The sequence below is a fragment of the Ochotona curzoniae genome, unplaced genomic scaffold (genome assembly GCF_017591425.1).
Source record: "Ochotona curzoniae isolate NIBS_2020 unplaced genomic scaffold, NIBS_Ocur_1.0 contig_1, whole genome shotgun sequence".
In the NCBI taxonomy this organism is placed as follows: domain Eukaryota; kingdom Metazoa; phylum Chordata; class Mammalia; order Lagomorpha; family Ochotonidae; genus Ochotona; species Ochotona curzoniae.
In genome coordinates this window covers 5,072,162-5,143,533 of record NW_024464918.1, presented here as the reverse complement: position 1 = coordinate 5,143,533, position 71,372 = coordinate 5,072,162, and the positions used below count along the sequence as shown (strand labels likewise).

Here is a 71,372-nt window from a genome sequence, read left to right as displayed (position 1 = left end):
GGTGTCTGCCTTTAATGTTGATGTGATTAGATCTTTTAGACTTTCTTAAAATAATTTTATTGGAAAGGAAGGGACACAAAGATATCCAAGTAGAAGTTACCCATCCTTGTATTCATTCCCCAAATGCCTGCAATATCCAGGGAGGGGCAAGGCCGAAGTCTAGAGCCAGAAACAGCCCCTCCCATGGGTGGCAGGAAACCAGCTATTTGAGCCATCACTGTTGCCTTCCAGGGTGCCCATTAGCAGAAAGCTTGAACTGAGCTAAGCTGAAAGGTGAAACCAGGAGCTCCAACACAGAATAAAGGCCTTTCATGCAACATCTTAACCACTACTTCAAACACTCACCCTGTATGTAAACTTTCTTAGACACAAATGAACTCATCTAAGCTCTCACGTTGTAGAATCCTTGATTAAACAGTCCTTCCTCTTATCCATCCATCCATCCATCCAAAATCCAGTGAATGGATTTTGCCATGATGCAGAATGCTATGGAAATAGAGCTGGACAATCACTCAGAAAATGTGGGATAATTCATATAATTGAGCATGTATAGCACAGAGTTGTACAAAGTACATCCGGATGGAAATCAGTAGACCCAATTTCAAATAAATTTTCTTCCCATCAGGCTATGTAACCTTGAGTCAATCACTACCTCCATAAAGACCTCATTTTACTTATTTTAATGATAAGAGGAATATTATTCAAGATTGTTTAGTTAAAAGTGAGATAAAGCACAGTAGCCTAGCGGCTAAAGTCCTCACCTTGCACACGCCTGGATCCCATCCCATATGGGTGCCAGTTCTAATCCTGACAACCCCATTTCCCATCCAGCTCTCTGCTTGTGGCCTGGGTAAGCAGCTGAGGAAGTCCCAAAGCCTTGGGACCCTGCACCCATGTGGGAGACCTGGAAGAAGCTCTGAGCTTCTGGCTTTTGATCAGTGCAGCTCCGGCCATTGCGGCTGCTTGGGGAGTAAATCAACAGACGGAAGATTTGTATATCTCTCTCTTCCTATCTGTATATCTGATTTTCCAATAAAAATAAAACAAATCTTTTTAAAAAGTGAGATAAAGCCAGCTAAAAATAATTCAGGCAAGAGAGAGTGAGAAAGAAAGAGAATTCTTCTCTCAAGTATCTCCAGGCATGGCTGGATCCAGGCACTGAAATATCACCAAGACTGCCTTTCTCTTGGCTCTGCTAATCTCTGTGTTTGGCCTCTTCTTCCTTCCCACAGATGCACTTCCACTTCAGGCCCGAGGGAAGTAGCCGTGGGTAATACCAAGTTTTGATCATCTCAGTTTATTAATTTAAAATAGCTTCTATTTCCCAGCATGTCCGTATCCAGTCTGAGGGACAAACTCCGATTGGTTGTGTTTTTTGTCACTTGATCATCCTCTGGACCTCTCTGATGCTCAGAGAGCGGAGCACAATCATTGGCCCAGGTGGATGTCATGTCATCACTGAAACTGGATTGGGGGAGGGGGCCTTCCTGGCTCCTGTTCTAGTGTGCATCTTCTGGCTACAGAAAGCAACTGGGAAGAGTTGGATAGCACAAGTGTGCCCAGAAAACCTACTCTTCCAAGCCCTTGGTGTTTTAGAACAGACACAGAACCCAGGAGATAGTTCATTTTTAAAGTAGTATTATTGCCTGTGTCCTTTACTCTGCCTTTTAGGAGATGATGGTGAGTCTTGCCACATCCTGGGAAGGTTTCTCCTTCCCCACAAGATGAGGGACTTGTCCCAAGGTGTGACACACTCCCACTTTCTCCCATTCAGGACTTCTTCATGCCACCATGCCATGCTGCCCCCTGGCTGAGCAGGTAGTACTGATTTTCCACCTTTGTACCTGCGACCATGGGGCCGCTGTAGAAGCAGGTGACATTCATTTATCCTGTACCCAAGTTTAAAACCCGCTTATTCTGTATGGTCTGTATTCCTCTTTCATGGAATTTTTAGAGGATCCTGGACAAGAAGCTCAGTCAAGTACCACTAGTTGAGATCAAAGGAAAGTTCAGAATGGCTATGTTCAATTATAGGACATTTTGCCAAAAAATTCCTATCAATCCCAAACACACTCAAAGTGAGCATATGGGATGTGTCCGATGAGCACACGAAACATCAGTAAGCGTTCTGGAGTGACTTCTAGGACCCTCTGGCAGTTTGGGAGCAGGTTCAAGCATTTTCAGTGTTTCATTTAGCCTTTACTACTATGGAACAGAGTTAGAGAAGGTATGTGCTGTTGTGTCTTGGCATCCAGGGATCGTGACTGCCTGTCCTACACATCTTTACCTCCAAGACACTGGTGATCAAACCTCAGCTTTAAGGTTGGACCTGAGTTGTTGATTCTGCAGGTGCCACAGCAGACACTTTGCTTGTCTTACTTCTGGTCTATATCCCTCTGAAAAGACATAGGCGAACCTTCAAAGAGGTGAGCTGTGATCAGGCCTTTCCTGTGTGCCATGCAAGAAAGGAGAAGGGTTCCAGTGTGTGTCAAGCAAGAAGGAGCAGGGTTCAAGTGCTAAGGGGGCGGTGTTAGAAGTCCAGGGCCCCAAAACCATCCCCTCACATTTGCGAAGTTTGCCGGGGTTTGGTCTAATAAGGAATACTTGCCGCTACACAGTAGTATGGTAAACCCAGAGCACTTTGACCTCAGGACAGAACTTGGACTTAACCACCACCAGGAAACCCTCCCTGAGAGGTCTGCTTGGCAGTCACATGTCCCCAGAGCCAGAAACACCCACGGGAAGTTCACTGAAGTGACTGACTTGGGCAAGGTCACTGTAGGACACCTAGCACAGGCTCTAAGTCAGATTAGCTCTTCTTATGCTAATAAGCCATCTAGGGAGCAACTTTCCAAGGCTTAAATGACACTGTGTAAATGTCAGCTGCTGCTTAGACTCACTCAGTATTTTCTGTTCCAGTACAACAGTGTCAAAAGCAAGTGAGCTCTGGAATCCATTAAGTTTTCCATTGCTACCTGCTATAGAATAGTGATGGGTAACTATGTAATTACTGTACTGCCTTTTAAAAACCAGTCAAATGAAAGGGACTATTTAATACTTAATCTCTGGGCGACTGACTGCATAATGATTATATGCTGTCTTTGGCCTGCACTAGCAGAGCTGGGTCGGTAATGCCATGTTGATACTCATGCTGCTCTCCTTGAGGGGGATGGGTGGTGGTAGTGACACGTTATGCCAACCTGTCCATAGGTTCTATCTGGCACCTGCTCACCTCCCTCCCCAGCTGTCTCCTGACAACTAGAGCAATTTTGTGAGAGGATGAGCTATCCATTATCTTATGCTCTGCATTTGTACATTGCATGTGCCAAGCACAAGGCCACTTGGTGAGGGCGCAGAAGGGAACAAAACAGCTCAACGTCCCGGCTGGCTGGCCTAGAACTCACTGTAACTAGTGAGAAGGACATGCAGCATTTTTGGTACATTACACAATTTTTTTTATGTCAAGGACTTTTCTTCTTCTTCTTTTTTAAAGATTTGTTTTACTTAGAAAGCTAGAATTATAGAGAGAGAGGGAGAAACACAGAGAGATCTCCCATCCACTGGTTTATTCCTCAAATAACTGCACCAGGCAGAGCTGTGGCTGGTCTGAAAGTGAGCCAGGAGCTTGTTTCAGGTCTCCCATGTAGGTGCGGGGTCCCAAGGACTTGAACCATTCTTCTTTGTTTTCCCAGGATATGAGTAGGGAAGTGAATTAGGAAGTGGAGTGGCTGGGACACCAACAAGCACCCATATAGGATGCTGGCACTGGCAAGTGAAGGATTAACCTGTTACACAACCAGCCCCACATTGCAGTTTGAGTGCCCCGGCCCAAAGATCTGACACCTGAAATTCTCTAAAAGACAAAAGTCTTGGCAAACTGACACAATATCATAAGTTATTCACAATATTATTAGGAGGATGGTATGAAATTATCTTCAGAATATGTATATGAGATATTGATAAAATGTAATAAAATTTTGGATTTAGGTTTGGGTCTCTCCATCAAAGATCTCATTATGTACAAGCAAATATTTTAAAATTTGAAATAATAAGACATATGAAATACTTTTGGTTACCAAACATTACAGATAAGGGACATTTAACCCACATTGAGATTAGTACTAAGGAGACAACAATTGAGCAGGCTTGAGTCAAGTGCTGAAGGAGAGAGGGCATGCCCTTAGATGGACATGGACAGGGCATTCTAGACAATGGCCAGAGGCAGGAGGGGGCTTGGAAGGGAACAGCAGAAGGGGCCCGTGGGAGTGGAAGGATGCAGTAAGGGAGAAGGTGAATAAATGTAGTTGAAGAGGGCAGGGCAGATAACGGAGGACAGATGGGGGAAGTCAGAGATCCTTGGTTTTTACACTGAGCAAGAAGTGGCCGTTGACGAGCTGAGAGCAGAGATGTTCACAGGACGATACTGGGTCCTGTAGGGGTGGAGGTTAGTGCGCATGCTAGAGAAGAGAGTTTGGCATGGACACGATGGTGAGAACTGTGTTTTGGAAGTTTGGAAGAACAGATCTAGAATCCACTTTGCCCATACATGTAAGGTGACAACTGGAAATCCAACAGAAGTCTAGTAGAAATGTGGATGGTAACTTCGGCAGGCCAGGAGTGAGGTCAGGGCTGAAGAGAGGGGTGGGCACATCAGTGACACAGAGACCGAACTCGGAAGCTGTGACAAGCGAGGGTGTCTCCCCAGAACGAGTGCAGAGTAGGAGCTCCTAGGCCTGCCCCATGGCACCTCAGTGATCAGAGGTGGGCTAGAGAGGACTGGGGAGAGCAGGCTGGAAGGTCGGTGTGTGCCCACAGTCCTTTCCCATGGGGCAGCACAAAGCTGTTGACCAAAAAACCACTCTAGGTTCATCTTGCTATATTTAGAAGCCTGCGTTTTGGCCTGTGAGTCAGACAAACCAAAGGTAAAGGAAGATTACATTATGTCATTCAGTCACAGAAGTCTATTTGCATATGCCACTTCCCATTGCTTTTCTACTTTTTTTTTTTTTGAAGATTTACTTAGTTGAAGGTAATTACAGAGAGAGAAAGAGAAAGAGAGAGATCTTTCATTTATTGGTTCACTTCCCAAATGGCCACCACAACAGCTGGGGTTGGGCCAAGCCTGCAACTCCATCTGGTCCCTTATGCGGTTGCAGGGGCCCAAGCGCTTGCACAGTCCTCTGCTGGTTTCCCAAGCACATTAACTGGAGCCGGATCAGAAGCAGACCAGCTGGGACTCAAACTGGTACTGACTTGGGATGCCAGTGTCACAGGGGGCAGCTTAACCTGATGAGCCACAATGCCAGCCCCCTATTTTTTCCACTTTAAAAGTTTAAAATTCAACATATTTGATTTAAAACCTCTTTAACATTTTTCTGCATAATTCAGAAACTTGTAATTCTCGGCATGTTTCTGTAGTACTAGTAAGTGTTCTAGATTAAATTGCAACCATATGCAATTTTGTATGACTTCCAGAATTTAGGGGAATCTGAATTGTAAAAAAGATTTTTTTTTTTGCTTAAATTCATTACTTTTATGATTGGCTATTGCTCTAACCCCAACAGACAGAGAAAACGCTGCTGGTGCTTCGAATGTCAGACAAAGGGACTTCAGAATGTTTCTGACATGACAAGAAAAGCTTCCCTGTAGTAATAATGTATGATTTACTAAGTTTCTGGCATAATTTTCTAGTGATGAAGCTTAAAGAAATGCAACTACTCTATCCTCAAGGGACAATGATGTGTTTGCAAATCATTCCCAATGCTTGTGGAAGACAACATCTGTCAGTCTCTGTGTGTTTCTACAAGTCTAATATTAGCAGATTTCCCCAGTTTGAAAACAAAAGCCCTTTTGCAAAGGAAAATGCATCAGCCTGGTGGGCCCTCTTCCACAGCACCCATGTCATTAGCTTTCCAAAAGCGATCAGACGCTTTCGGGCTGTGACCCCATTGGCTCTTAATGAAACAAACCCATCACTCCATCACGATGGGGTCATGATTTCCTGTTGCAGGCTTGAACTCCCTAAAGGTGAGCACCTGAGAGATGCTGAGCAAGGGAAACCAGCACCAGCATCCCTGCTGAGAAAGCCTTCTCATTACCCAGAAAGACAAAAGGCTGGACCAGGACAGGGATGGAGGATGGTTCATTCTGACTTGATGCAAGCCGAACACACATGCTGAGATTTTATATATATTTCTGTTCTTTTGGTGGAGGCGGGGGGGGGGGTGTCGGAGAATCTTGGCCCTAACCACATGGCTTTCTACATTCACACAAGACTGGGCTTCCGTTGAAAACCCATCTGACATGCCATCCCACCTCAGCTGTAGATGTACCAGCAGGCAGGCAAGGGGTCTCTGCCGTAGGTTTGTATCTGTGCATGTTCTGCATACGTCACTTCACCTTTGTAAGGTTCCAATGAGAAGGTGTGGCTCTCCCTGTCAGTGTTGATGTTTGTCACTATACTCAACATAGGGAGGGAGTCCATAGAGCGAACCACCAATCAGAGATGCTGCATTCTGCTTGAACTTCTGCTTTTGTAAAAGCTTCCTTACTGCCACCACCTGGCTGGGAGGCATGGTGAGGGATGGATGTATTGTGTGCTGAGATGACCTGGGCGGTGGTGAATGTTGCTGTGTTCTGTGGGTGAGTGTGTGGCTTGCTGAGCTTCTTCTGTAACGTTCTTGGCCCTGAACTGGTTGCCACAAATAGTGGGACTCCTGCCTGGGTAGACAATGACTGGGGCCTCTTCCTAGCATCTGGAGAGGGGTGTCAGGGGATTAGCCACCATCTATGAAGGATGCTGATGTCACACACAGATCCTCACTACCAAGGACTCCCGTGATGCTGTAGCTGATCTAGGGAGCGAGAATCCATGGCGTCTTGGGAGAAAGTTGCATATGTTTTCTGTTGGGTCTCGATTAGAAAGATCATCCAGCTTATCAAAGGTCCCTAGAGCCTATAAAAGCAGGAGGCAGACCTCATTACTGCCCCCTGCTGCTGGGATCTCTCGGTGCAGCAGGGAGTTGGTGTTTCATCTTGGCTCTCTGCTGTTTCAATACAGTGTGTCTGCTTCGCACCGCCATCCTTCTCCATGTTCTTTACTGTTCGTGAGTGGGAGAGGCATATCTAGGAAGGCCAGGCCACTCAGAGGGAGAGCTGGACCAAGTGTCCATCTCTCAGCTCTGGCCTGGCCCAGAGTTGGCTGTTTCAGTTATTTTGGGAGTAAACTAGTGGATGGCAATGCCATCTCTCTCTCTTGCTCTCCTTCTCAAATAAATTTTTAAGATAGACATCTTTAAATACATATATAGTACTTTGAAAGGGTACGCTAACCTATATAAGGGAACTGTTAAAAACTTTCTGTTACCAGAATATTGAGAGATCTTCCATTGTACTAACGAATACCTTTCGAAGCATCCTTTGAAATGGCTGATCACCAGGACAACTATGAAACACACCCTAGTAACTACCCTACTTATACCAATTGCTTTTCAATGACTGACCATGTTTCTTTCTATGATCTCAAGTGCAAACACTCAAAATAATAATACAAGGTTTTTGTCTTTCCTAAGTAAAGTGACTGCAAAAAAATCCTCTCTACATTAAGGAAGTATTCCTTTGACATAAACATAACAATACAATCATTTGTTTCTTTTTCAACAAAATGTATTTGCAGAAGCAGTTTTCTCAAGTTGCAGCTCTTAAAACCAGGCAGTCTCTGAAACTAGGAAGCACAAATCGTTGGTGTGTTGTTTTAAAAACCGCACTGCTAAGGCATGACTAGGAAAGCATGAATGAAGCTTTACAGTCAGCATCACATTGCTTTCATGTTTAAAGAAGCAATATGCTGAGATCCACGTGGTGCATAAGAGCATTCTACCATCCAGCCGGAGAACGTGGCGTTAATGACATCCTGGGCTCTGTGCGAGGGCTTTGACTTGAATCATGCTTCAAAACAGAGTAATGGGTTTGAGTCAATGCTGTCAGTCGTGACAAAGCCTGACCCACTGAGAAATGCTTATTTTGTCATTCGGCCTCTGCAGGGTCTTCACAGCGCGTGTACAGTCCAGCAGCAGCCCTCGCTTCCACCTTGAGAGACGGACGCCAGCAGGGACTTGTGCTTATTAAAACAAACAGCTTTAACCTTTGAGTCAAGCTAAATGGTGCTTTCCCTAATTCCCTCTCGGGAAAATTTAGAAGAATATGGAGTGAGAGCAATAATTCGAAAAGATTTGTTTTGGCATAGGCAAAAAAACTGGTTGATCTGTTAAAAATAGATTATACATCTTTTTAAATAGTAAAATCAAATTGTTAAAAAGCTTGAGTAAATTCCTTGCAGATTCAAATGAGACAGCTTAAAACAAAGGGAAGCTGTGAGTTGTCTGGTTGAGCAGGAAACGTGCTGGGCAGTGTAAGGGGAAAATGCGCCTGTACTGCCGCCTCAGGGATGCAGCATTATTCCCCATCACACTGCCAGATAAAGTCCCTGTATTAAGTAGAAAATACAACTGACACCACTCAAAACTGTTCTTGCTTTGCAGTAGGATATATGAGCAGTTGCCTTTGTAGCATTCTGAAATGGTGTTGAATCAAATATGATTGGGCCCTCAAATGATGAAAATCTGACCTTTGCCTTCAGCAGCTGGGAAGTGATCTCTTAGTCCTGGAATATTCTGCCCAACAGAGGCACCTGGGGATATTTCCAACAGCGGTTTTCTAGACACGGCATCCAGCAGGAAGAGATCCCCAGGGTACATGAAAGGAGAGATTGCTCCAGGCTGCTGCCCGGGGCAGGGCTCCCTGAAGCCAGGGATTGGGAACACCCTGTTCAGGCAGCACTCCGGGGTACAGGCCAAAACTAGTGCTGGTGTCAGACATGAAGGCCTCTGGCCCAGCGGAGGTCGTCGGAATGCAGGATGCGAGGGTCTCTGCGCAGGCTCAGCGGCCTGGGGGCGGGGCCCGGGCGGAACCTCTGGGGAAGAGGAGAGACCTTCAGGATCGGAGAGGGGCCTCTGGAGGTGGGGCGGAACCTCTGTGTCGGGGCGGGGCCTCCGGGGAGGGGCGGGGCCTCTGAGCAAGGCCTGGACCCGGAGGGGCGGGGTCTCTGGTCAGGGGCGGAACCTCCAAAGAGGGGAGGGGCCTCTGGGCAGGGCCAGGACCTGGAGGGGCGGAACCTCTGGTCAGGGGCGGAGCCTCTAGGGAGGGGCGGGTCCTCTGGGCAGGGCCAGGACCTGGAGGGGCGGGGCCTTGGTGCCGGGGCGGGGCCTCCCGGGGTCGGGTGGGGACGGGCCTGTGGACCCCGGAGTTCCTCTCAGAGCGGTTCTCCTCAGGTTAGGAGCTTTTCGTTCCCTCGCTCTGTGGAAGGTTCTCGTCCCCGGAAGTGCGCCGCGGGAGACTCTAGCTTCTGAGACGCGGCCCGGGCGGACACGCACAGGGCTGTATCTTTAAAGGTAGCCTTTCCTCACGTCGGCGCGGTAGGCCAGGTGGGCCAAGGGGTTGGAGAGGGAACCGTTTCCCCTCAGGACGCCTGGACAGCTGCAGGCCTCAACCCCGTGGCTCTCCTGCAGGGCCCACCGGCCCTGGTTCCCCAGCTCCTGCGCCGAGGGTCCTCCGCTCCTGCTACCCCGAGCCTCGGGCCCTGCGAGTGTGTGGAAGGATCCATGCGTTTCCCCCTCCTTGTGCCGATTTTTATCTTTGGCGGGGGGGTGGGGGGTAGGGTGGGTGGGTGCCTTTGAAGAAACTAGTTCCTAAATTAAGAAACAGAAGACTAAATTACGATTTTTGTCCTCACAGAAACCTGTTGCAAGATGACCAATGGGAATCACCTGTGTTAATGAGCGGGTCCCTTAGTGACCCAGCTCTCAGCCGAGGGCCTGGCCACCTGCCCTGCTCCCCATGGCTCCTGCAGTCGGGGTGGACAGGTGGGCCAGGGTGCGGGAGGGCAGCCCCGACTGCCGGAACACCACCCCCTCATTCAGGGACTTTAGCAGCTGACGCTCTCCGTGTGCACACTCCAGCTTTCACGTTCTAAAAATAGAAAGTTTGCTTTGAGAGCTATTAATGCATCCCAGGCCCACAGAACCCCTCAGTGTCAACACAGAGAACATCATAAAGAGGGCCAACCCCCCCCCCCTCCTTTAGGAAAGATTGGTCTGATACAGATGCGCCTCAGCTGTTGTGCTCAATAGCTCCCTTGACCCAGCTCGGTGGGATGTGAAGGTGGGAGGGCCAGCCGGCAGCTGAGACACAGGGCATGGCTGATGGTAGAACCTCAGGTGGTGGCCTGGAGCCGTGGGGTGTTGAGCACTGCTTTCCTGGTTCTCTGAGAAGCAGGAAGTGGCTGTTAGAAGCGAAGAAGTGGCAGGTGACTGCTGGGCCCAGGAGGAGTTTCTGGTCAGCTAACAGGTCGCCTTGTCTGCCTTGACTTAGAAAAGTAGCCAACACATACTTGTTTTTGTTTTAAGTGTCTTGATAGTGCCAACACGGTGAGTTTTGTTTTCGAATAGACCTTCCTTTCGAAGGAATAGAAATAGACTATCCTTTCGAATAGTTTCCTTCCACATTCACAGGCTTGGCTTCTGACCGTAGAGCCGGGCATACATCCTGTCAGAAAGAGTGTGAATGGATCCATAACAAACATACCAGTATAAATGAAAGGAATTAAGTGAGAGCATCTGTTTCATTAATAACAGACTGGACACATTGTATTCTCAGGCATGTGATTAAATCATGAAGTCTGCATGTCTGTACTGATTGTGTTGAGTGCTGCTGGAAGCTGGACTGGAAAGATGGATGTATCCAGGAAACACATAAATACGGCCGTGAAGGGCCTGCATATCTCCCATATCTGCACACGTTTGTTTACTGGTGAAATGTCGAGGCTTTGTAGACTCTCAGCGTGCATCCTGGCAGGTACTGCAGGATTTTGACTGAGCAGGTCAGTCAGGATTTTCCTACCAGTATCCCTGTGTGTGTACAGTGTAAATATCCTTAGCATAAAAATGATGTTTGTATATGTTTCCTGACGCATGTGATTCTGTGATATTTGGCCGAGATGGGAGTGAGATGTTGTGGGTGCTGGTGGGGGTACCCCTGGCAGTATTTACATCATGTTCTTTCTGCAGAGTGAACTGTGACTCCGTCAGCTGAGACAGCTTTGAAACAGGGATAATCAAAACCCTTGCCCTAAGGATCACTTCTTTAAAGGGTTGCATTATTAAATTTGGGGGTTCAAAGAGGCCAATGTATTTTACATTCCAAAAATATTTGCTATTCTAAAATGTATTTCACTGAAAACGCATAGCTTCAAAATGACTACATGAAGTTTATAATTTGTGAATGAGTTTGCATTCTCTGTAGATGAATAGACCCAAGGAAAAAAGAATTTGAAGTTTTAAAAAATTCATTTATTTATTTGAGAGGCAAGATTTACGAGAGACAAAGGGAGAGCGAGAGCCCATTGGTTGACTTCCCAGATAAGCATGATAGTCAGGTCTAGGCTCATCTGAAACCAGGAATCAGAAACTCCATTCTGGTCTTTCACATGGGAGCAAGGACCGCAGCATTTGGACAGCTTCCACCGCTTTCCCTGGCGCATGATCAGGGAATTGGATTGGAAATGGAGTAGCTGGGTCTTGCTGCTGCCCATGTGGGATGCCAGCATTGCCAGTGGAGGTTTGCCTCACTGTACCACAATGTGTTCTCAAATGAGATCCCACGGTTGGCCACCACAGAGCTGAAGCTCACCCCGTGCTGTTATTTGCAATTCACCATCCCCCCAAACACTGTAGCACAGCTGCAGTGTGACACTTCATCCTTTTCATCTTTCGGGAGACAGTGAGGCCCTGTAGTTGACCAGGGAGTCATGGCTGCTCGGAAGCTTGCCCAGCTACCTCTCCCACATTCAAATCTTGTCTCTCCATCACAGCATGCTGTTTCAGCTGTCAGCCATAGCTCCAGATCACACTTACCTATGTACTCAGCTGTCGGTGTGGGAAACCATAGGCTCACTACCCAAGGTGGAGTGAATCAACTCTTTTCCATTCCCTAATGTTACTTTGCACAGTAAGAGTGTGAAAGGCTGATGGGAACGTTAGGGAAAGTACCCAACACTTAGCATTTTAAAATGTTGACAGGATGAAGAACAGTAGCCCACCTGTGAATGACCTTGTCCAGGCCTCCCCAACAGCAAAATGGTGAAAATGTGGCTTCTGCTGTTTGAGCCAGGTGCAACCTGTGTGCTGGCCTGGGCTGGACAAGTTTGCCTCCCCACAGTTGTGCAGATCTTCCAGCATCTCCCTTTGCTAGAGCAGGCCTGTGCATTCTCAATGTGCATGGGGTCAGGTAGTTTTTCATATTCCAGACCTTTAGAGAAAGTCTGAATTTGAACTGAAGCAGTTGACGAGTTTGCATTTTAAATCCCCTCATCCTGATCTCCTTTAGCGATCACAAAGAAACACGTGCCCCATCTGCATTACATCAGCTTTAAAGGGAAATCAACATTCCATCAAAATTGTTAGCAGCATTTTTGTTCAGATCCTTATTTTGAAGCAGGTGAGGAATTTTGTGGAGCTTCTCTGCCTCATGGTCTCTGTAGTTACCAGCATACATTAAGATGTCCAACTTGACTTACACTTAAGCTTTCTCCTTCTGGGTGATCCTATTATGCAAATTCAGGCAATGGGGAAAGATGGAAACATCTAGAGGGTTTGGAGAGTTCATTTGTTACTGTCTCTGAGCAGTCTGTGATATTTAGCATTAAGAGAAAATGCTCTGTGATATTGTAGTTTGAAGGGATCCACAGAATGTTGCGGGGTGGTCCATTAGATCGTTGTCATTAGGAGATTGTGGAGAAATTCCTTGGGCTTAAATGCAGTGTTGGCAGGTAGACCGTGGTGCTGCGGTAGTGGCAGCTGCCTGTGCCGTGCTTTCCCAGCTGGTCGGTTGTTTTGCGCAGACCTCGGCCTTGCTCTCAGCAGCCACAATGAGTTTGACAAATATACCGAAGGTGAGCGCACCATACTTTTGGTGAGATGTACTGAAATTCTTAATGAGTGCCAAGCTAGGTGAAAAGGATTCTCATTCTACATACAGACAGTATCCTGCTTGCATGCACAGTAGTATTTAAGCAGGTTCCTGTTGGCCAGTTCTGATCACAGTGCATGTGGATTTTCATTCCAGAGGTCTGTTTGGAGATTTGAGTCGTTGTGCGCACAGCAGGTGTCACAGGTCTCAGATTCAGGGTTCTGCTTGCCCTGTTTCAATGTGGAGGTACAGAGTCAGGCCAACGGTAGAGCAGGGGTACATGAGAGGGATGTTTCTCCCACCATCCCATAGCCCATCCATTGAGGGGAGCAATGCAAAGCTGACTTCAGTGAACTCTACCAGCTAGAATGCCACTTGGGTTCACTGAGTAAGACTCCAGTGTAACAATGGCTTGAAGTGTTACTTCCCTGACTCTGAGGAAATCCTGTAAATGAGAAAATCCCTCATCAGGATGCTGATTCCTGCTAGTCTCTGCCTTCCCTGGGATGCTTTCTTTGCAGCCATCACGTCCCCAGCCAGGCACCTGGGTGGAGGTCATGGAGGACATGGGGGATGCCTTCCACACAAGGAGACCACCCAGAACTACCTTGCGATGCCTCCATCTGAGGCCAGCAGCTTGCCAGGATCCTGGGAGAGCTCTTAGCTGGGGCAGTGTGCCCAGTTACAGACAGGGCCTGGATTGGAGTAGAGTAAGGGGCTACTAAAACAGCCAGCAGCCTGGCGCATAGACCATAGACCATCCGCTCTGCATTCTGGCCACAACCATGCTGCTCCAAGTGGAGGCTTGGGCCAGCCTGAGCTGCTTCTGCTGGAAGAGGCCCCTCTTTTGGTACTCTGTTACCTATTTTACCTTCTTCAGGCCACTCCTTGGGACATGAAACCACCTCCTTTATGAATTTGACAGGCTTATTTTCTTCTCCACACACCACACTCCTATGAGGAGCAGATTCTATTTTATGTACCATTTTACATCTTGAATTTGAAGGGTGCCTGTTACCTAAGAGGCATTGTTTTGAGGTTGTTGGTAAATTTGGACAGTGAAACCCCCCTATAGCCTGGGTGGAGAGCTTGCCACATCTTTTGTCTCATAAAGTGGGTCACATGGCTGTCTTGTAGCAGGCTTTTCTGCAAGTCTGATTATCTTTGGAAAGCAGAAGTACTGAAAAAAATGGGTCACTGGGGATTAGAATGACACAAGTAATCGGATGACGCCTTGCTACTTCTAAATAATGACTTCTTGGCTTATGAACTGAGTGAGGTGAGCCTGCAATGCTTCTGAAATTCTGAAAGCATTTCTGACATGGCACATCAGCTCCCAGGACCAGATCGAGGTGGGCCGGTGTTCTCACCAGTACTGGGGCCCTGTAATCAGCTTCTTGTCAAGCTCTGCCTTAAAAATGAGCTCCACTACACTATTGTAATGATATGGAGAAAATCTGTTGGGGGAAGGAATTTGGGAAGGGACAGGAAAATCCCAGACCCTATGTAATTGTACCATAAAATTCAAAATAAAAAAGTAATAGTATTTTAAAAAAAAGAAAACCAGAGAGAAGAACAATTCAACATCAAATGAGAGAAACTACAGCATCAAGTAGGATGCTTTTATGTCTAGAGAAATAAAAGATTTCCTAGTAAAAATACAGCATCAGCAAAATGGACTGTTTAAGAAAACAATTTACAAAAAAAAAAAAAAAAAACAAAACCAAAAACCAACATGTTCCATGCCAGTGACAAGCATGTGGGCTGAGGTTTAGCTTTCTAATTTGTGAATGAAGGGAAGATGAGAGGATGGCACAGCCTTTGCTAAGCATAAAATGTGCTAAGTGTAGGGAACAGTGTCTGGGCAGCAGTTCAGTGGCTGCCCGGGAACCCTTGCATCCCCTGTCAGAGTGGCAGCTCCACTTCTGATTGCATCTTCCTGCCGAAGTACACTTGGGAGGCAGTGGATGATGGCTCAGGTTCCTGCATGGGTCCCTGCTGTTGGCATGGGAGACCCAGGCTGAGTGCTGAGCTCCGGATGTCAGCCCTCTTCGGAGTGAATCCATTTGTCTCTCTGTCTTCCTGCATTTCAAATAAAAATGAAGTCTAATGGCTAGGACTTGGGGCTTTCAATAAAGTACTAAACAACTTTTGCAATTTTAGTGAGATAGATGGTCCTGTGCTTACATGTATCCCTCATGACAGTCTATTGAGAGCGGGTTAAAGGAGAAATAAATCTTATATTTCTTTTGTTAAATAGCATAGCTTTTTTTTTTTATTAAAGATTTATTTTTATTATTTTTTATTGGAAAGGCGGATATACAGAGAGGAGATACAGAGAGGAAGATCTTCCATCCGATGATTCACTCCCCAAGTGAGCCGCAACGGGTCGATACTATGCCGATCCGAAGCCAGGAGCCTCTTCCGGGTCTCCCACGCAGGTGCAGGGTCCCAAAGCTTTGGGCCGTCCTCAACTGCTTTCCCAGGCCACAGGCAGGGAGCTGGAAGGGAAGCGGGGCTGCCGGGATTAGAACCGGCGCCCATATGGGATCCCGGGCGTGCAAGGCGAGGACTTAACCACTTGCGCCACCGCGCCGGGCCCAATAGCATAGCTTTTTATAATTATTTTGGCACCTTAAAATTTGGTAGAAGTCTTAATTTGTGTGAACTGATTTACATAACAAATGGAAGTCAGTAAATATTCTTATAAATAAAAGACCACTTGTAACTAATTTATTCATTCCAGTAGGGATAATAGAAACTCTTTAGCAGAACCAGGATCCATTTGGAAAAATGGAAAGTAACCCTGCATAGATTTGATTTCCAGATGTTGTCTTTGCCAAATAGAGAGTAGTGCTAAAAAAAAAAAAAAAAAAAAGAAGAAGAAGAAAAGAAATCATCTGTGAGAGCCTACCCATTTTAACTTTAACCTATAAATAAGCTTCAATTCATAAATCTTGGACATTAATGTATGTTGAATTTACTTTGTTTGGAACCTTGACTGGGAGCAGCATGTCGTTGAAAATTGTGACATCTGTTTGTGTTTTGTTTTTATCAGATTTTTTTGACTGCCATGTGCTACCTACTATTTTATCATTTCTAAAAATATAAATGTTTTGGGGAGGCTGATGTTGTGGTACAGTGGGTTAAACTATTGCTTGTGACATCAGCATTATATGTAAGTGCTGATTGGAATCCTGGCTGCTTTGCTTCTGACCAGCTCCCTGCTAATTGGCCTGGCAAAGCAGCAGAAGATGACCCAGGTGCTTGGGTGCATGCCACCCACGTGAGAGCTCTGGATGGAGTTCCAGGCTCCTGCTTTAGCCTGGCACAGGCTTGGTTGTTGTGGCCATTTGAGGAGTGAAGTGGACCATTGCATGAAAGTTCTGTCTCTGTGTCCCTCTCCGATGTGTCTTTCCATCTCCCTCTTACTCTGCCTTTTAAATAAATGACTAAGTCTTAAGTAAAAAAAAAAGTTTCTTGTTCACAAATGTTAACATAATTTTTAATAAGCTACTTAGCTGAAGGTATTGATTTTTCAGTAATGTTTTTTGAAAATTTTTTCCCCTCAGACCCTGCAAGTCTCAATTTGTGTCAGCCCTCGCAGTTGTTTTTGTCAACTTGAAGTCATTGCCGTCTGTCAGATTGAAAGACATGCCACCAGATGATCTTTCATGGAAGATTCCTGTGGCCAGTAACAACAACAATCTCTGCCTCCTGAAAATGAGCAGCCAGCCGCACATTTCATCCAATGGTGGGTAGGTTCCTCACTGGATGATTTTCCGTAGAGTAGTGGGTTTTCCTATTGAAAGTTGCATGCCTCTGAAACATAAGTCACTGAGGTAATTTTATTCCAAACTAGGCTTCATTTGCAAGCCTGAGACACTTAAATTGTATCTCTAAAGAGTATTTTTTAAAAAGATTTATTTATTTTTATTGCAAAGTCAGATACACATAGAAGAGGAGAGACAGAAAGATCTTCTGTCTGATGACTTACTACCAAAGTGACTGCAATGGCCAGAGCTGAGCTGATCTGAAGCCAGGAGCTTTTCTGAATCTCCCACACAGGTGCAGGGTCCCAAGGCTTTGAGCCGTCCTCAGCTGCTTTCCCAGGCCACAAGCAGGGAGCTGGATGGAAAGTGGGACCTCTGGGTTTAGAACTGGTGCCTATATAGGATCCTGGCACATTAAAGGTGAGAACTACAGCTGCTAAGCCATTGCGCCAGGCCCTCTTTAGAGTATTTTAATTCCATGTGTACATATATGAATACATTCTGGAAAGTTCACTGAAACATAAAGTTAAAAGGTAGGTTTGAGACGCTGCTGAATAGCCTAGTGGCTAAAGTCTTCATCTTGCATCTGCTGGGATCCCATATGGGCTCCAGTTCATCTTTGCTGCTCCACTTCTCATCTAGGTCCCTGCTTATGGCCTAGTAAACAGTAGGCGACAGTCTAGAGCCTTGGGATTCTGCACCCATGTGGGAAACCCAGAGGAAGTTCCTGGATCCTGAAACTACCCGTGTCACCCTTGAACACCTCTGCGTGGTGGCGGTGGTTAGCGAGAGCCCTGGGCAGACCACGACCCATGTAATCCAGAAGCACAGCTGGAGCACCTTGGTCTGGTACTACCCCACGTGTATTTCTTTGTGCACAGTCCGGGGTTGAAGACCTTCTTCTGAGAAGAGACTCCTGTCACACACCTGTATTTCAGCCATGCTGCCTGCAGGGCCGACCTGACACGGGTAGGAGTCCCCTGCCCATGGCTGTCCGAGCTAGTGGTATGCACCGACAGGTTCCAGCCTCTTGAGGAGGAGCTGAGCAGCATCGCCAAGCACTGTAGAAACTTGACATCCCTGGGGCTCGGCGAATGCCAGGGCAGTGACGGGGCCTTGGCTGAGTGAGTGAGAAGCTGGGAAGAGGCCCGCCCAGCTCTCTGTCACAGGGGACATGTTGGTCCTTGGTGAGGACAGTGTCCTGTGGGTGTCTTGGAGCCTGCAGGAAGTGTGGTTCCCTGCGGCGAGGCCCACCAGAACTGCTGTGGAGCGTGCTGAGTTGTCCTTCTGTGCACACCTGTGCTTCCTGAAACATTGCTGAAGTATTGAAAACAGATTTGATCACTTGCGCTCCCTTGACAGATTGTTGCAGAGACATCTGAAATACCATCAGAAATTTGAAAATGCAGAAATCCCTGAAGGGAGAGCACACGCTGGTTGTGTGCCAACCACAGCAGGTGATTTCTAAGGAGAGTCCTGAGCCTTCCAGGAAGGAAGCATTTAGCTTGTGCAATAAATTTGTGATATTAAACTTCACTTACACCTTTTAGTGTATGATTTTACATTATCTTAGTTGCTTCTCATCCATTGTGGCATTGATACATTTTACAAAATATGTAAATGAAAAAAGTTAACTCAACATACAGATTTAATGGTATGAGAAAAGCTCAGTGGGTTCTTTCCTCGGCTTAATACAGAAATAGAATGCCAGGAACTGGTTGCAGACAGAGAAGCTTATTGGCAAGGTGAGCACAGAAAGAAAAAGGAGGGGGGAAAATCACCTCCCAAGAGAGATTGCCAAGAGGTGGGGTACCTCTTGAGAGGAAAGAAGGAGAGACACTAAAGGTTTGAGGAAAGGTCGGGGTTATGAGCATCCCCTGACCCCTCTTTGTTGGGCAGGAACCTAGAGGTAAAAGGATCCCCATTGGTGGTCTCCTAACTGATTAGGAAAGGGCTGGGCAATTCTTGTCCCACCCACTTGAAGATGTGGTCACGATTTCAGAGGGCTTGGACAGTCTCACTTCAACATATGTAAACATTTTTAAGTACTCTGAAGATCATCTTGTGATTGAATAAATGACATCTGATTCTCCTTTGAATTTTTTTATTACACTGTCCTGGGAGCTCACTGGCATTAAACGCAGTGACACTGATCTTAAGTTCCAAAGGAGCTGCGAGAAGGACAGCACTGCTGCGATCGCTGGCTGACAGAATGCCCCATCCAGACTCAGAGATCCTTTAAGCAGGATGTGCTGGGGAAAGAATCAGTATTTGTTGGCTGCCTGCTGTGGGCCTGGGGTTCTGCCAGGTCCTTTGCAGAAGCAATCTCAGACTGAAGAAGAGTCTTTACATGACCACCAGGCCCTGTGAGGGCCGCTGCCTCCTGCTGGCTCAAATGATAGCTTGAGAAAGCAACGGAGGCTGGCATAAGTCCTTGAGCTCTTATATTTATGTGGAAGGTGTGAAGGAAGCTCCTGGCTGCTGGCTTTGGCCCAGCTGTTACGGTCATCTGGGGAGTGAACAGTGGATGGAAGATCTCTCTGTTTCTCTGCCTCTATCTGTGTAGCTCCAATTTTCAAATGGATAAATAAACTTAAAAAATAAAATTCCGATTAAGATCATGTTCCAAATTGAATCCCAAGGCTTTGGACTGTCCCCTACTGTTTACTAGGCCACAAGCAGGGACCTTCAGGTAGGAGGGTGATCAGAGACTTGGTACTGAATGTGAAAGTGTGAATTAGTGTGTGAGTTAGGTGACCAAGTGGAGTTTGAATTAATGTGTTATTTGTATAAGAAGCATTGGGGAGCAGATCAGGCAAGTCTCTAAACTGTGCTGGAAGGTAACAGAACCGTTAGTGACAGAGGGCCTAACAAACCAATGCCATTTGGGATTCTCAGGTTGTCACAGAGTGTGTACCTTTGTATTGCAGGCAGGAGCAGAAGCAGCGTGGACTAGGAATGTAAGCCTGGACAGGACAACAGAGCACAGAGCTGTGAAGGAAGTGGCTTGGTGGAGATGGAGCCCTGCAAGGTAAGCCTGCGTCCTGGGGGCAGGGTTGAAAGCGTCCCCTCTTCCACATGCTGGCCCAGAGAGCCACTGAGGGCCCTGGCCTTTCACATGGCATGAGAACTCATTGCTCTGAGGTGTTTTTCAGAGGGCCAGCCATTGAGCCTGGGGACCAAGTGCTGCCCTGAATCCTAGACAGAGGGAGTGAGCTAGGGTCATTTGATTCGTACCGATTGTCTGCTTACCCTGACTTACCAGGATGAAAATGGAAAATATTTGTAAGGCAGCCAAAACCAAGAGAATATATATTTAATTCTTCATCTGGTTAATTTTTTTAAAAAAATTATCTTCACTTACTTTGGAAATCTGTGTTTTTCTAAGGTAAGATTCTAGAATTAATTAGTAAATGTGTTTGATAGTAGATTCAAACCAGAATCTTTAAAAATGTGTTTAGTTCTGTAAGCAAACTTGTTCACATTAAGAATGTGCTCCTGTAGTTAGTGGACCCTTGGCGTGGTGATAAAGTTGCCTCTGGGGCCGCCCATGGCACAGGTCAGGATGCCTGGCTTCCAGACCCCACTCTGCAGCTGATCCGAGTCCTGCTGAGGCACATTCCAGGAGGCAGGAGAGGATGGCTTAAGTCCTTGGGTCACCACCAGCTTCACATGGCTTCAACCCTGCCCAGCCCAGCCCTGCCCTGACTGCTGCTGCAGGCACTTGGGGAGTGAATCAGCAGGTGGGAGTAGTCAATATGTCTCTGTCTCTGTTCCTTTAAAATAAAAGAGAGATAGAAAAATCTTGTAGGAAGTCAATGATGAGAACGTGAGGATAGGTCCCTGTGTAAGTTATGTCAAAGGAAAATGAAGCAGAATTCTGAGTCCTGCCTCTGCTTCCTGGTGAGCTTTGTGCTGTGAGCCGTGCTGGGGGAAGGCTGCTGGGTGAATGTGTGGGCACTGCTGTTGCTGGGCCAGCGAATGTGACTGATGGTGTCTAAAGGATGTCAGGGCCATTCCCACAGTGTGCCTGGCTCCCAGGCTGGCCACTTCCCTGCTTCTCCCATTAGCTTAATATCCTATGGGCAACTTGTTTTCAAAGTCTCGACTGGCTTTATTCACATTAGTTACTGAACTCGATACTCTCTGAAACCACAGCTTTTGAAGTATGTATTATAGTAACTTCTACTCAGCAAAATTAAACAACTCTGCTACTTCTCTTTTGTTCGAGCTTTTAGAATATTTGGATGGAAGCTAAACAGTTTGACATCTAACAGTAAAAACTGTTTTTAAAAAAAGCTATGTTAATATGAGGCACCAGGGGGCGCAGCGTTCCAGGTCTTGGGTTTGGAGCAGATGCCAGATGGTGAGGCAGTAGGCGGCGTGTTTGCTCTGTCCTGGGGAGGCTCGCGACCCACATCCCACATCCCACATCCCACATCCCCAACGACCACATGCAGCTGTGTTTGCTGCCTGGATAATTGCTTCAGAAGAATCATTCTTACCAAGCGGAAGTTTCCCCTTACCGATGTTTCAGAGCTCCTCCGCAGACTGCCTGTGTAGCATGTATTGTATGCTCCTTGCCATCCACAGCCTTTGTCTTCTCCAAGCAGATTTTTTTTTGCTTCCGCAGGCAGCCTAACCAGAGAGATGCTGAGGCAATTGTCTTTGGTGTCACCATAAACACACAAGAAGCAGTTCCTCAATGTCTCATCTCATGCAGGATGTTGTGAGCTGTGGGGACTGGCGCCTGGCCGGGTTCAAGAAGCTGCTAATTGTGTGACAGACTCTTAGTTCCAAGAGTCCTCATCCTGATGATTCTTGTCCTGGCCACCTCAATGTACATCCTGTTCACCTTAATCGAGTCCTGAAGTCCCCAGTGTTTATCATCTCCTTGCTCTTTTGTGTGCTTTTGTTACATAGGAATAGGTGGATTCTTACAAATTTTGTTTCAGTTTTCATTATTTTCAGAACCCTTCTTCATGTGGTCTTTTGAACTTTTTCAAAACTTCGTATTGCTGTCACCGATTTTGCTGTGTTTAGCTGAGTTTCATTTATGGTTACTGTTATATACTGTTATATTTCATCCTTTGTTTAAAAGATTTATTTATTTGAAAAGCAGAGTGAGATCTTTCCTCTGCTCATTTACTGGTAGAATGCATAAAAGACCCCAGGCTGGGCCAGGCCAAAATCAGGAGCCAGGAATCCCATCTGGGGCTCTCTTGCGGCTGTCAGGACCCAAGCATGTGGACTGTCTTGAGCTGCCTTGCCAGGCACACTGACAGAAGACTGGATTGAAAGCTGAGGAGTCACTTCATTATAGGGTGTGGTCCCTTTGAGCAGTGACTTTGCCCAGGGTGGGGTGGGGAGAGTACAGCATCCACTCCAGTGTTCCCTTTAGTAGCAGTAATGGTTTGTCCAGCTCACTGTCAATGGGCATTTGAGCTGTTCCAGGTTTTGCAAAGACAAATGGTGATGTCCGGAGTGTTCCCATGCCTGTGTCCTGCTACACAGGTGCAGCCATCTCAGTTCATCCCTTTCTCTCTGATGTTCTCCCAGCCACACATGAGAATGGACACACTGGGGATGGGCCTTGTGGTACAGGAGTGGAGCCACCACCTGCAATGGTGGCATCCCATGCTGGAGTGCCAGTTCAAGTCCTGGCTTCTTCACCTCTGATCTAGCTTCTTGCTCATACAAACTGGGAAGCATCCTTCCTGCTAATGCGTACAGTGGCCCAAATGGTTGGCTCCCTGCCATCCATGTGGATGGAGGTGCAGGTTCCTGGCTTCATCCTGGTCCAGCTTTGGCTATTGCAGGCATTTGGGGAAATGAACCAACATATAGAGCACTCATTCATTTATTTATTCATAATCTGTGTGTATGTGTTCCATTTCTACCTCTGTCTCTCACATAGATGGAAAATATTTGAAAACAGAGTGATTCTGGAATTTTCTATGTTCCAAAAGAATTTATGGAAAAAATTCACAGAAGTTTCCAGAAAAAGATAGTCATATCTTATTGACTGGCTAAAATCTAGGGAGCCAGAATTTTCATGAGTCATAACTTGAACATTTTTGTTTATGGCCCTTTCCTCTTGGCACATGTTGTCAACATGATGGAGGTAGAACAATACAGAGCTGTCCAATGAGGTCTAAAACAGGAAACAGTCACATGCATCTGGCTGGGAGAGGCCCCCTGACCAGTGCCATGTGGCCCTTCAGACAGAGGCAGACCCCTTTCTCTCACAACTGCTCTCTGGGAAGCAGTGACACAGACACCTAGAGTGTGGGGTTTCGTGGCCTGCCTGCTGCTACTGGTTTCCAGGATACCCATGACTCATGGGGCCCAGAGGACGGGCAGAACCTTGTTTGTCTACGTGGGCAGCATGTGTGCCAGCCCTTTTTGCAGATCTGAGAGTGGCCTGAGACTCCTTACTACCTTAGGCCAGAAGAAGCCTGTGACATCCTCGGCTGCTGCTTGTTCTGGCATCGGACACCATGCTCCAGGCTGATTCTACAAATACCTACAGGCTTTCGCTCATGCTCAGAGGCATCAGAAATGCAATCTACATTAGCTTGAATTTGCTTTTTATTCTAGGCCTTCAGGATTGATAAATCAAAAAAAAAAAAAAAAACAGAAAAGAAAGAAACCCCAAACCATCTCAGATCCCATGAGTAACAGTAAGATTAGATAGCCCTGGGAAATTACTTCCCACCGTAGCATCCAAGTGACAGTGAATGAAAAGCAAAATGCTGTGTGCTTGGTGGCTCCTGTCACACTTCTGTTTGAACACAGTTCCTTGGTAAGCATGATAGGCATCTGGGTTTTAAAGAAAAGGCTTCTGTGCAAGAGGCCTGGGTCTTGTCTGCCCATTACAGGAACACGGTGGGGTCACTCAAATCACAGTTTTCTATGTGGATGTGTGATTGGATGCCAGGGTACACTTTCTGCAAGGGCAGCAGGGTCCCCAGTTTTTCACCCTTCTTGATAGGACCTTTGTATTTAATTGGCTTGATATAGAACATCTTGATACAGAAACCTGAAAGAAAATAAGCATTATTCATCACTTGAACTTCCATAGCCTTGAACCAGAAATTTTTTAAATGATAGAAATCAGAAAAAAAAAGAATAGTTGAATGAACTCAGAGGAGGAGTGGAAAGAAATGACAAAATCATATTTAAAAAGAAAACTACAAGATGCCAAAGGGAGAAGAGATTCAAATGAAAATTTAATAAAAACATGGGAGAATAATAGCAGGAAAATACTAAGTAGCTGGAAAATTTGCCCAGAGTGATGTCAGCTCTAAGACAATCTAATGAAACTATTAGACTTTAAAGATAAAGAAAAATGGAAATCAGTGAAACAAAAATACAGATCTTTCTGAGAATCAAAAGACCTACCATGTGGAACCAAAAGAGAATAGAATAGAATAGAATAGAATAGAATAGAATAGAATAGAATAGAATAGAATAGAATAGAATAGAATAGAATAGAATAATTATAAAATAAAATATGAAAGTGTTGGGACTAAATGAGTCATATCTGTAAACATGAATGGACTTTTTTATTTAAAAATTTTTTTACTTGCTTGAAAAGCTTTGCTGCAGTTATGGGCAGTATGGAATGAAATAGTGTTTGAAAGGGCTAAAGATGAAAGAGCCAGGCAAGGCTTGCCAGCCAGATAGAAGCAATTCTCAGTGAAGGGCCAGCAGTTTCTACTCTTCCTACATTGCACACCCAGAAAGCAAGTGTGTAAGGCAGAGACAACAGGAGATGCAAGGAGAAAGGCAGGAATCCTCTTCCCCACCCTCCGCCAGGTAGGATACAGACTACTTTCAGTACATACAGAGCCAAAGGGGAAGAACACACAGCTGTGAACTTATCCAGCGTGGTAGACACTCATAGAAAAAAATATCTGCACTATCCAAGAATAGAGCAATGTGCTGAGTAAAGTCACAAAGAGACAGGCTCACCAGAATGGCAGAAATGAAAAAGTAAAGAGAGAAGCTTGAATATTGTGTATAGCACCATGCCCTGCTGGCAGAAGCAGAAATTGGCACAAATGCTCAGAAAAACTGTGTGGCAGCATCCAAAGCCGAAGTTACACTCGTGGTCCAGCAGTTTGGCCCTGACAGCATTCTGCCAGCTGCTGAGCAGGTTAAATCCAGTGAAGCATTCTAGAAGTTGGAAATAGTAACTTTTCTTGCTGGGAATAATGACTGGAAGGTAGTGCAAGGGTCCCTGGTTGCTGGTAAGGTTCTGTTTCCTGGGCTGGGGGCTGGTTACATACAAATTGTTCACATTGTGAAAATTCTTCAAGCTACACACTTTTGTTGTAACCTATCCTTGGGTATGTTTACACCTTAAGAGGACAAAAACAGCCACTCCATTCCTGGAATGCCAGGAGACCTCGCTTTACCCAGAACCTGGAGGCCCTTGAAAATATTAACCATTCACCTCTTCCAGAAATGCCAGCAGTCATGAACTGTTTGGTAAACAAAGGTACTCATCCCTCATAGTGAATGTTTCTAAAGAAGGTTTTGTTTATGGATTCTTCTAAAAGATAAACCACATAGGCCACAAGAAGGGACACCAGCTGCATATGTTTGATGCAAAGTTGTCAGGCAGGGTGCTGGACTAGTTTTGAGAAATTCTTGGTGTTGTCAGTATCATTGGATCGTTTTCAGGGAAGCATGGTACTTTTGTGTATGGAACCCACATCAAACATGTAAATATCAACACCTCCAGGAGACTCCCTGGTTTGTACATCACCTTGTCCAGATATCCGAACACCATTGTTGATTGCATTTTTGGTTTTGTACGGTTTCTCTTGGCCCATGATCATTCCTGTGAATGGAGCATGCACAGCAGACCCATCACGACACAGGACATCCACACCATGGTGAGGTCTCTGGTGTCTAGGACAGGAACAGGAAGGCACAGACTGAGGGGAGCTGCCAGCAAGAACTTTGCTTTGTCAGAACAAGGAGTTAGCCTGATGTTCCCAAACCAGTGTTTCACAACTGAAACTACCAGGACATGTTGGGCTGGATACCCTATTCTGGTGAGCTCAGTTTTGTTTTGTGCTTTATTTTTTAACTTTAAGGTGTGTGGAGAGAACAAGCTCCTTATATATTGATTTGCTCCTCAAATGGAGTGCATCCTCCATTATCTGGACAGGGTGGAGATGCTTTCTGGCTTGCCTAGAACTAGGCTCCAGCATGGAACATTCAGTGCTTGGCTCAGTAATGCCATGGTCTTATGGGAAGAGAATCCAGGTGCTTGAATTCAAGTCCAGGTTTGCGTGTCTCCACCTGTGCTTCTCAATTCCCTTAGCCCTTTGGCACCTCAGATCAAGTTCCTTGTGGATAAAATGCATTAGCAGCGTTCAGTCGTCACCTTCAGAAACGCCAGAAAAGCCCTTTTTCCCAGTTCAGAGCTCCTACTATAAGCCAAGTTCTCAAAGTTGTTCCCAAGACAGTGGGGTGTGTGGCTGGGTCCTTGCACTGTCCCAAGGGAGAGGATGGTGAGCCCTTGGGGAAACACAGGGCAAGGACACAAGGACAGTCCTGAGGAAACCCAGATACTGACAGTTATTTGTGACCGGCCCCCTCCCCTGCAGTACCTTTGAGCAGAGTACTGTCCACAGCCATGACTGTCGCATGTCCGGATCTCGTTGGAATACTTGCCAGCACATATAGTAGCCCAGGGTCCAGCCAGTGCTGAAAAGGATAAATGATAGCCTCAGATATCACCCATCTCTGTTTGCCTTATGCGTCTCCCAGCGGGTCCCAAAAAGCCTGTTTGTACTGTAATTTCACCCTTTCTGTAGTTTACTAAGGAAAGGTCTTCTCTACAAAATGTTGCAATATTCAGGTGTAAATTTTTTTTTTTTTCCGTAGCCACAGAGTTCAATTATGTAACAGAGAAAGCTTTTGTAAGTCTATTCATCTATAAGCATTCGCCTTCATCCTTGGGCTTTGTGGGTTCGTGATGCAGACTTGTGCTTTTTAGATGTTCTTAGCCCATTACCTGTCCTGGGGACCACTGGGTTTAGGTTAGGAACAATTTCATCAGGGGTGGGCATTTGGGGTAAACTTTGGGCTACTCACACCCACAGTGGAATGCCTGAATTTAAGTCCTGGCTCTCTTTCTGGTTCTGCCTTTTCTGTTCATGTGCACTCTGGTCAGCACTTGGGTCCCTGTCGTTTTCACGGGAGATCCAAGATTGCGTTTTAGGCTCCTGGCTTTGGCCTGGCTTGGCCCTGGCTGCTGTGGCTGTTTGGGGAGTAAATCAGCAGGTGGAAGATCTGACTCTCCCCTCATCCCTGCCCACCTCCCTCTTAAATAAACAAAATCTTTTGAAAAGCAAAGCTAATCAAACTTCACAAGTCAAAGAAATAACTCTAGGAATTCCAAAGAAACTTTGTAATGCTGTTTTAGGATTAGTCCTAATAATCAAATCCAAGCAAAATGTTTGCATTAAAGGACAAAGAGGATTTGGGCTAAAACACGAATTCATATTCTCAGTCGAGGAAAAAGCAGATTTTTAGACATAATCTAACATGTAAAGCAGGTTTAACCTGGTGTGAGGGAAAGAGGTGAGGAGAAAGTGGAACTTCTGTGAGAAGTCCCAAAGCAGGAAAACACACAGGAGTGTCCTGGCTCGCTCTGCTGTGTGCAAACTGCTCCTATAACGCGGTCTCTCCAGCACAGTAAACACTGACAGCTGTTCGGCTGAAGGACACTTCCTGGTTTTCCATTTCACAGGGAGACAGAAGGGTGCTTTTTAATGTTCAGAGAGAATGGAATTGAATGATAGGTATCCTTGGGTGCAGTTTTTGAAATTGATAACACACCTTTTCCAGAAACCGTGGCAGACCTCTTCATACAGTTAACAAACTCAGCCTTTCATTTTGAAACAGACTAACAAGCAAGCACAGGAGGCTGCTGACTGCATTACTGATTTAAAGACGTTTCACTAACACGCGTGCTGTGAAGAGAAGCTGCAGGGAATGTCTGGCGCATGGACATTCTTTGACATGCTTGTAAAAGGTGGAGTTCAGAGGTCTTCTACCATGGGGCCCACCTTCAACTCAACACCTGGATCAAGAAAGGATGTTGCCCCCTCTCCTAACTAGCATGTACCCTTGGGAGTTGGTGCAGCACTGGAAACCTCGCTAGGCTCTCCACGCTTCACCCCTGCTTTGCGTGTTTGCCCTGCCCCACAGCAACCTCAGGATCAGGGCTGTCGGAGTCCTCCCGTTCACTTTTGTTTCTGCATGTAAGAGTCAGCACATTCTGGTGGTAATGACTCAGTAGTGCCTCTCCCACAGTGTGCCCTCTAGTCCATGCTGCGTGATCGAACCTACAGGTTTCTGCTATCATTGTTCTACTCAAGACTTTTAAATCTACCCCGGAATCAGTTTTTTTTTTAAATCAGCCAAATGTCTAAAGCTGTACTGTTGACTTACCAGTGGAAATCAAAACAGCCAAAAGCAGAAGTCTTGTGGAAAACATCTGGGTTTTGCTTCCCATCTGTTTCTTCCTCTAATTAGAATGGCCCCACACTCTCTTTGAAGAACATTCAACTTTGAGTGAAAATTTCTGGCTATTTAACCTTAAAATTCTGCATCTCTCATCTCTGTAATTTCATGTGAGACACAGAAAGCATGACAGAGTGGAGCAAGCTAAATCCTGATATTCTGTGGACAGCTCTCTGACTATCATGTAGAATCTGTAGAGAAGTCTTTGATCTGAACGAGACAATTTTATTGGAAACGCTGTCTAAATATTAACAGGAAATGATAAGGCCAGGCACAGGCTGATGATCTATGGGGCTGTGATTGATAGCAGAATAACTACGTGAATAACAATACATTCAATACCATCACTAGTAGTTCTTTCCCTTTTTATTTTAAAAATTTACTTTCATCTTATTTTTTTTAAAGATTTATTTATTTTTATTACAAAGTCAGATATACAGAGAGGAGGAGAGACAGAGAAGAAGATCTTCCATCCGATGATTCACTCCCCAAGTGAGCGCAACGGCTGGTACTGCGCCGATCCGAAGCCGGGCGGGTGCAGGGTCCCAAAGCTTTGGGCCATCCTCGAATGTTTTCCCAGACTACAAGCAGCGAGCTGGAAGGGAAGTGGAGCTGCCGGGATTAGAACCGGTGCCCATATGGGATCCCGGCACGTTCAAGGCGAGGACTTTAGCCGCTAGGCTACACCGCCGGGCCCACTTTCATCTTATTTTGAAGGCTGACAGAGGAAAGGACATCTTCCCCCTAATGCCCATACTCACCAGGACTGGGCCAGACCAAAGCCAGGAACCAGAAACTCCCTCTGGGTCTCCCATCTGGATGGTAGGGCCCTAAGAGCCATTACCTGCTGCCTGCCAGGAAGCTGAATCAGAAATGTTGGAGATGGGTCTCACACCAGGCACTCTGGTATGGGAGACACATGTCCCAAATGGTGTCTTGAGCGCTACACCAAACTCCCATCCTTGCTAGTCTGGTTTTCATTTCTTGGATAGCACATATTTCAGAAGAGAATAAATCACGAGCATTGTATGACACATTGTAATACACTCTTCATTATACCTGTTAGGTCACTTTGGGTTATCCATTTAATCACATTTCACCTATGCGCTACTTCTGAATAATTTTGGTAAAATCATGTTTATTTCATTTGTGTGATTTTAAACATTTGCTTGTTTGTCATAACAAAACATTAACAAAGTGTCTATTAGTAGGGGACAGATAGATTCTGATATGATCATATGATGAAGATTTGCTTAAATTAGCCCAGTTAGAGCTCCAAATATACTGCTGGACTTAAAAAGCAGCCTTGAAGGCCCAGTGTGCTAGCCTAGTGGCTAAATCCTCATGTTACATCCACTGGGATCCCATATGGGCGCCTGTTCCTATCCTTGCTGCTCCACTTCCCATTCAGCTCCCTGCTTGCGTCCTGGGAAAGCAGTCAAGGATGGCTTAGGGCCTCTGCACCCACATAGAGACCCAGAAGAAGCTCCTGGCTCCTGGCTGTGGATTGGCTCAGCTGCAACCATTGTGGGCACGTGGGAATGTACCAGTAGATGAAAGAACTTTCTCTCTGTCTCTCCTTCTTTCTGTTTTTCTGTCTTTCCAATAAAAAAATAAAATAAAAAGTAACCTTTAGAATGGTATATACAGGATTATAACAAGCATTTAAGCAAAATATATATATTCATCTTTATGGATTTTGCATTTATGATAAAGATATGAAATTAGAAAAAAGCACAGAGCACAGTTAGCATGCTCTGTGGTCTCTCTCTGAGGAGGGAGAGAAACAGAATCAGGGAGAAATATTTAGATACCTTCAACTCTAAAATATTTCAGTTCTAACCAGAAAAGAACAGAAGCAAGCATGTGAAGTACTAATTTTCTAATTATTAAAGATAGATGGATGTTATTTTACTCTTGGTGCTTTTCCGTACACTTAAATGCTCAGCATGTTTTAAATGTTCTTTTGAATGCTTTTTATGCTTGTTACTTTATGAGGTTCTAGAATTTTCTGTGCTCATTTCTGTGATTTCTCACCAGCTGCAGGACATGGGAGTTGTGGTCCCAGTTCTTCTCTTTCTGCATCAACACCTTTGCTGGATTTTTCTGGGGCAGGCAGGACTTTCCCAGCTCTTGATCTGGGGTTTATGTATATGTATGCTTTGGTATGCATTTATTTACTTATCTACTTGTCTGAAAGGCACATTTTCTATCTGTTTTCTGTCTACCTAGAGAGAGCAAAAGCAAAAATGAGAGCAGGAGAAAGAGAGGAGAGAGAGAGAGAACACGATTGCTTGTTTGCTCTGATATAGATAAATGTTTAAAGATGTTTGTATTTCAGTAGATAAAATTTCTTGTCAGTTTTCTGTTCTATTATTTCTCTCAAATAAGCTGTTCGTTTTTTCTAATAGTTTCTCTGCTGATTTTTTTCTTAAGAAGTGGCTATATTGATTTGTTCTGTTTAAATGAGTAACACATTGCTGTTAAGAAAATGACCCAAATGTGAAAAGTTGTAAAACAGATTTCCTCTAACATTTTGCATGCATGTCTTTTTTTCTTTTTAAACTGTCTCTGTTATCAGGGAAATGCTGCTGCTTTCTTTGACATGTGCTCTGGTTGAGCACTTAAAATGTGAGCTAAAGCCTAGAATAATAACAGAAGGATTCCAGTGGCTGGTATGTCTGAGACCCTTCACTTGGATGAGGTTTACATTCGACCATCATGGCTTTATTTAGATATAGAAGCTACGGATGAGAGAGTACAGACCTCTGACACTCCTTCAGGGCCTTCGTGTTTGGTTCAACCTGTAGCTGGGAAGCCTCTGGGGAAAGGGCAGGGCTGGCGTGCTCTGCAGAGGGTTGTTGGCCTGGATGACCCGGCTGAACTCCCCCAGCAAATACTCCTCACTCCCTCCCTTGTTTCCCTGGAAACAGCAGGCTCTGTCAGGCCAGTGACTTACTGACCAGAGCACTCAGAAGCCTGAGAGAAGCGCAGCCACCTCACGTTCCTGATGGGGTGAAGGTAGCACTCAGTAGGCACGTTTTGCTGAATGCTGAGTCTCTACTTGTATCTCTGATACAAGATGGCAAGGAAACATTTAAATCATCCATGGTACCTGCCCCACACCCTGCTTACTTGCCCACCTTTTCTTTTTCTCTCTCTCATGTGCACACACCACTCTGTACTGACAGGATGAAAATAATTACTGAAATGGAAGATGGGTCATCACTGCTTTGGGAGGTGAAATATGTGAGGGAGTAGATTTGATTACAAGAATAATTTGAACATACAGAGAATACTTACTGTGTTTCCTAATTTATGGAGCAGTTGACTTCATGTAGAATCCAGGAACTTAAGGGAGCATTTTTTCCCAACCCAGTTCCTTTTGTATGGTATTGATGGAATAACAGATGGGATGGATTGGGATCCTATTGCGTGTTTGGTATGATTTATTGTTAATCAAGTTACAAGCTTGGGTTAAAAAAAAAACAAGAAAACAAAACAAAACACCTCCATCTCTTTATGAAGCTGTGAGCACTTACGGTGCATCTCTGACCCTTGTCTCCTGCAGTCTGCACGAAGTCAGTTATTCTGTCACAGTCAGTGCACACTGTCCCCTAGGATCTCCTTGGGACAGTATCTTTCTGACCTGTGAAGGAAATGAAAGTTCACATATAGATTAAAACATACTTGTCATCCCTGATAGGAGTAACTTTAATCACGAGACTGCCCTTGATATACAATGTATAAAGTCCTGCCTTTTAACCAGCAAGAGCCATTCACATTCCTGAGAACTAAATAAATGGACCCAGAAATACTTAGATCAGTATGGATACATAATGGCTCAATAGATAGATGATAGATCGATGGACACTTATGTGTCGATCAATAAGAATAGAAAGGTAGCTAGATGTGATTTCAGAAGAGCTAGACTTTCTTTTTTAAAGATTTATTTATTATCTATATTTTACTGGAAAGGCAAATTTACAGATAGGAGAGACAGAGAGAAAGGTTTTCCATCCATTGGTTCATTCCCCAAATGCCTACAATGGTCTACCACGCAGGTGCAGGATCCCTGCGTGGGCCTTTGGGCCATCGTCTGCTGTTTTCCTAGGCCATAACTAGGGAACTGGAAGGGAAGTGGAGCAGCCGAGACATGAACCAGTATCCCTATGGGAAGTTGACACTTGCAGGTGGAGGATTAGACATGAGAGATCATGCTGGCCCTAGCGATAGTCTTTCTAAAATGGGGACATAGTCTTCCCTCCCAGCCCATAAGAATGAAAGCCAAAAAAAAAAAAAAAAGAAAAACCAACCCTGAAAGGGCTTTCCAACCAGCTTTGTGGCTGGGTCTGAATTCTATTTCCTTTCCCACAAAAATAAGAGTAGAAATGTTTCCAGGTGTCACCAATCAGATGGATGAATCACTGGTTCCAGGCTCCCTTTTAACTCCCTAAGTCAGTGTTTATCAACTGCAAGTGCCTGGAGGTAGGCCAGGTAATAGGAGAAGCCACAGGACAAACATGATGACTCAGATTGTTGGTGATTACTTAGACTCTGGGAATAGGAAGATTAAAAAAAGGAAGTACCACTGTGTATAGGAAATGTATGTGGTTTGGGTTTTGTCTTTAAATCTTCGATATATTTAGCCTTTCTTTACATTGAGATTTAGGTCATATAACATAAAATTCACCCTTTTAAAAAGTGTATGTGCAGGGCTGGCGATACTTTTTAAAAAAAGATTTATTTATTTTTATTGGAAAGTCAGATATATAGAGAAAGGAGAAGAGATAGAGAGGAAGATCTTCTATCTGCTGATTCACTCCCCAAGTGACCGCAATGGCTGATGCCGTACCAATCCGAAGCCAGGAGCTCTTCAGGTGCAAGGTTCTAAGGCTTTGGGCCATCCTCGACTGCCTTCCCAGGCCACAAGCAGGGAGCTGGATGGGAAGCAGGGCTGCCGGGATCCTGGTGTGTTCAAGGTGAGGATTTTAGCTGCTAGGCTATTGCACCAGGCCCAGATACTACTTTTAATGCTGGCATCCCATTTCATTTACTCCATTTCCCATCCAGCTCTCTGCTAATGTGCCTGGAAAGCCAGCAGAGAATGTCTCAAGTGCATGGATCCCTGAATTCATATGGAAGGCTGGTAAGAAGCTCCTGGTTTCAGCTTGGCCAGGCCCTACCCATTGTGGCCACCTGGGGAGCTCCCAGGCTATAGGCAGGGAGCTGAATGGGAAGTGGGGCCACTAAGACACGAACCGGCACCCGAATGGGATCCCGGCACATGTAAGGTGAGGACTTTAACCACCAGGCTACCACACCAGGCCCCAAAATGTTCAATTTGTATTGCCATTCACAATAATTACTTAAAATAAGTGTGAACATACATCCTTTAAACTTACAGACAAAATTCAATGACTTAAAAAAAAAAACAAAGTTAGAGGTAAAATCTACCTAACTTTGTAAGCATTCCATCCAGAACTTAAAATACATTCACCCTTTCATAAATTACCCTCTGTACTTTCCCTGCTCAGGGTTTACTTGAAGTTATGTAGCTGTACCTGCCGTTAGAGCTGTGGTCCGCCCCATAGTAAGTGTGTGTGTAGGATGTACACACATCTGTGCAGAAACCAGCATGGTGCTGAGAGCAGAGGACCAACTTGAAGAGGTCAGTCAAAATTTGCCCTATGCCAGTATCTACCTCCACAGCTTCCACTAGTAAAGTTGTTCCCAAGAACACTTGTGAACTAGCTACAAGACACTGATCTAGCCAGAGACACTGAGATTGGATGTGAACTTTTTCCCTCTAGGAAAGTCAGGGAAGACGGGATTCATTGCTTGAATCCGTCTATTTACAACGAGAGTTGCCTGGTTTTAAAATCTTGCCTGAGACGTTTTCATGGGAACTGTCCAGAAGGACTCTCAGTTTCCAGAATGTGGCAAGGCTCAGTCGATGAATGCCCCTGGCACCCTCAAACACTTAGACAGTCGCAGTGGCCTGCTTCCTCACCCAGTTTCACCATCTGTTAGTACTTTGACCAGCAGATTACAGACAGCCCAGGGCCACCTAGGGAAGCTCAGACGTCGATGAACCCAAATCCTGGTAAGTGGACGTGTTTGGCCCGCTGTGCTTTGAACCCTGAAATTACACCACACACAGACACAGCCAGAGTGCTGCCAGAGATTACAACACACATTCTTGGCACCACAGTTCTGCTTGATTCAGACCAGCTGAAGATCTTAAACTGAGTGATAACTCAACAAATCAACTAGTGATACTAGACAAGTCAGGGATTAAAATACCTCTCCTGCTACTGATATCCCATGAAAAAAGAAAAGAAACTGTCAACAAGAACGACTTCCAAAATGGGTTGCAGAATTGCCTCACCATCTACCAGCTCTCCCATATCTCACTCAGCGTACTGGGAGAGGCACTGTACCAGGGCAGAATGTGGAGGCCAGGAGGGGGCAAGCTAGCCAGGGAGGTCCAGGAGGCTGGGAGGACTCAACAGAAAGGGAGGAAGACGAGGAGCAAGGTCCCAGGCCTGAGTGCTGTTGTCCTGTAGCTGGCTGAGTCTGTGATAGGTTTCAGGGGACCCCTGGAAATCAAACCTCATCTCTCCAAGGGCCCGTTTCCAACTACAAAGATGGAGTTTTTGAATTTCATTTGACCCTAGGGAGACCTGGCACTGTTCCACCAGTGTTTCTGTTGGATGCTATGTGAGAGAGAGAATGGGAAAGTCCATCTCGGCTGTTTAAAAACATCTGTGCAAGAACTAAATTCATGTTTTCAAAGTTTGTTTTGGAATTTTTATGAGGAATTATATCAGATATCAAGCAATCCTTTCTGTTATTGCTAAATAGGAACCGTCAGTGAAAGAAGCTTGTTGGGGTAGGGGGCCTGCTGGACATGAAAGAGAACGTGGCCTTTGGAGTGGAGCTCGCTACCTAGATTGGACCCAAGCCATGCCACAAGGTAAACAGAAGTTTCCAGGAAAAACACCACAGCTCCAGCCCGTGAGGGTCATCTGTGATCCTAAATTCAGACACACCCTTTCTGTTGAAGATGTTGTTTTCTCTCTGAACTTATCAGAAGGTGATGGGAAGTGGATGAGGTGGGTGGATAGACGATTGAGATGGATAATAGTGGATACAGTTGTAGGGGATGGTGAGATTGACGTCTGCAAGACAGGTTGGCAACCTGCAGGCCCAGGAAAGAGTGAGTGCCACATCTTGGCGTGCAAGGGGCGGAACTGAGCAGCAAATCTCCTTCCAGCTCCACAGAGTACACTCCCATCAGCGCTGACTACCTGGCCACTCTGGCCTGTCTTCCTGTCCTTGGAGCGTTGGAGCAGGTCCTGCTTGGTCTGTAGAGCTATCCCAGCTGTTTCCAGATGTGCCCTAGGCCCTAAGTTCTCTAAACTCTCAGAACTCTCTCCCAGAGCCCTTATGCTACTTTAAAATTACAGTCCTGTGTTATATCCTTGGCATAGATTTGTTTGCTTGCACCACTCCCCGCCGAAGGATGACAACTGGGTTGCGCACTGCTTTTATTTTCTCTGATGTGGCCAAACACTATTTGAACTCAAATTCGCTAAAGTGTTTAAAAGGGTTGATTATCTTATTAATAAATTTAATAAAAATAAATTACAACTGTCATACACTCATTTTGAGGCACTTCAGTGAATTTTAATATTTCAATTTGTTGTGTGTGTCCCAAAATATCCTCAAACATTTATCATGTAATGCTGGGTTTTTTTTTTTTGGTTTATTTATTTTTATTAAAAAAATACATTTATAGGGAGGAGAGACAGAGAGGGAAAGATATTCCATCCAATGGTTCATTCCTGAAATGGCCACAATGGCTGGAGCTTAGCCAATCCAAAGCCAGGAGCCAGGAGCCAGGAGCCAGGAGCCAGGAGCCAGGAGCTTCTTCTGGGTCTCCCATGTGAGGGTAGGATCCCAAAGCTTTGGGTAATGCAATTCCCTTTCTCATTTAGTGTCCTGGCCCACAAGATGCATGGCTGGACTTGTGACTTCTCTTTTAATTATTATTATTCAAAAATATTTATTATTTATCATGGTATAGTCTCAAATGTAAAGGGGTATGCCTCCCCTTCCTCCCTACCTATTTTCCTCTCGCAACTGTTTCCTTCAAATTATCACAGTAGTATGCTCCATTGGTAACAATTACCAGACCTGGCACAATAGGCTGGCAGCTAGAGTCCTTAACTTGCACGCGCCAGGATCCCATACAGGTGCTGGTTCTGGTCCCAGCAGCCCTGCTTCCCATCCAGCTCCCTGCTTGTGGCCTGGGAAAGCAGTCGAGGATGGCCCAAAGCCTTAGAACCCTGCACCCATGTGTGAGACCCAGGGGAGGCTCCTGGTTGTTGGCTTCGGATTGGCTCAGCTCCAGCTATTGTGGCTGCTTGGGGAGTGAATCAATGAACAGAATATCTTCCTCTCTGTTTTTCCTATTATCTGTATATCTGACTTCCCAATGAAAATAAATATATATTTTTAAAAAAACAGTTGCAGGTTTAACTTCCTGCTATTCAAGTGTGTCATGACAAGGTAGATAGAGGCAAAAGTAGAAAATCTGGTGTCGTACTGTACAGGCATGTTTACATGTCTCAATGGGAGTCCCTACCTTTATTCAGGGGTGGAAACATGTGCTGCAACTAACTTTGCTTCCCAATAAGTGGGTATCCATTATATAGTTTGTCTTTGAGAATATATGCATACATTTGGTTACCTATATCTATTTATTTAGTAGTTTGCATAAAGAGTGTCTTATATTAGAGCATATGGTTTTTGTCCCTTTGGGACTCCAGTTAGGACAGTTTTGTTGCAAACGGTAGGATTTCATTCTTTTTGGCTGTGTAGTTTTCTACAGAGTAGAGGTACCTCAGTTTTAACCACTCATCTGTTGGGCATCTGGGTTGTTTCGGGTCTGCTATTGTGGATGTGCTGCCTTAAATATGGGGCTGCAGGTCACTTTCTCATAAGCATATTTCATTCCATTTGGATATATTAGCAGAAGTTGGAATAGCTGAATCATATGGCAGACCAACTCTCGCTGAGCACTGTTCGTGCTTTTATAGAGGCTGCGCTAGTCTACACTCCTACCCACAGTGGAGTAGGGTATCTTTTCCCCACATCCTTGCCAGCAGTAGTTATTTGTTGATTTCTGTATGCAGGCCATTCTCACTGTAGTTAGGTGGAACCTCAATGTGATTTTTATTTGCATTTCCTTAATAGTTAGGGAGCCTGCACCTTTTCTTTTCATGTGTCTACCAGGCATTTGAAATTATCTGCTCACATTGTTCACCCATTTCTTAACAGAGTTGTTTGTTTTGCTGTTGTTGAGTTTCTGAAGCTCTTGGTAGATCTTGGATATCAATCCCTGTCTGTTGTGTAGTGTGCCTTCTCTTGAGGACTTGAGGCTTCTGAAGCTTGGTAAACCATGCATATTGTGGCCTTCCACTAGTGGGTGCCATTGAGCAACAGACTTCAGAGTTGGCCTTCGGGTGCCTCTGGTCCCAGAGTGACATATTTAAGTCTGAAGTGAGCCACAATTAAGAGCGTCTTTGGAAGAATTTGATTTCATCAGCCGATTGAAAGGTCTTCCCCTTTAGGTTTGAGTCATGGCCACATCACAAGCCTACAGTTTTGCCACCACGGCCTGTTGCTGTTGTGACAGATTTCATCCTTGATGAAAACGCTGATGTTTGTGGAATAGAACTTTGTTTTTTGAATGGGGCAATTCATTCCTGTCTGCACGTTGAAGGCAGTGCCAGGTCTCAGGACTCCTGGACTCCTTTTCACAGGCAAAAATCTTAGAGATGACTCAGTTGTAGAAATTTAGAAAAGCCTAGGAATAGTTAGAACTCTCCCTCCTTTAACAGAAGGTAAAGTCCACAGGAAAAGAGGAATTGGTCTCAAAACAACCAACCCCTCTGGGATGGAGACAGAAGCATGAGGCCACAGTGGGACCATCAGCCACGTGCTTCCCATTGCTATGCATGATCTCCACTGTCCCCACAAGCCTTCAGTGATGTGGAAGGGATGTGAGCTGCAGCCTGCTGTAGTCTTGGTACAAACATTCTTCGTTCTGCTTAGTGTGTGCCAAGCCCTGAGCTAAGCGCTCAGAGCATGCAATGGCTCACTTTATCCCAGGCGGTGCCATCCCCTGCTATGAAGGCAGGATTTGGAGCCAGTGGATACAGAGGCAGGTCCAGCTCCAATTCTCAATAGCCACGTGGCATTGGGCAATCAGAAGACACTCACTGAACATCCCTCTCCCGAGCTCAAAGTGGGGAGAGTGGCAGAACCTTCAATTCTTCAACGAGATGAGGCAGAAGGCTCTTGGTGTCGGGGCTGCCCCTCTGGAAAGCCATCAGGAATGTCTGTTGCCACTTTCTGCCAGACTTGGACATTGATTTTCTTCCTGTTGATATTCACTGTAGCAGCTGTCTCAGTGTTCTGGTTTACATCTATAACTTGACTGAACTATTGAAAGTGTATGCAGAGGTGGGCATGTGGACTAGCAGTAAGCATGCCTGCATGCCATATGGGAGGACCCGAGTGAATACTCAGTTCCATTTCTGATTCGTGCTTCCTGCTAATGCACACCATTGGAGGCAACAGAAGATGGTTTAGGTAATTGGGTTCCTACCCACATGGGTAGGAAGTTTCTGGTTTCAGCCCAGCCTTGTTCTGATCATTGCATATACTTGAGGAGTGAACTACTAGAAAAGATAAATGAAAATAAATAAATGCTTATTATATGTTATATTTTACATTATATATAATTTTCATCTCTTCATATAAGTAGTATTTTTATGAAATAAATGCCCAAAACCAAAATTATATCTTCTGCAGGAAAAAAAACATTCTATGACATGCTTCAAAACTGGTTTGTTTTCTTTGATGCCTCTCTTTACCCTCACATTTAAAATGTTAGGGCCAAGAGAAGATTCCAGATGAAAGGAATCAACACATTTCTCTTTGGCAGTCTTATTTCTCTTCTTTGAAGCATTGGCCCTCTGCCGGTGGCTCATTTAGGGACACTTGTCTAAAGCATCTCTTCCACGTTTAGGATCAGACAGTTTCTAATCTGTGGGAGATAATTCACCATACTTCATTGTATGTGGGGTCTTGGAGGACTCTACTGGTGGATGCAAAGCTGTCTCCCAGTGCCAGCACGCTCCTTCATGCCACAACCACATGCTTACAGCTGGCACGTGTTCCTCCTCACTCAACAGCCTTCAGACTCAACCCCCATGGCAGGGCTCAGCGTTCAAAGCAATAGCTATTTGCATTTGGTGCATTTTCAGCCTGAAAGTGGAGGCTCCAGCTATAAATAGCACGCACCTTTGGACAACAGCGTTCCCATCAGGATGAGATCACTTCCAGGAAAACACTGAAATGTAGCAATGGGAATAACATCTGGCCTTTCAACAGTTGTATTTGATTTAGACTTGGACATCCTACATGAAATAGTGGCTTATTTATTAATGACTTCAGTTTCCATGCCACGCGCTCATTTTAATCTTTGCCACCTATTCATAAATTTGCATGTGGATACAGAGTCCACTTGCTTGCTGCGTATTGTGCAGTCCCACCTCATAACCACATCATAACTACAGACAGTCCCTGGCTACAGTTGTTCAACATAATCGTGCTCCAGTTTTCCAGGGGTGCAAAAGTGATGCGCATTCTGTTTGAAATGTACAGACTTCAGATTCAGAATTTTGATCTTTTCACAGGCTAGCAATATGGTACTACTCTCTTGTGGTGCTGGGCAGCGGCTGTGAGCTGGAATTTCTATCCAGGCAGGATATTACATGGGCAAACAGCTGGTGCGGTGCTCTACCTCTCATGGTGTCAGATAAATTACATGAGACATTCGGCCTTTGTTGTAAAATACACTTTGTGTCAGATGATTTGGCCCAACTGTAGTCTAGTGAAGGTGTCCTGGGCATGCTGGAGGTAGGCTGCATTATGCCTGGGTTATGTCTGCTAGGTTAGGTGTATTAAGTGTGTTTCCCACTAGCCGTATTTTAAGGCTGTTCTGTGTTCATGGAGACAACCCACAGGAACTTCAGAAGCACCTGTCTGGGTAAGGAGGCATTCTCAAGAGGAACGGGGCTGAGGCTGGGGGAGCTGTTCCTTGTGTAAGGTAAGATCAGATTTCTTTATTTTAAGATCTAAGCATCAGTTTTTTTTCTTACCCTTGTGTTCCAGCAAGGCTCCTCTACCCTTTATTTTTGCTGGGTCCATGGCCAGTTAAAATAAAGACAGCATTCTCAGTCAGCCATTTGTGACCCTAGATGTGAAAGTCCCAGCTGATGGGATGTAGGCAGAAACAGTGCTCACTGGCAAAGAGTCTGAGAATCCCTCTTCCTTTCTTCTTCCTCCTGTTTGGAATGTGTTTTTCTGGCCAGGTTTTTAGGCAGCCATTTTGAAAAACAAACAAACAAACAAGGTGCAGATAGTGGAACAATAAGGCAGCAAGACCCTGCATCTCTGGCACTGTGGCGGGCCTTAGCCGTCCTAGACAAAGAAGCTCCAAGCTCCTGTGAGTCAAGTGCATAAAAGAAGAATGGAGAGCTCACAGCTTTATCAACAGAGAAAACTCAGTGACTGTCACTTGGTAAAGATTGTAAATACTTCATGTGCACTTACACACACACAGAATCTTTTGCAATTTGAGTACTTAAATTTGAAGATTTTAGGTAGAATATTTGGCTCCTCTGTCAGTTTGTTAATAATATTGCTCGTATGTATCTTTAGACTCTTAACTTGTTCTACTTATTGTTGCAACAGTCTCCCATTCTGATCACCCATTTCTGTTTCTCTCAGTGTTAGGGACTTCATTCACCTGTTAAGTTTTTTGAGGCTTATGTTAGATGCACACAATTTTTAGAACAGTTATATCATTCTTTGAATTAGGATTTTTAAAGTGTCATGATTTATCTCTGATAAAATACTTTGAAAGTGTACTTTGGATATTAATATAGGAATAAAAAGAAGAATGTATGTAGAGATTTTATATTTTCAGTCCCTTCCAACCTTTATGTTTTCCCATGTTTTAGGTGTATCTCTTATGAATAGGATATGCCTCGAATTTGTGTTTTTTCAAGTCTCATGACTTTTGTTTCTTAAAAGAGAGAAATATAGATTAACTCAACAACTCTGGAGAATTAGAATGGGTCTCTACCCAAAACTTGGTTTGAGTTTTGACACTGTAACCCCATGCCTATATGCCAAGTGGGTATGAAAAGGTTTATTTCTTGGATAATTGAGACTGGTAAAGCTGCTGACGCTGCAAATATTGGTTAGAATCTGGTATTCAAACTGAATCTACAGCACTGGAATAACTGGAAGGTTTTTTTTTTTTTAAGATTTATTTTTATTATTTTTTTTTATTGGAAAGGTGGATATACAGAGAGGAGAGACAGAGAGGAAGATCTTCCGTCCGATGATTCACTCCCCAAGTGAGCGCAACGGCCGATGCTATGCCGGTCCGAAGCCAGGAGACTCTTCCAGGTCTCCCACATGGGTGCAGGGTCCCAAAGCTTTGGGCTGTCCTGGACTGCTTTCCCAGGCCACAGGCAGGGAGCTGGATGGGAAGCGGGGCTGCCAGGATAGAACCGGCGCCCATAGTTTTTTTTTTAATTTAAATGTAAGAATAGATTTTGTTTGTAGAGAAGTTGCAAAGGTAGTACAGGTATGTTATCATTAACTAAAACCCACACTTTATTTATCTGTTTCTGGTTTTGACCTAATTTCCCGAGAGATTCTAAAAATGCAGAATCTTGGGCCCCACCACAGATCTAGAATATTTGAACTGCATTTTAATAAGGTCCCTAAGTGATTGTAAAGACTAAAGTTTGAGAAAAGGCAGAATGACAGGCAAGGATAACTCGGTCATGTCTTAGAAAATTGTTAAGTTTTTAAAGAATGCTATAGAGAGAATGGATCAGAAGCAATTTTTAAGTGATAAAGGCAAAGAGCTTTTCAAAATTTTCAAAAGACATAAAGACTCAGATTGTAGAACCGCTAAGAGAAATAAAAGGAAATCCACACCTGGAACTATGCTGAAAACTGAAGACAAAAACAAATGGACAAATAACAGTTATAAAAGCATTCAAAAAATCGAAAATAAAAGTAGATCACTTTTGACAGATGACGTCTGGATAGATACAATGTTGGAACAGTTGCTTCAGAGCGCTGTGAAGTACCAACACTAACCCAGAACTCCATGCCCGCAATCAAATATCCTTCAGCAACTGTGTCAGGACACACTTCACACAAACAGATCCTGAGAGAATTCTTCTCCAACAGACTTCTGCTGATGGAAATACTAAAATGCATCTTTCAGATAGTTGGACAATGGTGTGTGAATCAAGATCAGAGTTTCAGAAACAAAGAACAAAGAAATGTAAAATGTGTAGCTAAGTGACTATACATCTTGCTCAGCCTTCTAAAGTAAAAGTAGTGCATTGTGGAGTTTGAACGATGTTAAAAACTATAATTCAAACAGTATCAGGGAGTTAACATGTTAAACAGCATTACTGCATAGTCCTGAAAGATTTGGTTTTTGTAAGTCAAGTGCATGTTGTAATCTTTAGGATGAACATTAAATTGGTGGTTTAGAAATCATGCAAAGCAGCTAGAATAATTAGTCAAAACAAAGGCAACTATGGGGAGAAAAGGGAAAATGAAAGATGCAGGAAAAGTCAAAAAAAAAAAAACTGAGTAAGAGAGTGAAGGTAATTGGAAATACTTCAGTTTCACATTTTGGGAGTTGGTCTGTGTGCTGAAGCGCCTGACTTCACATGTTGTTAGTCTCACCTCGCCCTCCTCCCACTCTGCTCCTAACTTGGAGAAGCTGAGAGATGACCAGCTTGCTTGCTCCAGCATCAAGCGCCTTGAGGCAGGAGGGAATCCCCTCCCCACAGCCTCCTTTCTGCTTGCTTTTGCAAACCTTTTAGAGCCCTTTGGATTGCCTAACTGATTTCTCCTTAGTTCTGACTCATCTGCTGTCAAACTGACCCATTGAGGCCTTCATTGCAGTTATTGTATTTGTGATTTCCATTTGATTATTTTTTAGAACTTTTAGTCTTTTGATATGAAAATTTAAGCTTGTCTTTAGCTCTTTGAATGTGGATAGTACATCACTTGAGGTCTGTGTTGTAACTTAACTCTTGTGAATCTATTTCTTCTCTGTTTGTTGTCTTAAGTTGCTTTGTCTTTGAGTGACCTGGATGCATGTGTATGTGAGAGAGAGTGATTAACTAATCTTTTTTTTTAAAGACAGAGTTACAAAGAGACAGAGAGATCTTCTATCCACTGGCTTACTCTCAGAATAGTGCAATGGCTGGAGCAGGGTTGGTTTAAAGCCAGAATCCAGGAGCTTCTTCCCAGTTTGCCATATGGGTGCAGTGCCCAAGGACCTGGGCTATCCTTCACTACTTCCTCAGGCCATAAGCAGAGAACTGGCTCAGAAGTGAATCAGCCAGGGCATGACCTGTGTCCATATGGGATACCGGTGCCACAAAGTCGAGGATTAACCTGCAGCACCACTGCAACAGCCCCACTTTATCTTTTTATTTGTGAGGCAGAGACAAAACATTAAAGGTTCCCATGCCCTGACTCACTTTATTTAAGGTAAGATGGGAAAAGATGAGTGCCTCCAATGCAGACCTTTGGGTCCAGCTCTGTAGCACTCGGAGCCTTAGGTGGGTATGGTCTGGGTCTCAGCCCTTGAGGTTTTGGTTCCGCGTTTTCTCCACAGACTTCCTGGAGTGGTGTTATTATTATAGGCACTCCTGGATCACAGCTTGTGAAACTCTGTGGCAGTCATGGACTGAACCAACAGCTCTACAGTGACTGCCAGATCAGCAAGTTGTGGGTTCTGCTGCTGGTGAGCTCTGAGAACCCAGGCAATTCATCATGTGTCTCTGAGTTCCCAAAGATATTAACCAAGAGACAGATTTCTGACTCACCCCCACTTCCCGAAATGCTCTGGGAGTGAGTAAACCAAGTGAGCCACACTCCCAAGCATCAGTCTTCAGACAGAAATAGTTGCTCTTCCGCTGTGCTTGGCCAAGACCTTCTGCAGTTCTGCTTTGGATGTTAATATCAGTTAAGGTTGTTCACCAGAGCATTCTCTGTGGCCCAGTGTGGCTCCAAGCCTTGAGGTTTTATGCCTTCCTTAGCAGAGTCTGCATTGTCCAAGCATCACACTTCCTGGGACTGTGGATTGCTGAAGAATGGCACTTCAGGACCCATTGGGCTCTATTTGATTCAGACACCCCTGACTGTCCAGTCCTTGCAGGCAGTTGGCTCTGAGTGGCTTTAGCCATAAAGAAAATACTTGGTTGATTGGATTCTGGGTTCAGCCTTGGGCTTCTGAATTCTGAGTAATCTAGCATGGCTAGGTTGCCTTGGCCTGCCGACAGAGAAGCTGAGAGTCAGCCAGAATAGTTATCAATTTTAGGCAGCAGACAGAGGTAAGGCAATCAGAGCACCTGGCCTTTTCCTCTTCTTGGTTTCAGGCATGGTTTATCATGAAGGAGAGCCACATCTATTAGGAAGCACTGATGGAATTTTTGACCAATCCTGTTCTTTGGGGGTGACATACAAACAGGAGAGGGAAAGGGACAAGTCTGGTGGATGTCAGCTGCTCACCCCTGTTGGTTGCGGTGTGGGAAGAACAGTAGGCAGGCATACTTTGAGGTAATAGAGTGATTTAGGTCATGTGCCAGGCCCTGTGTGAAGAACTAAGGATGAAACAGGGAATTAAAAGCAGCCTTGCCCATGTAGAGCTTATATTTCTAGAATAAGCCACAGCCTCTGCATAGGGTTGTTTGCCTCAGGTGTCATGACCAAGACAACCAAGTGCCATGAAATCAATGGACATGGGCGGAAGAAGGGATTTGGGCCGCACAGGTGCGACACCATGTGGGACTTTCACAACCTGATTCAGAACGCCTGGCTCCACTTCTGAGTCCAGCCTGGGAAGCAGCAGGTACTAACCCAAGCACTTAGGTCCTTGTCATCCAAGTGGGAGACCCAGATCGAGTTCCCAGCTTCTCAGCACCAGCTGTTGTAATACAGTTGTGAGTGAACCAGCATATGAGAGATCCTTTCTGTTTCATTTTCTCTCTCTCCCTCTTACATAGCTAACCAAGCAAACAAATAAATCATGTTTTACAAGAATGTGGTTCTAATACAGGACATAACCAGGGACCCTGTCCTAGAGCCAGGAGTGGGGCAGACTGCTTGCAGGAAAAGCTGTATGGGTGTACACCTGAGAGAAGGACAGGAGGGTGGATGTGGGTGGGGCAGGTGCTGGGGCAGCATCAGCGGGAGGAGAGCAAGCCAGCCCAGGTCATGATGAAGGCAGCCAGCATGTGCTGACGGGAGGGAATGTGGAATGAGAGGCGCCCCTAGGTGAGCATAACACCCCACCATGGAGGACACCCCTGTGTTTTAGAACACAGTGGAGAACCATGGGAAGCTACCCCTGAGAGTGGAACCACAGACCTCTTGGAAAGTTTGAACAGACGGCTGTGTGTGCGGTGAGAACAGGTGGTTGAATGGTGACTAGGGACAGGAAGTGACTGCACAGGGCCGTGGCAGTACCCACAGAGGTAGAGAGGCAGATTTCAGAAGGGGCTTGGGCAGCCCTGTCACAGCAGCATGCATCTCATTGTGCTGCACACAGCTGTCATGGGCCCAGCAGGGAGTGGCTGGGGTGACACCTGAAACAGTGGCAGCCTCTCCGGTTTCCCAGGGATGCGCCTTGCAGTCACTAGTGCTGTCTGGGCTTCTTGGTGTCCGTGTCTGTGTGTGCAGAGGTGGCTTCTTCATCCTTTATGGGACACAGTTTGTCCCCTTCTGCCCCTGTTGTCAGCCACACCTACTAAACAGATTACTTTCCCTGCTCCCAATCCCTGCCCCCCAGGAAGTGACTTGGATCAGACCACACCTGGAGGCTGCATGAGGCAGAAAAGGCGATGTCATTCCCAATGCATGTCCAAGTCCAGAGTGTGTCTCCAGCTGCCCTCCCCCTCCATTGCTTGCGTGCTCTTTCTTCCTGAGATTTTTCCTACCAGCTTTTCCCCTGCCTTTCCCGTCCATCCACACCATGAACAAATGACATGCTAACGTGTTCAATTGGTATCATATGTGGTAGTTTGGAAAGCAAAGTGCCAGAATGTGAAAGGGAAGTGATGGGGCCATGGAAAGTATCCATGGCAATGCTCCCCTGTTTAACAAACACAGGAGGAAAATTTGCACTGAGATCACCAAAACATCACCTAGAGGTACGCTTTGACAGGCCAGGATCAAAACCAGTGTCATAAACGGGTGCTTTCCACGTTTGACTGCAAGGCAAAAGTAACATTCATACACTTTGTGCCTCAAGCTTCACAGGAGCCAGGAGCTTGTCTTCTCAGACTATGGCTAACTCACACTGCCACATGACATTGGGTGTATCCCTAACTCGCGGCAGCTTCGCATTGCATTTAGAACAAGTCTACACGTCTCTCCTCTGCAGCAAGCTGCCCTGTGATCATGCCAAATTCGCCCAATACTTTTCTCTGTTATTGTTTTTCTGGCAAGTTCTGCAAGAATTTTAAGACAGCAACATTGATGTGAAATCCAAAAATGCCTAGTTAATGTGACTTGTGCCATTAAGAGTGAAGTGCTTGGCTGTCATCAGTGCTACAGTTCTGCTATTCATTCAGGTCCTCAGCCTCCCCAGCAGTAAGTGCCTCTGGATACCTTGGTGCCATAGGAAGCACCTAAACGTATCCCAAGAGGAGCAGGCATTTGACCCAAATGCCCGAGTGCCATATCAGATTACCTATGCCTGAAGACTCAACTCTGTTCCCAATTCAAGCTTCCTGATAAGGCACACATCCTGAGAGCCAGGAGGTGTTGGCTCAAGTACTTGGGTCCCTGCCACCCATGAGGGAGACCTAGACCAAATTCCCAGCTTGTTGCTTTGGGCTGATCTCACCCCTGCTGTTGTGAGCATTTGGGGAGAAAGTCAGCAAATGGAAGAGCGCTCTCTCGCTCCCTTCTTCCCCCTCCCCATCGTGTGTGTGTGTGTCTACCTTTCAAATAAAAGAAATCAGTTAATTAGACCCAGGGTAAAAGAGTAAAAACATTAGAATGATATAGTTGTCTTGCAGAAAAATGAAAGAACTAGTGTTTTAGTCCATTTAGACTTCATGTCATAAACTTGCATTTTATAAGAAAGTTTGGAGAAAGCTGAAGTTCTGGTCCCTCAGTTTCCTGCTGATTGGCACCCCAGAAAGCAGCAGGTTGTGGTTCAAGTACTTGGGTCCCTAATAACCACATGGGAGACCCACATGGAGTTCCAGTCTCCTGGCTTCAGCCTCACATTTAGATAAATGTTTCGTATTCTCTCTATCTATCTATCTCTGCCTTTCAAAAAGAGCAGGAATTCACTGTAGCAGTTGAGATGCCTGCCTCCCACATCGGGGTACCTGGATTTGGTTCCTGATTCCAGCTTCTAGCAAGTGTAAACCCTACAAGGCAGCAATGTCCGTCCAAGTAGTGGAGCCTCTGATACCCACACCGGAGACCTGGATTGTAAACCTAGCTCCTGGCTCCCAGGGCAACATGGTCCAGCTTTGACACAGACACTACAGCCTGGCAAAGGCCATTGTGAGTATTTGGGTGGTGAATCAGTGAGTGGAAGTGCATTCTCTCACTCTGTGTGTGTGTGTGTGTGTGTGTGTGTGTGTGTACTTCTCCTTTCTACTAAATAGTTAAATATAAGGAGAGAACTGATGGTGACCTTTAGGTGCAGCAGTTACGAAGGCTCTTGGATGCCTCTCTTTTTGGAGTGCCTGGGTTCACGCCCTGGCTCTGTTTCTGGTTCAGCTTCCTGTTGATGTGCACCCTGAGAGGCAGCAGATCATGGCTCAAGTATTTGGGTCTCTGCCATTCCTGGCCTCAGACTAGCCCAGACCCAGAAGTTGTAGGCAGTTGGGGAGTGAACCAGTAGATGGAAGATTAGATAGATAGATAGATAGATAGATAGATAGATAGATAGATAGATAGATAGATGCCTTGCAACTTTTAAATAAAAGTAGATATACAAAGAAAAGCCAACCCCTAATGATAGATGTGGTAGGTGGTCAGTCTGTTGAGATCTGGTAGTTATGGCAATATGCTGCCCCTGCTCACTGCAGAGGATTCATTGTGGGAAAGACTGACTTAGACATATCCTGGGTTGTGGCTAGCACAAATTAAAAATATTATGAAAACATAAAAACTTCCCACTTTCCAGTTACCCAAAGTGCCAAACCTACTATCTTGTGTATGTTCTTACCATCTGTGTGTCTTTTTGTGATTCAGGTCACATTTTTCCACCTGGAAATATGTAATAGAAGCTAACCTTTTGTCTATTTATAATTGCCTGATCATGGAGCTGAGAGTACTGCTTAGTACTTAGTAAGCACTCATTAGATGCTTGAAGCAAAGAATGACCAGTGTTTTAGCTTTAGCCCTGATTCTTAATCAACATGAGCAAGTCTCTATAGCAAAGAAATTGACAGTATCAGCTCTGGTCTTGGTGGTTCTGTCCTTGTAATTACCTCAACCAGAGAAGCCAGGCTCAGACTGAAGGTGCTGTTGTCACTCTCTTTATCATTCACCCTACCTGACCAAACCCAGGTAGCTCTGAGGTGGCTCAAGCCAGTGGCTATGTCTGTGGCTGCCTGCCTCCCTGGAAGAGACTGGCTTTGGTGCCTTGTGCCTTCAAGTGCCCGGTGCGGGGAGAGAGCCCTGTTCAGCTCCATGTTCTCCACACCCATGTATGCAGAGGACACCTGCACAGTTCCTCATGTGTCTGCCCACCCAGCTGGCTCTACCTGAGGGAGGCATTTTCCATGACTCAGAATGCCCAATCCAATTTGAAACCTGCAGCTACACAACCTTATTCCATGTCTGAAAATCTAATGGAGTTGCTGTTTGGGTTAAGTCACTTTCCCATCAGACCTCCCAAGTTGAACGGTGCAGTTTTTAACTTCTTCATTTTCCAAGTTGAAAAAAAAAAAAAGACCTGTGGAACATGGCTCCCTGACGCTGCCCTTGGTGACTTGAAAGGAGGGAGTAGAAGCAGGGGAGCCAGAGGCCACGGAGCCGGAACATGTCCTGCCTGAGCTCAGAGACCCACGAGTCACGAGGATATTCCTCCTCCCTACAAAACCAGGCCTTCAGAATCTCAACTGAACTTGCAGAATTCTCCCAAGGTCAAAGCAGTGACTTCAGACGCACCGGCCCGAAGGAGTAAACATCTGAGAAACATGGGATTTCAAAAATCCTTGCTCGCCAAAGAACTGTTTTCTGCAAGTAGTGGATTCCAGGTTGAGCTCACAGCTACCCCTTCTCTCTGGGACACAAATTTCTGAGGCCTCTAGCCCCTGGAAGGACACTGGGGTAAGGCCCTGGGCAAGGTCTGTGTGATCAGCAAGAGGAAAGGGTGCTTGGGACCACCCCAAAAGACGAGTGTTTCCCCCTCCCTAGGCTGCTCTCCTGCTGGCCGGAAATGCCTGCACACTCCCTGATCTGACTCATCCCAGGCCAGACAATACAGCAATCACGTTTGTTGATTAAAAACGAGCCTATTGAGACTGTAACCATGCCTTTCAAGTAGCCCTATTACTCTATCTGCAAAGCATGCAGCAGGTCTGTGCTGTGTCCTCTTCCCATTAAAATACAACCTCAACAGGAGGATTCCAGCATCTGTTCCAAATTTCCCCATGATTTATGTGACCCAACTCCGTGTGTAAATAGAGAGTCTGAGCAGGATCTTGTCCTACATACAAGTAAAAGAGGAGAGACAGATATTTAATTACAACATCAAATTTGTTGCAGATCTTGAGTGTTGTCATGCTAACCAGATGTCCACATATGCAAATGGTGATTTCACGTCAGCAAACCATGAAAGTGCTTTAGATGTATATGTTACTTGCAATTCTGAACATTTCACCTAAGTTATTCCCATTGCAACTTTAGCCAACAGAGGAGAAGCAGCTCCTCTGGACCATATTCCACAGCTGAGGAAACTCAGTGCTCAAAAGCCAATTGGGCAGCCAGTGCTAAGTTTTGTGCCTTCACTTACTTTTCATAGGTAGTCCCTACCCAACACGCTACAGTGTTTTTTTCTAAATAAGGAAGCACTGAGCATATTGGGCTCAGGGGTGGTTAAGTGTCAGTTTTACTTAAATACAGGACATTCCCGTGTCACAGTAGCCCACACCTCTGGCTAGGAATTTCATGTCAGCTCACCACGGGTGCTGTGTACACCATGGACTGCCAAGGTATAGGTAGCAATTGCATCCACATCCAAGAGACTAGATGAACTTGCTCATGGGGCTTGAATGGTGGTAATGCTAAAGAGAAACAAGAAGCTACTTCGAGATAGGTGGAGAGGGCAAGATCTAATGGACCTGCTGATGCATTCCCTGTAAAGGAAGAGAGAAGGGTGGCTCTCAGGCTCCAGATTAACTTGGTCCTTTATAGTTTAGTGTCTGGGCTGGCATTGTGGTACAGTAGGCTAAGCTGTACCCTGCAATGCTGGCATCCCAATCTGAGCATCGGTTCAAGCACCTGCTGTTCCATTTCCAATCCAGCTTCCTACTAATGTGCCTGGGAATGCAACAGAAGATGGTCCCCTGTAATGCATATGAATAATTTGGGTGAAACTCCTGGCTTCATTCTGGTCCAGTCCAAATGTGGCCATTTGGAAAGTAAACCAGTGGGTGGAAGAGTCTGTGTGTGTGTATCTCCTTCCATCTGTCACTTTGCCTTTCAAATAAATAACAGATTTTTTTAAAGAGTGCACCCTTAAACAGACATGGTATGGAGACTGCAAGTCTAATAGAACAGCAGACAGGCAGGGTGCTGGGCCTCACCCTGACACTTAGGCAGCCTTGTGGAGCCTGTGTGGGTAGTTAGTGTACAGTATGAAGATTCTGTTTCACTGTCCTCCGGAATTCATGCTGAGGCTTGGGCTCAACCACACCAGTATAGGAAAGTGACAGAACCCTCATGAGTGGGGTCAGTGCCCCAAGGAAAGAGCCTAGGCCTGGGCTGGGGAGCTTGCTGTTTTCTGCCTTCTGCTTTCCGCCACGGGTGGACAGAACATTGTACCACGCCAGTCTGCAGCTTCACAGCACCATCTTGGAAGTGGAGAGCAGCACTCCCAGATAGCGGAACCTGCCTTCATCTCGGACTTCCTGGAATGCTGACCTGTAGGAAATACATTCCCGGTGTTCGTAAATCACCCCATCTGCAGTATTTTATTATTGTCATATGAACAAACCAAGATAAACTTTCTTGGAAAAAACAGTTCAATCACAGCCCCAAACATTGAAAAACACTTCTGCAAACACTAGGGAGTAATTAGAGCATTTTAAATGAGGAAAGTGAGTTGAACAGATCCCTGTGGAAGACCAGCTTGGGAGCAGTAGCTGGGAGGAGTTTGGATCTTGGCTCAGCTGGCCTCCTACCAGCTGCTTGGATTTGGGAAAAGAAACTGAACTCTTCCGGGCCTCAGGGTCTTCATTAGCAAATTGGAGACCATGGTGCCTTCCTTGTTTGGCTGCTCTGAGAATTGTAATTGGAGAGTCTGGGATATTGAACATACCACATGCGCTGCTTCCCTTCTCCGTAGCCAAATCCCTGCTTATGCAACTCAGCTCATGAAGAGGCTGGAAGCTCCTCAACAGGTCCCAGTAATGTGGAGTGCAGGTTAAGTGGCTACCTGCAAAATAAAATGGCTGCAGTGTACAGGTTCCTGTAACAGGGGGGCTGTGGGTAAAGCCACTGCCTGCAACGCTGGCATCCCTTATCAGCACTGGTTTGAGTCTCAGCTGCTCCACTTTTATTTAGTTCCCTGCTAGTGGCCTGAGAAAGCAGGAGCAGATGGTGCTAGTGTGTGGGCTCCTGTATTGACTAGAGAGAGCTGGAAGAAGTTCCTGGCTCCTGGCTACTGGAGCCATCTCAGGAGTAAATCAGCTGATGCAAGATCTCTGTCTTTCAAATAAATAGGCTTCTTTTTAAAAAGAGATCCCTGTGATCTCCCCAGAGGGAAAGACAAGCCCCAACTTGAGTTGGGGAAGGAGATTTCATGGGCTCTGTAGTGAGGGACTTAGGGCTGGGTGTCTCCAATGGAAGGAACATTTGGGAATGTTGGGGCAGACAGTCAGTACTAGGGGTTAGTCAAGTGCCCAAATGTGCCCAGAGGATGGTAGAGCTCTTCTCCTCCCATCTGCTGGTTCACTGTGCTAATGTCCACAACAACCAAGACTGGACAAGGCCAAAACCAGGAGCCTGGACCTCTATCTGGGCCTCCCATGTAGGTGGCAGGGACCCAAGCACCTGAGCCATCCTTTGCTGCCTCCCAGGGTATGCATATGAAGGAAGCTAGATTGGATGCAGAGTACCTGGGACTTGATCCAGGTCCACTCATATGGGATGCAGAAATCCCAAGCAATGAGTTAAGTGATGTGGCATATGGCAGCCCCAGCATGATGTTTTTGAGATACATGTAGCATCTTATCAGTAATTTATTTTTGTTAGCTCAGCAGTCTTCCATCTTACAGAAGTGACAATTTGGAGAAAAAGTAACAATTTGGAGGGGAGGGGGCTGTTAAATTCCTTTCTCTGACTTCTGATGTAGCACCCAAAGTAACCATGGTGGCAGCCCTTAGATCAATAAGCAAGGAGCTTCTTCCATGGGTGCAGGGTCCCAAGGCTCTGGGTCATCCTCTAGTGCTTTCCCAGCCACAAGCAGAGAGCTAGATGGGAAGTGGAGCAGCCAGGACACGAATTGACACCCACATAGGATCCTGGTGCATACAAAGCAAGGATTTAGCCACTAGGCCATTATGCCAATCCTGCTGTGGGTTTCTGAGCAGGGGGAAGGCACCCCACCATGGCCATGTCAGGTGGAAAGCAAGCACAGTGAGAGTGAGCATGTCTGAACTTGCTTTCCTGACTCTTCCGTGGTGAAATCCGGCACAGGCATGCTGACGCTTGTCCTTGCTGGGGAGTTTTGGGTCTGGAAGCTACAATTGCTCAGACTTTTCTAAAAACCTCAGTTTAAATGGGTCAGGAGTCCAGGTGAAGGGCAGCTGAATTCTCTACCCTAGGCTGAAACTGAGGCAGCTGCCAGGGCTGTGTGCCAACTGCATGCTCAGGACCTGCCCCCAGCTCCCTCAGGATTCAGTCTGTGGTAGCTGGGCCCTGCCCTTGGAGGTGAAGTCCCTGCTTTCACACTGTGCTGAAGGCTGCCCTCAGGTCCTACATAGAAGGTTCACAAAGAGACTGTGTGCTGCTGCTGGCATCACACCCGCAGGCTACCAATGGCCCCACTTACCTTCAAAGGGAGGAGTTGATGGGGAGCGGTGCACCCGGTGGGAATCTGGGGCAGCTCAGAATTGTACCCCACCCAAGGATTTCTGCGGTTCACCACCTGCTCCTCCACCTGGAGCTGGGGCAGTGCCCAGTACTCAGAGGCTCACGTTGTGTTCTCTCACGTTGTGGCATGGTCATGGAGTCCAGCCAGCATTGCAACCAGTCTCTCTTCCAGGGTGGGTCTTAACGACTGTGTTGGGCCCAAGGCTTTGAGATGCCTGAGAACTGTTGTGGATGGTGAGGGCAGAGCCAACCCAGCAGCAAGCAAGCAGGCCTTCCTGGGAGGGCTGCAGGCCTGAGTGTGGCCATCACCAGTCGCTCACTTGGGTTGTGGTGAGATTGTCTCCCACCCCTGTTTTCAGTTCAACATGGCCAGGTGCCCAGCTGCGGCCAGGAAATATGAGCCTTCACTGGGGGCGGCAATTTAGGAGCCAGCCTGTCTCCTGCATCCTTCTAATGTGCAGGACTTGAGATGCTGCTGGCGCCCCGAGCAAGGCTGCTGCCAACCCACAGTGTACATATGGTGTAAGGGGAAGTTTTGTTCTTTACTGTCCCTGACATTTGGAGCCATTCTTACTGCTGTGCCACCTTGCTGACCTATGTGGCCGACACAGATGGACAGTATCACTGTGAAGCTTGCTGCCCCTTCTCTGTCTCCTGGACTCTCCTCAGAGCCAGACACACCCTCCACCCTGACCCTAATCTGTCGCTTTTTTGAGCTGTGGCCATCAGGGTCAATCTCAGTGCACAGTGACTGTGCTGCTGTACCTGTGGATTGCCTGTCACTCAGAGAGAGCTCCCCAGCTGTATGCTAAGAGGGGACACTGTCACACCCCAGGACCTTAAAACTCCTGATGGTAAATAGGCTCCTTTCATTTGAGAACAAAAAGCAATAATTAGCACATTCAGACGAAGCTGCCAATCAAATGCAGCCTCACCTGATTTGCACCTGCCTTTAAGCAGCTTGCTTGTTTGTCTCTGCAAATCTCAGTTATTGTGCACCAGCTCCTCTTTGCTTACACCTGTGATTTGCCACTCTTTTTGTTCCAAAGACTTTGGTGTTGATGATGTCTTTCTCTTGAGGTCCTTTCTGCCGCCACATCCAGAGCCCCCAGGACTCTTCTTCTGGCTCTGTCCCCTCTGCCGTCTTCTCAAACAGCAGCAGCCCTCATAGTTGTTCAGATGCCACTGGTCTGTTTCTCTCACTCTTTGCATCTCCAGCACCTTCCTTCATAGGCACGCATGCACTCTGGATTCTCTTCTCTCTCCCATGCCTTAGGTCTGCAGGCGGCACTTCCCTCCTGGGGCCGTCTGCAAGCCATTCTTTGGCTCAGAAGACTTTGGCTCCAGCTGTACCACTTCCTGAAGGGCCATGTTGGGCTGCCGCACAGTGACCACATGCAGTGACCAGGCTCATTGCAAATAACCCATAAATCCCAGTCCAGAAACCTGACAGCTGCAAGATGCAAGCTTCACATGCAGAGAACACCCAACTGCAGGATGCACCCAACTCCAGTAGGTGCTAAGAACCGATGCACAAAAGCACGCCATGGCGTTAAATTACACAGTGCTACCAAGAGGAGAAGGACCAGAGAGGTCCTGGCAATTGCATTCTTCATGAGCAGTAACAGCTGAAGAGCACTCACTCCTGTATATCCTTGGATTCTCAGTAGATCTGAGGTTGTCTTAGCCTCGTGTCCACCCGTCTGATGAGGATACCAGGACTCAGAGAGGGGAAGCAGTTTGCTAAAGGTTGCACAGCATGCAGCAGAGGTCCGGGGCAGGAGCCTAAACGGCCAGCTGCAAAGTTCAGGAGCTCACCCAGGAAGTGATATGCTGCTTTCAGTGAACCCCTGGCTGCCACTGTGAGTCCTTGGGCTCTGGTCCCACAGCCCCATGCCAAGGCCCTTCCCACTGCTTCAAGGGGAGGGGAGGAGAGGAAAGGGGAGCATATCATGCTGAGATGGCTGCAGGACTCCCCAACAGTGCACACTGAGAAGGCCCCATTTGAACTCTTCCCTGCTGGCCTTCAGAGTGTGCTCAGCCTCCACGTTCTGTTCCAGCATGGGCTCATATGGGGCCTGAGGTAGCGTGAGGTGAGCCCAGGGTTTACAGCAAGGCCACAGGCATCCTGCCGGCTTGGACCGCCTTGCCTTTCAGATTAGGGGATTGAATTATAGCATCAGCTCTCCATGACACGCTGCAGACCAAGGCTTCCCTCGTGTCGTTGAAGTGAAAAGTAGATCATGGCGCTGGCGCTGGCTGCAGTGGGCCGGCTTCGGAGGTACGGGAGCCGGTGACTCCTCAGCCATCTGGTTCTCATTGACTTCAGTGGGGCGAGGGGAAGACAATGGGCCAGTGTGCAGTGTGCGCGGGCGTGCCTGGCGCGGTGACCTGGACCCTTGGGCTAGCAGCCTGGGAAGAGCTGGTAGGCTGGGGAGTTTGAGTTTCCTGGAGTGTGGGGGTGTTTTCTACCCCCCTGAGTCTGTTCTTCCTAGAAAGATGAGTTTCAGCTGTTTTCCCAAGGCTCCTGGTAACCTCCTTGTGAAAGGATATTGTGTGTGTGTACACATATACGCGTGTGCTTAAGTGGGTTTTAGCTTGTGAAGAATGCAGGGTGTATTTGATACAGAAAGCTAGAGTGAGAGGTGGGGCTTTCCAGCTTCCTGGGGTTTTAACCCCTTTCCTCTGTCTGTTCCTCCTTGGTGTGCCTACTATTCCTCAATGGGAATGTCCCTGAAATGTCTGCAGTGTTGGAGACATTCTGCAATTTGGAGATAGTTGTATACACATAAAATGCCATTCATGGGGAACGGGACCCAAGAATAAACAGGAAATATGTTTGTGTTTCATATATGTCTTATACACAGGAAGCCTGAAGGTGATTTTAGATGGTGTTTTACATAATTCTGCTCACAACACAAAGTTTCAAGGGGTTTTCCACTGGGGCATCATGTTAAAGCTCACAGCTTCAGATGTGGAGGAGTTTCAGATTTTCTCAGACGGGGGATAGTCAACCTAAATTTGAAGGGGGGTCGGGGGGAATGACCTGGTGTGTGCTTCTGAGTTAGGCAGGCTTATGAGTTAGGCAGGCTTATGAGTTAAGCCCTCCGAATGGGTGACCTCCAGCTGTCTGTTGAGCAACCTGGAAGCTAAGCACTTAACTGCCTAGTGATGGGACAGGAAGTCAGTCTAGATTCCCCAGGGAGGGGTGCAGGAGGCAGCCAGGGCTTAGTACTAGCACCCCAGGATGCCGCAGTGCATAGTCCTGCACAGGCAGCAGGCTGGTTTGTGTCTGGTTTTCCACTCAGCAAGCCTGTGTACTTTTGCTGCTCCATTAGTAATACAGTGCATGTGATGGGAACATTTGCCTTATGTAAAGTTCTCTGAACCTGTTGGTTCATGCTCTTTGCCTGGTTGACTCGTGTTAACCCATTGTCAAATTATTTGCAACGGCTTGTTACATTAGGGACATTGATCCTTTGTTACTCATGTTGCAAATGTAGTTTGTTATTTGACTTTCTGTCCTGCTTACAGTGTGTTAGTGTTTTTGTGAGAGAGGCTTAAAACTATTACATCAGTCTCTTTTCTCTCTTATTTTATCCTCAAAGTTTCCTTTTGTTTCCCCAACCATACTGAAAAGACATCAATATTGAATGTTGATGTTATCCTATCATTTAAAATTCAAAGAGTAGTCCATTTGTAATGCAGCTGTAAGAAAGAAGTTTATGTTCACTTCATCAGCTGAGTTTTTTTCAAACTTCAAGGAACATCTCTTCACTTTCTATGTATTTCATAGATGTTTCCTTAAGTCAGAATTGCTCAGATTTCCTCATAATTCTTATGTAGCTAGTATGTGATGACTTGAAATGCTTTTAGCACAGCTAGGACTACACCCATCTCTAAGTGTTTCAAGCTGAAATTTAGGAGAACACTTTATGGAAAACATGCATCTTGAAAAATCTGTGCATGGATTTTTGGTAAGTTTGGCATTTAATCATATCTTTCTGTGAATTCTTTGAGATACCCATATGGCCTGTTTGCTCTCACCAAATCTTGAGTCACAGCCTCTCCTCTCCCTCCAGACCTCAGTTCCCGACCTGCTGCCTCTCCACCTGGAGGAACAGGATTTTCTAGGTGAGACGGTGGTCAGTGTTAGATTTACTGACCACCCAGGAAAAAAAACCACTAGCTGACTGTCAAAGAAAAGATGCACGGGGGCTTTTATTTGAGATTCATCCCCTCGCAGCGGGAAAGAGGAGAAGGGAGAGAAAAAGATCTGAGGAACTGCAAGGGAACAAAGGCAAACAGAGGGATGTGTAGGAGGGTTTTGTACCCCTTCCAACACAGAAGCTGGCACAGGCTCTGTTTAAGTCCTGATTAGGTAAGAAATGTCAGCCTAGGCTCATTGTTGGCCACCTGGAGCCCTGCTAGTCCAATGACTTGTCTGGCTCCTGCGGCCCTTTCCGGTGCTGGGCTGAGGCTGTGCAAGAGGGGGCAGTGATGTGCCGGGTCTGAAATAAGCCCAGCCCCACTCCTGTACCCATGGCTGCCATCAATCAGTACAGCCCTTACGTCTGCATGGCAGTTATTCACATGTTTGAAGGAGAAGGCCCAGAAGGTGTAGGAGGAAAGCAGCAAGATCTCTGCAGGAGTGACCCATCTCCTGCTGAGAACCCAGCATTGTGTGGCTGGATGTGCCAGTCCCTAGCCTCTCCTCCTTTCTTCCAGAAATCCCTGCCAACACGACCCAACCAGCAACCTAGAGGCAAGAGGGCCCAGGCCAGAAGATGGAGTGAGACAGAGGAGGTGTGAGACAGGTCTAAGCCAGAATAGATAGTAGCTGGGATAAATCCCTCAGCCATCTAGTCTACCATCCAGAGACAACTTGATTAACACCTTTCCTCGGTGACTATTGAAGATGCATTACTGTCTTGCAACTGAGATTTTGCTGTGGAATTGCTTTGTGAAAATGCAGCTAAGCACAGGATAGTTGAGGGCCACTTCAGAAGCCCATGAAAGAAGGACTTGATGGCAGTGGTTTATTAACCATATGAAAGAACCCAAGTTGCTCAAGGGGAATGGATTTGAAAAAAATATATATTATTTGTATATTTGAAAGTCAGAGATAGAGGTAGAGAGACATATTTGAAAGTCAGAGATAGAGGTAGAGAGACAGAGAGTCGTCCATCCTCCATTCATTCTCCAAATGACCACAAAGGCCAGAGCTGGGCCAGATTGAAGCCAGGAACTTCTAGTCTCCCACATGGGTGCAGGGGTACAGGCACTTGAGCCATTCCTGGCTGTTTTCCCAGGCACATTAGCAGGAAGCTGAGTTGGAAGTGGAGCGGTTAGGCCTCAAGCCATTGCCCATATGAGAGATCCATGTCTTAGACAGCAGCTTTCACCACTGTACCACGATGCCAACCCCAGATAGTAGATTTTTTTAAAGCAATATTTTTGAAATGTATGCAATCTTTTTCTGTTGCATTGTACAGCCATTCTTTGATGAATGAAACTCAAGATGTTTTGGTTGTTAATTTTAAAGCATAGCATCCTGAATATGTAGATTAGGGGTGGCAAGTGAGGGCTGTTTTCTGGCCAGGCATCACTCCTTGGTTTTGTTCCATCCCATGGGTTCAGATGGGGATGGAGTCTCCTTCCATCCAGTACTTCCAAGCCGAGTGGCTCACACCAGCTGAAACACATTGCCAGCCTCTGTGCTGAGCAGGCATGAGAATAAACCCACCCTGCACAATGATGTCCATGGCCTTCAGTCATGACAGGGGAGGCCTCCAGAGTCACAGGGTGTAAGGACACACAGAAGACCTGGGGGGTGTGGGGGGAGAAGAACAGCTAGTGGAAATACTGCAGGGTAAGTCAAGCCAAACTTTTCTGATGAAGCAACCCTTGTGGACTTCTGAATGTGGGATGGGGGTATCATCCCAGAAGAATGGGGTGTCCAGAGTACCCCTTCCTTCTGTGGTGAAAGCTCACAGTTGCAGGCACCAGAATATCTGCTTTGCATATCTGAGGATGTGTGTCCACCACCTTCCTAATGAAGCTCAGCTTGCTGTGCAGTACCTCCTCAGCTGCTTCATGTGAGGCGGCCAAGAAGTCTGAGGCCAGCCCACTTTCTTGTTCTTAGGGATGTTTCTTTTTCCCTCTATATTTATCATATAAAAGTGAGTCTAATAATTCTTTTATGTTTGAAGTGAAGATCCAGGGTCACCACTGTGTTTGGAAATTCCCTCCAGTGGCTCAGGCTTCAGAGCATTCACGGTGAGATTGCTTGCAGCTTCACAGGAGGGGTATATGTCCAGCTCCTGCAGGACCAGGAACGGAGTCTCAGCAAGGGCCTCTGGCAGAGCCTGAAGGCTTTCTTATGCTGACTCTCTCCCACCTGAGCTACCTGAGCTGGCACCCCCACCCCCGTTTGAAGCAGCATGCACATGATGCAGTTGTCCAGGGAAGCCAGTTGGAGACTCAGGACTCAAGTTTCCCATCAGCCTGGGGAACTGCTTCCAGCCAAGCGGCCAGCAAACCTTTCTGGGGATCCGTGCCCAGCCTGTTGCCTGACTCTGCATGGCCGTGGATACTTTATTTAGACAGCTGCAAGCCATTTCCATCTGCACGCTAGGTGCCACTGCCCATGATCCTGTCTTTCATGGCTGTTTTTGTTCTCATTGTGTGAGTTAATTCCTTAAGAAGGCTGGGAATTCTCAGATATTGTGAGACAGAATGAGGACCCAGGCATTCCTCGTAATCACTTTTGTCACTTTGCATTCTTCCTCCCCTCTCCCATACACACATATGAAAAAGCAACGGAGAGCGGGAGAGATCTTCCATCACCTGGTTTACTCCTCAGATACCTCAGCTCAAGTCTGGGCCAGGCTGATTGAGCTCCAGGAACTCCATTTGGGTCCCTCACATGGGTGACAGGAACTCAAGCACTTGGTCCAGCTTTTCATGCTGCTCCAAGTGCATCTGCAAGGAGCTGGATTCTAAGCAAAACATCTGGGGTCGAGCTTGCAATCCCTGTGGGCTGCTGGGGTAGTTCTGCATTCTCTCTGTTTCCGTGCTCATTCCCCACATAACAGATTTACTTCCCTGTGGTGTCAGCTCAATGTCCTGTTGGTTAAATGAAGTTCTTTTTTTCTAGTATTGTATCAAGGCATACTTTGAATTGTAAATCTGAGGACTTCTGTGGAAATTCTGGACTCTTTTTCCCCTTCCCCTGTCACTCATTCCAAATAATGAAAGATCTTTCTGAATGCTTTGATTTCTCATAAAGAACCATAGGCTTGAATCTCCAACTTTCTCTGGACTCTTAAAATCTGTCAAAAGTTGTGGTGAACTATGAGGGCACTTTAAAAAAGGTGCTGAAAAAATGGAATGAAAAGATAGGGTTATATTGGTGCCAAAAGTTGAAATCGATGCATATCCCTCCCCCTTAGGATGTTTTCCATGAACTTTTGAAAGCGGAAAGATTTTCCATCAAGGCACATGGGTTCCAGTTTTTGGCATCAATGTAGACTCATCTTTTTGTTCCATTTCCCTTGCAATCAGGTGTGCAGTAGATCGTGGGACTCAGTTGCTGCCCCTGCCCCTGGTGCCTGGCAGGCTTATCCACATTGAATATCATCTGAACCCAAACCTCTCTTCTCCTACCTCACTGTTAGAAGAGACCTTCCAGAAGCTCCAGGCCACTGCAACTCCATTTTCCACAAGCTTTCTGAAGCCCCTTTTCCATATTGTTCTCTGACAAATTAAAGAAATGGAGTTTGCAGAAGCGGTAGTGACACAGACGGCCAACATTAGAGTCTTGTGGCATGTGACAGTAATGCTGTGTCTGGGAAGATGGCCAACCCTGGCTACTGTGGAGCACTGGTTCTCCTCCATACACACCCTCAGGCCATGAGGAGAGGTGCCCTGAGCAGCCAGAGCACACACTGGACAGCTTAGCAAGGTTCATAGGGCGTGGCCCCTGTCCCTCTCTTTGAGGATAGCTGTGGACACACAGCAGGGTGGGCTTGCCATGATGTCCCAAGTCAGCTTGCTGGCCTATTTTTGGTTGGATTTCATCACATTTCTTAGAGCCAGGCTCTGACTTGTCCCTGCACTGTGTCAGGTGTTTTCAGAAGTTGAGAGCAGCCAGTCATGGGCTGTCAAGCATCACTTAAAACTCAAGTCCCAGAACCAATGGAGGGAAAATGGCAGTCTCAAAGAAGACAGCATTGCATGCAATAGAAGCAGGTGAGGGCCTCCCTGGGAAGTTAGAATAGGTATGCGCCATCCAGACTGTGTATTAGCAGGGGCTACATTCCTGATCTGGATTGCAGCATGGGCTTCCCAAGTAACTCTGAACAAGGTAGGGCTCCCCACTGGAATGTGTTTGCTCTGTTTGCAAACATGGGGATGGGTCCAGAGAGGTTCCAAGGGGTTTCCTGCCCCAGCATTCATTACCATTTTCAGCTGCAGCGTATTCAGCAGGAATGCAGCAGACAGCAGGCTTGGCTGATCTTGGGCAGATCAGTCAACTCCAGAGGCTGAGGTGCCAAGGCTGCTGCCAGCTCCCATGCCCCATAATATAGCCATGAGGAGTTGGAAACCACTTTACTCTGACAGTGAGCCATGCTGCTTTTGTAAGGCCAAGCTGAAGTACAAGGTCTGTGGCACCCCTAAATCTCGGGGTGTGCAGAGATGGCCCCAATTCCCCAGACCACAGGCCTTGCCCACCCCTAACCCCCAGCTCTGCAAGTGGCTGTGTTCAGAATCCCATGTCATCTTCCATAGGCTGGGCAGAGGCAAGTTGGCGCCTGTTGGGGAGAGTAAGGGAGGTGCCTGCTGCTGGCCAGGCTGCCCTCAGATGCAAAGGCTTGGGCTCCATCCTGCCCTAACCACTTCACCGCAAATCACCATGGGAGTGGCAGTTTGCTAATTTAGCAGATTATAGGATGATGTTCAAACCAGACATTCAGGTTAATATGAAATCCATTTAATGAGCATAAATAATCTAATTAGCTTGGGTGCACAAACAGAACAAATAATCCCAAACTCTCCCTATCACTTGTGTTTCCGGCTTCCCCTCCTTTTGGAGCACATTGCTTCAACTTGTCCCTCTTACCTGCACCTCTGTAGGCAGAGAGATAAAGGGGAGGGCTGCTTTTATAACTCACATCCGTGAACTGTTGCAAGAGGGTGGGTGTGCACCTCCCTAAAGATTTTATGGTTTTCCCTGCCTTCAAGGCCTGAATCTCTTGTATGTAACAGAAAGATTATATCCTTCTGTTTATTTGAGGAGGCAGGGTTGTGGTAAAGTGAGTAAAGCTGCTGCCTGTGACACCGGCATCTCAAATGGATGTATCCTGGTTGTTCCACTTCTGACCCAGCTCTCTTCTAATGGCTTGGGGAAAGCACAAGATGGCCCACGTGTTTGTGCCCTGGCCACTCATCTGGGAGACCCAGAAGAAGCTCCTGGCTTCTAGAGTTGGCCTGGCTCAGCTTAGACTTGTAATCATCTGGGGAGTAAACCAGTGGGTGGAAATTTCTCATTCTCTCTCTCTTGTGCTTTCTCTCTCATCTTTTACCTCTTTCTCTGTAGATCTCACTTTCAAACAAATGAAGACGTCTTATTAAGAAGACATACTAGGGCCCGGCGCGGTGGCGCAAGTGGTTAAAGGTCCTCGCCTTGCACGCCCGGGATCCCATATGGGCGCCGGTTCTAATCCCGGCAGCCCTGCTTCCCTTCCAGCTCCCTGCCTGTGGCCTGGGAAAGCAGTCGAGGACGGCCCAAAGCTTTGGGAACCTGCACCCGCGTGGGAGACCCGGAAGAGGCTCTTGGCTTCGGATCGGCATAGTATCGGCCCGTTGCGCTCACTTGCGGAGGATCTTCCTCTCTGTCTCTCCTCTCTGTATATCCGCCTTTCCAATAAAAAAATAATAAAAAAAAATAAAATAAATCTTTAAAAAAAAAAAAAAGAAGACATACTAGAGAGGGAGACAAGGAACCCTCCCATTTGCTGGTTCATTCCAAAATGCCCACAAAGGCCAGTAGAGTTTGAAGCTGGGAGTCAGAACTTGGTGTGGTTCCCCCCCAGGGGCTGGGGATTTGTCCCAGACCCTGCAGTGTGGCCCAGTGCCCACTCTGCACACTCCTGTTGGTTATTTCTAGGTCACAGCATTTCCTTACTTCCCGCAGTGGGCTCGTGTCCGCCTCTGCATCTGTCTGCCCTGCAGTCTACACTCCTGGAGGTTGAGAGCTGCATCCAGCTATGACCTCAGAAAGAACGTATGCAGAGCAGTGCTCAGGGATGACTACAGCGGCCAGACGAGTCAGCTCCAGACTTGGCTGCAGAACTGAGGGGATGACAGTTCAGCGAAGGCGAGTGTGGCTGCCAGCAGGAGCGCACTGTGAGTGTTCCGATTCTGCAATTGGTCAGTGTTTACTGAGCATCTACTATGTGCTGGCCACTTTTCTAGACACTGAGGAGGTAGCAGTAAACAAGCTAGATAATGTTCTTCTCCATGAAGAGTTTACGTATCTTGGGGAGACACATAATAAACAACTGAGAAATCAAACTGGAGCAGTTGTTAAAGGAATTCAAATAAGATTTTAGAGGAAGGTGGAATTGGGACTTTGCATATTGAGCTACTTGCTGCCTGTGCAAAGCTTATATTCCCTTAAGTACCAGTTCAAGTCCCAGCCATTCCACTTCTAATTCTAGGAAAGCTGTGGAGGATGACCCAAGTGCTTGTGACCCATTTGGGAGACTCAGATGCAGTGCCAGGGCCCTGGCTTCAGTCTGGCCCCACCCTGGCCATTGAGCCCATTCAGGCATCTTTCTCTCTCCTTCTCCCTCTGTAACTGTGCCTGTCACATAATTAAACCATTTTTTAAAAAAGATTTTTGGAAGGCAGATTTTGTAGAAAGAGAGACAGAGAAACGTCTTCCATCCTTTGATTCAGTCCCCGAATGGCTGCAACTGCCAGAGCTGAGAGAGTCCAAAAACTGAGAGCCAGGGGCTTCTTCCTGGTCTCCCACACAGGTGCAGGGTCCCAAGGATCTAGGCCACCCTCGGCTGCTTTCCCAGACCATAAACAGAGAACTGGATCAGAGGCAGAGCAGCTGGGACACAGTCTGGCACCCAAATAGTATGCCAACACTACAGGCAGAGGATTAGCCTCTTGTGCCACTACACTGGCTCCATAAAAAAAAAAATCATTAAAAACTAAAAATATGGTGAAGAGTGTGACTTGGACTGGGAAAAACCTGTCACCTTGAAACGTGAGATCTGAATGACACAGTAAAGAGCTTTCCAGATTGGGGAGGCACCTCACGCAAAGACCCCGAGATGGAATTGAGCTTTTGTTGTAGAAATGGGAAGCCTTCCAGAGTGGGACATGTATGTCTGGGACCAAAGAGTAGCCAGGGCCAGGTCACACGGATCCCTCCACATGTCTGAGGAGCCACTGAGGTGCCCCGAGCAGGATGGAAGGCAGAGGAACAGGTCTTCCTGGAGGTGTTTCCTGAGGAACTCTTAGTCAATCCAAAGCCCTGTTCATGTGTGAGAATACCTCCTCAGCCACTGTGATGCTGTGTTCTGGGGCAGGGATGGGGCTGGAATAGTACCTTGTTGCACCTGTACTTGCAGCACTTTGCTTCTTTGGCCTCTCTGGTGCATGTTGGGACCTGGAAGAGAGAGGATGTTCCTTGACTCTTGGCTCTTGGTCCCCGTGAGAACAGAAGCCACAGAGGGAAAGCATTCAACAGCCCTCACTGGCCCCAGGCTCTTTCAGTGGCAAACTACGGAACACAATACAGAGGAGTTCAATTTAGAATAATAATCTGTCTGCTGCCAAAACTGATCATTCCAGGGTAGTGCTGGCCCCGGTCTCTCCTGCTTGGCTTCTCTTTGTGTGGATTTTATTCTTGTTCTGGGACAGGTTCCCCCAAACTGTCCTTACAGAATGCGGAGTCTCTCCTGGGCCCCAGTCCTCTGATCCCAGCATTCGCAGATCATTGCTGCTGAGGACCAAGGAGCCATTCCAATTGATGTCCTTGCTGCGTGTGATTGATGTGCTTGCCTCATGCCCTCTTGGGTAAGCTGCCCATGCCAGTTGAGGGACAGACAGACAGACACTCCTTGAGGAGAGGAGGACGATGCTCAGGTCCTGGCCTCTGCTCCTTATGTGGCCTATCAGCATCTTTACAACCTACCTTTGCATTTACGGATGCTCTGTAATTGGCATGCTCTGGGAACCCTTACTGAGCCAGAGCCCAGAGGGCTAGGTTCAGTGAGGCACTGTTTAAAGAAGCACAGTCTATAGTCCATATGCCCTGAAGGGTTGTAAAAATAACTCAAAAATTGTATTTTTACTTATTTAAAATCACAGAAGTGCGTGTTCCACAGCAATTTTGCCCACCTTCCTGATGGCACTGTTGCTCCGACGCAACCTTCCCAAACATTCCCACCCTTGCCAAACCTCTAAGCACTTACACTGTTCTTCTTTTCCATCCATCCCTCTAGTAATTTATTATCTAACTGTACTGTGTCCAGAAATGTGTGATTATTAAGCACTTGAAATTTAGATGATCTGAATTGAAATGTGTTATTCGTGTAAAATATACTCTTTCTCTAGTATACTTGAGAAAGAGAGAGAGATCAGTTTATTATGGTGCAAAAACAGGTTTTGAAATTTGCGCATAAGGTTTTGTTTTTGGTTTTTTGTAATACATATTTTTTGTGAACTTTGTGAACACTATACATTAGAATTCAGAATTTTTTTGCACTAAAATAAACTCATCTCATTCCATTTTCCATGTCTTTCTTAAGTGATCTCAGACGTTAATGATTTTGTCTTGTCACACATAGGTAAAGGGACATCGAAATGAAAAGATGTTCTTGAAAATAATTGACCGCATTGTCTATTGAAATGGCCATTATAAATCTGAATCGCCAGAAAACAACATTAAATGGGAGAAAGATGTAAGTGTTTTTCCTCCTGTCACTTAGAAGCCTGTATCCTTACTCTAGAGTTTCCGTTATTTCATTCATGAAGGAGCTGCCACCTCCAGTTATTTCCAGGCTTGCCACATCCCTCCATGGTGCTCAGTTAACACATCTCAGACAAGACAGTTAGCTCTTTTTATTTAAAGTTGGCAAGCAACATTTTCCTACTGTTTTCTTCTTTTGCATAAATGTCTAGTTCCCAGTTCTTCATCACCAACAATTTCAGGCTTACCCGTGTTTCTTCCTTACTCCAGGAGAAGGTCCTGAGCCACCAAAGTAATGGCATCATGACACATACTTCCCACAAGATGCTGGAGGTTTGGGAAATCTCCCCAAACTGCTGAACATATGCTGGTGATAAGAAATATAAGGATTTTCTCTGAGGTTAGAGAATTTTTTTAATCTGATAATTTCATACATCTTTTTTTTTGGAGAGGATTGAAATACCACAAACATAGACAGCTCCCGCTACACTTACTTATTCTGTGGTCTAAAATTTCACATACTTGAGACAATTGGACATGGCTGAGTAAATGCCTCTGAAGCAAATACTAGCAAGGGAACAGAGGCCATTTTTTGACTTGGTAATGATTCTGCCTAAGGTTGATAAAGGAGCCATCCACCTCTGGGGATGGTGTAAGATATGAAAGCTGACTTCTTGTTGCTATGAGCCTGTGGTTTTGAAAACCAATAACAAACTTGGAAATGAACTGGGGCAATAGAGAAGAGGCTGGCAGTGACCATTTCTTCCTCTTGCGCCTCGTGCTTTTTTTCTGCATGTGAGGGGTTACGCATACACAGTGTGAGGATTTACTAGTAGTGGTGGCAGTCTTATGTACCGGAGATTTCAGACAATTGCTTGTGCATGTTACTAGAGGAAATCAAGTATTGTGTAATTCAACAGAATCTCAAGGATTTACGCAGATATTGGGCAAACTGTTCCTCCTCTGTGGCTAATTCACGCCTTTCTTAACAAATGGTAAAACCACAGTGCTCATCAGAAACCTTGAGCACCAAAGATGAATCTCTGGATTCTTAGTTAACTTTGAGGGGCCATCTTCTTCATAGTTTTTTTCAAGCAAGTGGCACAATTGAGCTATCTCACAGTTGTTTTATTGACCAAGAAATGACTGTGCAAGTGTGTGCAAACACATTTTTGATGTTGTTTTTGGCCGGAGAGCACAATTTGTTTGTCCTCTGGGATGGATTTGATGTGTGTGAGAGCAAGGTCTTGGAGCTGAGTGGGAGCTGCCAGTGTGAGATGGGTACTCAGACAAAGATTACAGAAGGATGTAGAGTCCCTGGGCTCTGGCCCGAGGCCAACCGCAGCATCACAAAATCCCAGTGAAGTCTTTTCTGCCTGCCTCCCCTCTGCAGGGCTATCTGCTCTGCCAAGTGTAACAGACAGCCATGTGCTCTTAAAGACCCCCATGGGACACCTCCCAGCAGCTCCTACAGCTAGTGCCAAGTCTCACACTCCCGGGGTCTCTTTAATTGTGTAATATCCACATGGCCTGCTCTGATCCAGAACCCAGTGGAGTGCTGGCCCAACACCCTACTCCTGGGTGAGACCCAGAGCCAGGCTCACTGCCTCTGGTACCCCCATCTGCTCTTTTAAAGTGTGCAGACAGGGGAACAACACCTTCTAAAATTCCAGAGACTTATGATTTGGGCTAAGAAGGCAGTAATCTTAAGACTTGTCTGCTGTTTGATAAAGCCTGCCGTAATACTTTCCAGCCCCACCAATATAAATACTGATCTCAAAGATGGTTGGTCCTGAAGTGTGACTCACATGGACGCTCAATGGGAAAGGGGGTCAGTTGGTAGAGCCCTATTGGGAGGAAGTGCTTGACAAGGACCAGAGGCACGCATGTAAGACTGGAGTAGCTGCATGAAGTGGTTCCAGAACCCTAGAGATGAGGGACATGTGGATAGCCCTGAGGTGAGGTCCTCCTCGGGGAAGGCTGTTGCTGTAGGTCACTGCTCGAGATTTGTAAAGGCAAATTACTAAATGATTCCCATAGTTCATAGGGGAAACAGAGGAATGGGCCAACCCCTAACACAAGTCTCTGCGTTAAAAGAACATTTATCTGGGACTTGAGCTGAGGCCAGGCCCTGGCTGCCAGAGCGAGCCGGAAATGGTGAGTCCTCCCCTGCTTTGAAGTCAGTGGTCAGGTTTGGCCGGCTGTGGTAATGAACCCCTTTTGGCCCCACTGAAGGGTAGGGCTATTATTTAGAAGGGAGGGAGTCGAGTGTTTGAAGTTCTGGGTGAACATTACTACAAATGATAAAAAGAAAAAAAACTCTTTTCTTTCTAGGCAATATTTAAGTGGCAAAGACCAAGGCAATTTGCATCATGTGGGTTTTACCCACTTTTCTTAGAGTAGTAATTTTAAAAGAGCTTTCATTTAATGAAACAAATCTGCAGGCCCAATAATCCTTGAGGTGGCAGTAATGGTCTGGGCACTCTACAGGCTTCAGACAATCTCACACAGTGGCCCTGAGTCTACCCTCTGCCCAGGGAAAGAGCGAGGGATCCTTAGGATGAACAGGAGTAATTGGGACCCCACTGTGTCCTCACATTCCTCATACTCATGTGGTGGCAGAGTCAGAAAAAGGCACTCATGGCGAACCCCACCACCGGAAGAATGGAGTGTGGGACCATGAGAGATGTTCCATAGACTACCATAGCTGCAACACAGCAGAGGGATGCAGATGGAGGAGGGAGATTTCAGATGAGCCTGAGAAACTGAACAGAATTTGGGCAAGACATGGAGCAGAAGATAGCAGATCAAGGATGAGCATGTGGGGCCTGTTGGGGAGTGAGTCAACCAGTTGGGTTGGAAAGTAGCAGAGTGTTTGGAGACAAGTCTGGAAGAGGGGCCAGGGCTGTGCTGTGGAGAACAGCTGCTCTTGCAGCCCAGGCAAGAGTAGAGGAGCAGAAGCAGCCACTGGCAGAGGAGCCTGCTGGAGGGAGCTGGGGCTGGGGCTGGGCTGCCTCTGGTCGGTGACTCATAGACCTGGTCTCCTGAGCTCAAGATACCTACAGAGAAAGCTATCTGCAGGTTCTCCCATAGGTGTCCAAGCTACAGTGTTGAACCTGTAGCAGTTAAAAGGTTAGAATTGTGGGTTCCCAGAAGCCAAGAAGGTAGGAGAGAAAGGGGAGGTAGAGACAACAATTGAGAGGTTTAGTATGCAGTCGGATAAGAGGAATAACTTCAGTCTATTGTGCGGTAGGGTAACTATATATAATTACAATTGTGTGTTTCCAAATAAGTGGTAAAGAGGGTTTTGAATGTCCCTAACAAGAGAAATGACAAATGTCTGAGGTGATCATAGGTTGTAAACCTTCATCGGGTCATTCTATGCACATATGGAAATCTCATGGTGGATACCATAAGTGCATGCAATTATGATGTTTAGATTAAAATGCATATATAATTAGATTGGGGGGGCTTGAAGAAACTCCTAGAAAATGGAATTTTAAAAAGTTTATTTTGGTAAAAAAAAATTGAAATTCCAGACTCTTCCAAAATTTCATGAAAAAAAAATGCATTTATGAAAAAAAGTCATGTATTTAAAAATGCCCTTGCAATCAAAATAGACTCACATCTTCAGACCATTTTCTCATGTACAGTTTAAAGTACCCTGGTGTGTTAACCAACCCTGGGGACCACTTGATGGGAGATCCTGGTTTCAGTGGCCTGGGGCATCAGGATTTTGACAGCTCCCCTCAAGGATGAGTGTAAGATCTGGCCAAGGTGGAGCTCTGGTTAGCTGCAGATTTGGAGGTCATGGAGGTCTGCTCTGTTCAGTTCAAGGCAATGTTGGTGCTGACCGGTAGGCCAGGCTGAGAGCAGCAGGTGTTGCTAGGACCTGGCCATGCCACAGCCACGGAGCAGCTGCCTGCAGTTCACTTCTCTAGTGAGAAAGAGAAATTAGGAAAATGCTTAAGTTCTTTCCACCCACTGGGTGCATGGGACTTTGGCCCACATGTCTTTGGGGCTACAGGAAGACCTTTCAGAGGTGGGCACCGCAGCACCAGACTCTGCTGCAGATCCTTGGTTCCACAGGACCCCAGACCCACAACGGTTCCGCCAGAGGTTGTTCCTCCCCTCAGTTGATGCTCCTTCCCATCCGTCTTCACCCACTGGACAAAGGCAAGATTTCCTTCTCCTGCCCCACTGTGGGGCATGATACCCAACATCTAATCAAGTGTATTTAAAAACTACAAACTCTCAAGATTGAAGCAAGAGGTATTGGTCATCTTGTCCTTGGTTCCAAGCCTTTGGTAAGACACGAAGATGTATCCACCTCACCTGGAACTGGAAGTCTAGGAAATGGCTGTTGGACGGCCGGAAGCAATATGCTGAAGAACAAATGAAATGAAATGAAATGAAATGAAATGGAGTGAATCATGGAATTGTGTTTTTCCCTCCAAAAGAAGGCTGCCTTGACTGATGTTGATGAAGAGGACTGGCCTTGCCTTGGGTCACATGACAACAGCAAGCATTTACATACAGAGCTGTGTGGA

At 46.1% G+C, this 71,372-nt stretch overlaps 1 protein-coding gene and 1 long non-coding RNA gene across 2 annotated transcripts; one reads left to right on the top strand and one right to left on the bottom strand.

The window, feature by feature from the left end:
- The first annotated feature begins 19,542 nt into the window (after positions 1–19,542).
- Positions 19,543–67,181, top strand: LOC121157985. Its single transcript, XR_005884128.1, has 4 exons — positions 19,543–19,636; positions 19,727–19,827; positions 35,214–35,325; positions 67,093–67,181. It is a non-coding gene; the product is annotated as an uncharacterized LOC121157985 (long non-coding RNA).
- LECT2 (leukocyte cell derived chemotaxin 2) lies at positions 22,750–28,571 on the bottom strand. The gene is made up of 4 exons (XM_040982419.1): positions 28,275–28,571; positions 26,426–26,522; positions 25,573–25,718; positions 22,750–23,838 (listed from the first exon to the last, which is right to left on the bottom strand). The coding sequence occupies exons 1-4, from the start codon at positions 28,336–28,338 to the stop codon at positions 23,672–23,674; spliced, it is 474 nt and encodes a 157-aa protein (XP_040838353.1). The 5' UTR covers positions 28,339–28,571; the 3' UTR covers positions 22,750–23,671.
- Positions 67,182–71,372: the final 4,191 nt, after the last annotated feature.

What these genes read in the sequence shown, in the direction of transcription:
- LECT2 (XM_040982419.1), bottom strand. Translation starts at nt 28,338, where the DNA reads ATGGGAAGCAAAACCCAGATGTTTTCCACAAGACTTCTGCTTTTGGCT. An exon ending in GGCTGTTTTGATTTCCACTG is followed by an intron (nt 26,523 to 28,274) that starts GTAAGTCAACAG and finishes TATCCTTTTCAG; the next exon opens with CACTGGCTGGACCCTGGGCT. An exon ending in GGACAGTACTCTGCTCAAAG is followed by an intron (nt 25,719 to 26,425) that starts GTACTGCAGGGG and finishes TTCCTGTCCTAG; the next exon opens with ACACCAGAGACCTCACCATG.